A 72,089-nucleotide genomic window follows, 5' to 3' on the forward strand; every position below is an offset into this window, starting at 1 on the left:
AAAAAGAAAAACGTTTCACACAGTTAACACAGAACACACACATCTCATAAAATTCCTTAACGTTAAAGTCTAGTTTTATTGTTTACAGATTTTTTTAACCCTATGAGGGAATGAGTGAAGGGTTATATGTACTCCTGTACCAATTCCCTGAAAGGGTTAAAATCAAGAACCCCTACAAACGCTTATGTAAAATTGCGGCAAATCGCGGTAAGACGGGTCATTGGGGATTATAAGAGGTTTCTTTTAGAATTTTAAAGGCAAGCTTTCAAACGCTTGTAAAATTGCATGGAAACGCACGTAAACGCTTTAGTAGCGTCTCCATGCCTTTTAAAAGCCGTCTATGTACACCCAGCCTTACTATTGCAAGGCTCCTGTGCCTCTGAGCACCCCCCCATAGGATCTTATCCTTTTGGGCCATTCCCGGTAGAGCTGGTCTCTCTCCCCGCTGAGGTTACAGATCTTGGTCCTCGGTCAATCCTTGGACTCGTGCCCTGTGGCAATGCAGAGTCCGCAAAACACGGCGGGGCAATCCTTTCCTACGTGGCCTGCTGCTCTGCACCTTCTGCAGGTCCCTGGCATGTCCTCCTAGTGGAGGATTCCGGGGCATGGGCTGAGATTTATGCACTGGGGCACGTGCAGGAGGTTCCCCGTGGTGGCGTCTCTCCTGAGCTTGCAGGTGAGGGTCCACTTACCAGTCCAGAAGCCGTTGGCGTCCAGAATCCAGGTCGGCTCCTTCAGCACAGTGCAAAATCTCTTCAGGTACGTGGCGATGTCCTGTCCTACGTTGAATGGGCGAATTGGCAACAAAGTTGCCGAAAGGGGATCTGGGTTCTGCTGCCCTCACTTTCTCCCAATACCTTCTACACACCTGTAACGAGATGAAGGTGATGTAAAAGATTCCTCTCACGAAAGCTTGGATGGAGAGGGTCTCGGCCTTTTGAAACCCTGGTCGATCACCATCTTCTTCCCAAAGACCTCCACGGTCATGTCCGGTACTCTTCCGTTCACCTCCTTCAGCTGGAGGACGACCGTCTGCTTCATCCAGGGTTCCAGGGTTGGGACCCCATCGGCGTTCTGGCGTCTTCTGCTGGCCTCTGCTCCTGCAGATGCAGCTGGGGCTGGTCTTGCTGGGCCGGAGGCGGAGGTGGACAGTCTTGTGTTGTCTTGTGCCTGGCTGGCTTGGGCCAGTTCCAGGTTGTTCTTCTTGTCTTTCTATGGGGCCATCTCTCTTCCTTCTAGGACACTTTGGGCTTCTGTTTTGGCTTCGGCTTCCTCAGTGTCCTTGATGGTCGGCTTCTCTGGCTCTTCGGGCTCTTTTGCCTTTGAAAAGGCAGTTCAGTGTCCACTACCGGGGTAGTGACCCAAAGGTGGGGGTAAGGGGTGATCGCATGCTCGTTCCTGGCAAGGGCTAAGCCGCCAACCTGGCAAGGGCCAAGCAAGTAGGTGAAGCCGAATTTAATCGACGATCCTACCAGGCCGAGTAGAGGGTACCTCACCGGGACCTATTGGCTGGGATAGACCAAGTAAGTTTCCACCCAGTACCATCTGTATGCTGATGACACTCAAATCTATCTGTCCACCCCTGACCTGTCCCCCTCAGTCCTGTATAAGGTCTCATGCTGCCTGTCAGCCATCTTATCATGGATGTCTGACCGATTCCTGAAACTCAACCTGGATAAAACAGAACTCATTATCTTCCCCACCGTCACATTACAAGTCTCCCGCCACATTCCTAACTGTTAACAACACTGTTATTCGACCCTCCCCTCAGGCACGTTGTCTTGGCGTCACCTTCTGCCTTACAAATTCCTCCATGTCTTATCACTGGGCCCAAGCACTGTAAGGATATACACCATTGCAAATTTAAGGCCAATGCAATGTAATATATTTGGCTGTAAGTTAGTACAGAACAGCAATTCTCAAGGTTTAGTTCTTGGACCTCCAGAACTTCTCTTTCTGCAGTCACTACCCTACAAAGTTCCTGTTTGGTAGGCATGAGGGTCATTAAGGGGGTGGGAATGGGGCATTGTATTTACTCCTAGGTCCTGTAAAAAGGCTAAATTCTGGCTTTCATGGCCAACAGTTTTACCTCATACTCGGACTATGTAAAGCAGGGATGTCAAACTCTGGCCTGCAACATCCTTTTTTGGCCCCCGAAGGAAGATGGTAATTGAAATATGATAAAACAGTGTGCACACAGTGCTATCTCACCCATTATTAGTGATCTCATTGCTTACTGCTGATTAACAGGTGGAAGGTCAACGTGTACATTCTTACTATACTGTGTGATCTGATTTCATGATAGTTTGTATTGACTCACCACTAGGGATGAGCGTGAAGGCCTCTGACAGTCTCGCAAAAATTTCCGTGAAATTCCGATGGGTCCGTGAATTCATTAAAGTCAGTGGGTCGACTTTAAACATTAATAGCAAAGCCCCTATACATTTTAGAACCACCATTTGCTAGGTATGTGTAGAAGAACAGAAAAGTTCCAAAAGACCATGTGGTTTTCCAGAAAATGGCAGGCAAATAGAATTTTTTTGAGTGATGGACAATGAACAGAAGGCAGCATAAACATTAGGACATTGAGAAAGGGTGGCGCTACGTGTGAACTCAACCCACTAGCAGCAGTCCCTGCTGTCAAAACAGCAGGAGACCACATTGCCAGGTAGCATCATGACCTGGATGATGTGTTAGGAATGCCACGCATAAAGTTGTGGACAAGTAGTGCGGTGACATTAGGTAAAAGGATGGAGGACCAGATGGGTGTAGTGTATCGTCAATGCCACCCAGAAGTGTGTAATACAATTTTAGTGAATGGAGTACTGACAGGCAGCAGCGGCAGCAGCAGCAGGAGGAGTGTGTGGTATTCATCCATCTTGCCTGTAGATGTCACTGTTCTAGTTGTTGACTCCTTAAGACAATCTATATCGGTGTTGTTGTTAGTTCCTGTTCTGCTCTGCTCTAAAGATGTACTACAGACACTGCTCATATATTTAGTTGGTGAATCTTGTAAATAAACCTGGTTTAGGTTACCCTGTCTCCGTAATTACTGGACACAACAAAATTGGCGACGAGGATATCTCTACAGCAATCTGCATTTTACTGCTTGGATTCAGATGTTTGAGCATTACATACTTGCTGCTAATCAGGAGTCCTTACGTGAAGCTAGAAAACGTGCTTTGCCTATTCACTGCCTGAGAGCAGAAGGACAGCGTATGTTCTACACTTTACCTGTAGCAGATGAATCCTATGATTTAGCTGTCACTGTGCTAAAGAACTTCTTTGAGCCTAAAGTAAATGTGGTTGCAGAAAGATATAAATTCCAGCAATGTGGACAGCATGCTGTCAAATCCACAATACTCTATATTGCAGTGTTGAGAGAGCTTATTGTTACCTGTGATTTTGGTGCTTTAACAAAGTTCTTACATGTTTACAGAGCAACTACTCAAGCACCACCAGCTGAACTGCTACATCATGGCAGACATATGCGCTCTAACCTTCATGTTGCTCACATACAACTTCCAGTGCTTCTGAGATCATCAGTTGCTAAGACTGTTAAAGTGCAGCAAGATAAAAGTAAAGCTCTAGTTAGAGTTAAGAAACCTGGAATAGTGAAACAGGGACAAGCCAAATTCTCGGCAAGGACCTTACACTATGAACTGTCTGATGGACGTATATGGAATGCCAGTCGTCTTGCCCCTGTTAGGCAGGACTTTTCAGATGCTTAATTTGATGAAGGATATTTTCATATTACTACTGATGATGATCAAACTGCAGATCAGGTACCAGAACTGTCCAGATATACTCAAAGAGTAAGAAGACCACCTGTGGACAAAGGACTATATGATGTAGTTAACTTGCATAGTACTGTTTTGTGTTATAGTTTTACATTCTTGTTACTTGCATTCTGTTACATATTTAAAAAAATAAAAGCTTTTTGTACAAGAGGGGAAAAGTGGTGTTCATCCATCTGGCCTCTAGATGTCCCTGTTCCAGTTGTTTACTCCTTAAGACAATCTATATCGGCGTTGTTATTATTATTATTATGCAGTATTTATATAGCGCCATCATATTACGTAGAGCTGTACAAAGTCCATAGTCGTGTTGTTCGTTCTGCTCTGCTCCAAAGATGTACTACAGACACTGCTCATGTATATAGTTGGTGAATCTTGTAAATTAACCTGATTTAAGTTACCCTACCTCCTTGATTACTGGACACAACAAGGAGGAGGCGGTGGGCCCTTAGACGCAGTGGGAACCACATTGGTAACTGGCATCTAGAGCTGGGTGTGGTATATCATCAATGCCACCCAAAAGTGTACAATTTTAGTGAATGGAGTACTGACAGGCAGCAACAGGAGGAGGTGGTAGGCCTTGAGACGGAGCGTGGACCGCATTGGTAACTGGCATCTAGAGCTGGTTGTAGTGCATTGTCAATGCCACCCAGAAGTGTACAATTTTACTGAATGGAGTACTGACAAGCGGCAGCAGCAGGAGGGGGAGGCCGTGGGTAGGGATGAGTGAGAATGGCATCATCGCAAAAATTTCCTCGAAGTTCCGATGGGTCCGATGAAACTACTAACCCCTCCCTCTTTCCCTGTATATTTGCCTGTGCTCAGATCTCCACTGATTGGCTGCTGGGCCTTGCTGTGCATCCTGGGAGCAAATGATTCACTCCCAGTCATGATTTCTGCCGGAAATAGTCGCCGTTACTGCCCCCTGCTTTTTCCCTCATTCGTTCAGTGAGAACACAACCTCGTGGCGAATCACAAGGCCAATCTCGCCTCCATGTTCGGTATGCGAGAAAGGCCCAGTTCGCCGCAAGATTGAAATTACAAATCTCGCTTGTTCATCCCTACTCACCACATACTTCTAAGCTCTGCCTGTTCTGTTCTATGGAGAGGTAAAGACAAGCAAGAGAGGGCCCCATACTATGGTCTAGGTCAGGGGTCAGCAACCTTTACTATCAAAAGAGCCATTTTGCCTCCTCTTCCACTAAAGAAAAATAGTCTGGAGCCGCAAAACATATTCACTGGTAGATTTTTTTCATTAGAACACCGGATAGGGAATCCCCCTCCTCCGCAGTGTCTTGGGAGGAAGGGGATCCCCCATCAGAGATCTCCCCGAGGCAGCCGAAGGGAGCCACAACAAGGAGGCTGAAGAGCCGCAGGTTACAGACCCCTGGTCTAGGTCATCATTTAGTGGTAAACATGTGATGTCATAGAAGCATCAGACCACTGGAAACTTCACCTAATATTATCAACCACCATCACTTATCATTATCGGGGCTGACGGGGTAGCTGCTCCGCCTCTAATGCTGGAGACCCTGGATCGATTCCCCGCAAGGCCACTTTATCACTTGGCTCCTGGGCTGTGGAAAATCCTCTACGCTGGGAGTTTCTCAGAGGCCAAAAAAGTAAGACCCACCTTTATGGTGACTGCCAGCTCACAGGCAGCCACTTAATGGGGATGACTAGGACTATACAATAAAACCAGGGATTGGCAACTATTTAGAGGAGACAGCACCAGGACTAGAACCAGGAACTGGATCTGCTCCTGGCCTCTAACCCCTATACCAGCTCTCAGCCTGAACATTAGAGTGACCAACCTCAATGTCCTCATCGGGTCCACACAACACACAGGGAATAAAGTTGGGGCCACATCGGGGATCGAACCAAGGTCTCCAAAAAACTGAAAGGTTTAGATATTAGCTCATTGAGCTATATAGCAATGCAATGTCTCACTTTGGTGTTCCTCAATGTCCTCATTGGGTCCACACAACACACAGGGATAAAACAGAGAAATCTCCAGGGATTGAACCCGGGATATAAGAGAATATACTGATTATTAGCTCACTGAGCTATGTAACAGTACAGTGTCCTCTTAATCTGTTCCTCAATGTCATCAATGGGTTCAAATAGAGTAAATGAGTAAAATAGACAAGACCAGGGATTGAACCATTGACAGAACCAAGGTCATAATAACAATAGAGAACATTCTGGATATTAGCTCACTGATATAAAGCACAGTAAGAGAGAAAGCAGGCTTTCACTGGCAATTCTGTAAGAAAAATAAAATTTATTCACACAATATTTGAATCCTATTTCTAACATAGATCAAATATACTGTTATATGGTTTGGGGTTAAACAAACTGTACAGATAGATGGTTTGAACAGTAAACCAAAATGTCAGGGTATTTATCTCTTGGCGTTTTGTCTCTTGGCTTTCGCAGGGGACTGAGACCAAAAGTATGTATTAAACATTGAGTTGTACAATTTGATGGGGGACAGCTGGATCAAAGCCTCCCTAGGTTCTCAAACACATATGTTCAATTGGTGATTCGGTGTGATCGGTAGGTCCGTAACAAGGTGTCCGCAGCAAAGCCTCAAGCACTATGAAGCCTCACTGAACTATGTAGTAATACAGCTTCTCCCTTCTGTGTTCCTCAATGTCCTCATTGGGTCTGCAAAACCCATGTGGTAACATAGACGACCCCAGGTCTTCAAAACCTCTGCATGTTAGCTCACTGAGCTACATAGCAGTTCAGCTTCCACTATTGGTATTCTTCAATTTTCTCAATGGGTCCAAACAACACATGGAGAATAAACTAGGGAACAATAAAAAAATTAAATCCAATAGAAAATCTGTGGGGTGGCCTGAAGAGTGATGTGCACAAGAGATGTCCTCACATTCTGACAGATTGTGCAAATATTGCCAAGTTAAGATGTGGCATGTTGATAGACTCTGACCCAAGAAGACTGAATACTGGTAATAAATCAAAAGGTGCTGCAACAAAGTATTAATATAAGGGTCACAAAAACCTTGCTAACAGGGGTGTGTGCACTGTTTATATACTCTGTACTTACCTACTGTACACCTTATGGATTCTATATACTTACCTACTGTACACCTTATAGATTCTATATACTTACCTATTATACACCTTGTATATTCTAGATATTTATACTTACCTATTGCACCTCAGATGTATTTTAGCTACTTACCTACTACACATCTTTTATGAACCTACCTACTGTACACCTCATTCTAAACTTAACTACTGCAAACCAAAAATATTCTATATACTCACTTATCATACATCTTCTGCTTTATACTTACCTTCTGTACACCTTACAGATTCTATAGTTACATACTGCACACCTTATAGATTTTATAAATCATCATATATGCATTCTATATACTAACCTGCTTTACATGTTATGGATTCTATATTCTTACCTATTGTGCACCTTTTAGATTCTACATAATTACCTATTGTATACCTTATGCCTTCCTATTGTATACTATACTTATACTTTTTTTTACTCTATATACTTACCAACTAATACAGCTTATTCAATATATTTAACTTGGGAGATAAGTCACATTTCTTACAATATGGCTCCATATCCCAGTGTGGCATGTTTGTAAAATGTATAGTTTATATTATTAAAAAGGATTTATATAGCGCCAACATATTACGCAGCACTGTATATTAAAAAGGGATTGCAAATGACAGACTAATACAGACAGTGACACAGGAGGGAAGGACCCTGCCCCGAAGAGCTTACAATCTAGTAGGTGGGGGAATTTCACACACAATAGGATGCGAGATATGTAGTAGATGTTGTATTGTGTCAGTGTTGTGGTCTCACTAAAACTGACAAGCTGCCATCACAACCCTTTACATAATCATCACTCTCACTGCTGAGGTATAACTGCCCCATGTTGGGCAACATGGTTGCAGACTAATTGGTTTTAACCCCTATTGCCCATAGTGTGTGTGAGCTGTACAAATGCTGTAAGAACATTAGTATTGTCAGCTCTTGTGCACTAATTGTTCACAAAAATTACATTTAATGCTTACAATTGCAAGCTTCATTGACTCTCTAAATTACCGCTAAACACTAAAACATTTACAGTTTTGAACCCAGGGAATCACCCGAGACAAGCCTGGCTGTTCAGATCGGGTGAGAATCATCTGACGTGTGTACATAGAAATATTCTTACTGCACCTATATTATGGAATCACATAGGGACACTTGTATATACAAATTATTTCCACATCTTCATGCCACTGCTGCTCTGCTAATGTAGGTGTTCCATATTTCAACACATACAAGCCCCTATTCTAAGGTAAGTACCCCAATCTTTAGGGTATTTGAGCCAGCAAAAGCCATCAGAGTTCAAGTAAGGGGAGCAGCTATTGAACAATCCAAAAGCACTGGACCTGCAGTGGGCGGTCAGTAGTAAAGTGGTCAGGTTTAAAGGCACATGCTGCCAAGTATACATGCTCTTTTACAGACTGGACCTTTATTACCTTTTGATGCCGGGATTATTTTACATGTTAAATGTTTGGTCACAATAAAGTGGATCTAAATTTTGTGATCAGGCCTGGCTATATTACAGAAAGGGTAAGGGGATGTCCCTTCTTTATAAGCATTCTGATTGCTCCATGGACCTGTCAATAGTTGAGTGGCACATGCGCAGTTTAGGGTTGGTTGCCAGGATACCAAACGATCCCCGGCTACCAGGCTGCGTGGAGTTACGTCATCTCGGCTCGGCCAACCAAGATGGCTGAAAATTGAAACTAGGAAGGGAGGACCAGGCATTTGTTTCCCCTCTCCTTGCCCTCATCCCCAATTCAGCCCCTCCAAGGGGGAAGTCCCATCAGGCGATGATCCATCATGTTTTGAGAACCCTGGTGCATGGGCCCAGCGATTTGATCTTAAATATCTCCTTTGTCAGGCAAATTTTTACCCTCTTTTCCTGCTCCTTTCTTCATTTTATTTTTTTTTCCATTTTCTTTATGCAGTAAAAAAAAGGATTTATGCAATTACTTTATTTGATGACCATCTTGTAGGGTAAGTAGAGATGAGTTTTGAAGGGAAGATTGTCTTTTATGCTGTTTCTCTAGCACCATCTATTGGCCAACTATTGAAATTTCTGCCTTTAAGTATTAGGTAATGCATAAAAAGTGGTAGGAGAATTTTTGATGTCACTTTTTCGTATGTACAATACGGCAGATTGGATTGGTTTCTGTCTGATGGCGTTTCTACAAGTAATATTTTCCTTCTCTATACCTGCCTGATTACCATCCTGTGACATTTTGTGCCAAATGGATGTTTTTGTTTTTACTTATGTGGTTTTAACTGTTATTTGGTATAATAGCTCCTTTTCCGCATCAGCCTTGGACAAGGTACTCGAGTACAACTTATTTAGGGCCATGTGTCCCCTCCATCAGCCCTCTGAGCCAATCGAGCCCTGCTGAATAGAAGAATTTACTTGGAAAATGGTTCCTTGCCTGCTATTACCTTAACAAGAGATTTAGAGTTTTGGTAGAAAGCCATAATGCATCTTCCTGAAAATATATTTTTGCGTCCATCACTGTATTTCTTGCTGAAGGTAAATCTGGGTATCACACCAACTGAGAGGTCATTCTTGTAGTGCCGGGACCCTCATCTTCTGAACGATCCCAGGAACATGGGTAAGATTTTCTCCACTTACCTGCAGAGAACAGGGGGCTTTAGAGCTGCAAATAATCTCTTGATCTCACCTAATGGCCCCGTACTGAGCACAGCTGTATATTAGACACATATTACCTCCTGGATTCCAATCATCATATGGTAAGCTTACACCATAAGGGGTTTGGTTCCCTTGCAGTAAGTCAAGACGCATTCGACAAAGGCAACAAGTGGCAACCTCATGGCCTTCATTTGCAAAGGTTTCTACTGAAGTGCAAGGCAGCCAGCTTGGTTTCCAAACCCTAAGGCTTAGTCTACACGGACGTTTTCCCCAGTGTTTAACCTGAGGCTTTTAAGGCACGTTTGAAATGCATTCCAATGGGCTAATCTACACCAGGACATTTCCTTGAGGCAAGTTTATTAAAATAAAATGCTGGGTTAAAGCTGGAAAACAAATTTTCCCACGTTTTTAGGCACTTAAAATGTAAATGCGGTAAAAACACGGCATAATAGTGCAGTAGGAACGTTTACATGTGTTTTTATAAACGTCCGTGTAGACCCCAGCCTAAAGGTTGGATGTGACAGACAGAACTTTTATTGTTTCCATTTTTATTCCTGAATCGGAAGTCCAGACTACTATAATCACCTGAGTAAACCTTGTTGCTGAAATGAGAAAGGCAGCAGATTCTGCATCCCATTGAAGTGGACAAACCTTGAGGAAACATTCATCCAATACCCGAAATATGACAAATCTCATCTCCTTGGTACACTGGTAGGAAAAAAACAACAACACCAACTGGTTGTCAAAGCTGAAGTTTTATTCCACCAGTTACATTCAAAAACGTTGTTTTTTATATATAGTGCAAACATTTAGAAAACTGGGAGTATATGAGCAATAACAAACCCTTCAGCTGACTTACAACCCGGTATACAAACACATATTATATTATTGTAGAAATCTAGAAAAAGAAAAACAATTAGATTCCATGAAAACAACATATGTAACAAAATGTGGATTCAGAAAAAAACCCTTCGATGCTGTGCAAAGTAAGTGTAAATCAATCTATAAAAAGATAGTAAAAGTCTTTCAGTGTATTGCATATCATTGTTACCGGACAAAAACAAAGCAGGTGAACAGTAAATGTACACTGGTGCTCTTGTACCAGATCAGGGGAATAGGAGTGCTGTCCCCTATAGATCAGCCAGCTTGCTGGTGAACAGCTGTGGTATTGATCTACTTGCTGTTCCTCTGCACTAATTTTGACATGAAGTCTGTTCTGATTTTATTCTGCTTGCCTGTGTGATGTGGTAGTGATGGATCTCTGGCTTGTACAGCATGCCAATTGAAGCTGCACATACCGGAGTGCAATGGCCAACCTAGTTGCTTGTATATTGTCTGCAAGCCAGGAAATAGCTACTATTCTCATTAAGTCCTTTAAAATACTTTTTATATTATTATTTAAACATTTTGATGAAAGAATGTATTTTTCCCCCCAACATTTTACTTTATAAACATTGTACTTTTATGTGCATATGGAAGCAGCCATCTTTGCACATTATATAGTCTGGCTGCTTTGAAGTGTTACACAGTGATTGTGATTTACTGCATCTCCTTGCAATATCATGGAGACAGCTTAATACACAGATACTTTCTACCTAGTTCTATGTAAACCCCCAAAATAAGTATAAGTATTTGCTTCCTTTGGTTAAATATACCATTGGTAGCATTTTGTTTGATTTGAAAAGTGCAAAAAAACTGCTGATCCTGCTAGAGATTTTGTCAGCTGACAACTACCTGTACTTTGGTATTATTGTATCATTGGTATATTGTCCTACGGACTACAGATCCCCATCAGTTAATTAGAAGAGGACAGAGGGAGTTCCCAGTAGTCCTGTCCTGCTTCTTCCAGTAAGGTCACTGTTATCATTTTATTACCAGAAGTGTGCAGAATGAGCAGGTGGAAATAACGGGAAAAAAACTTGATAATGTAAACCAATGCGGCCAATAAATCTAAGGACTGGTAGGCCACAACATTATTGATTAGGATGTTTAGATACATAAAATAGAAAAGACAATTATTTCCCTGAGCGACCAATAGCTGCTCCAAGTGGCTTCTCAGCAAATAATGATCTATAATTAACACAATATTATGTAAGAACAAGCTTACAAAGGATATTACATTCACAGCAGTTGTTGCTTTAAAATAAACAGTGCAATATATGTATACCTCACATACAGGATAAAGGAAATTACATGCCTTCCCTGTACAAAGAGCTCAGAAAGAACAAAACCCTTTAAACAGTGAAGATTTTAAACTGGACACAGCTGAGCACACAAGAATAACACAAAATGTGATAAAACAAGAGGAAAAAGAAAACAAAAGACAATCTTAGGTCGGATTTGATTGCTTGTAACATATAAAACCTGACAATCTTATGTCAGACCTGATAGCTGTTTTGCAGTGATTTCTTTTGCACATTTTTTTCTTTTTACATAAAAGCAAACTAAAAGCCATTTTAAAAATGCTAAAAGCAAATCAAAAGCCAGGACTTCTGAAACCTAAAGCCTAAATAACATAATTATAATGTATTGTAATAAAACTGCTAAAATAATCCTTTACAAAAAAAGGATTCTGGGTAATAGCGATGTTACACAGCCAACCCCTCCTGTTTAAGAGTGACACATGCCAAAAAGTAATAGGGGCCTCTCAGAATTGTCTTTCTGGTGGGCAGTCACCCTAGGTGATAGTACAGGTTTAGGACCTAAACTTTTCAACAGCTGTCAATACCCAATTGAAGGAAAACCATACCCTCACTTGATTTTTTTTTTTTTTGCAGTGCAGGCTCCTCAAGGTCACTGTATTTGTTTGCTGGTGTGCCAATCTAAATTGGTGGCACTGCAATGACCACAGCGGAGACACTTGTGGTAATGTGGGCTAGGACTCGTTACAGCAAACCCAGTCTTTAACTTTAAAGCCCTGCCAGTAAATGTAAGAGATATATACCCAGTCTTTCGCATACATTTGTAACTGCTGGAGTCTATTTGCTTGGGTTACATTTCTGAACCTTAAAAAAGTTTGACACTTGTTGCCAAGTTCTAAAATGTTTAGGGAAAACTAGAGGTGAGGTTTTTAATGGCGTACTAACTCCACCCCTACTCACAGTCATAAAGCCAGGATAAGAACATTTTTCATTCTCCAGCATCCCCCAAAAATGTAAAACAGTCACTTCACGATTCAGATAATTGGGTCAGGCGTAATGTTTGCAGGAGGTTAAAGAACCAGGGAATTGTGCAGTCACTGAAAGAAACACCCAATGACACCTAAATGTATGCCTTCATGTGATGATCTCAGTATGGAGGCTCCGCCAGCACAGATAGTTGATAAATGTTAGTATTTGGGACGTGGCATATTTGCATGACTTTGCAAATTGTTGAATCGATCAGCAAGGTTGGCTCTGGACTTGTGCAAAGACTCCACATGTTGCGGATCTTCATTTTGTTCCTCTTTGTCACGCCAGCTGTCTTTCAATGGAGTCATATCTGGAGCTACTACATCACCATCCTAAAACAGAAATGTGCCAAGTTCAGTTTCGGCAGGAGGAAAAACAATGGAAACAAGCAAGCCTAAATAACAGATACACAGAAATTACGGATAGCACCAAGAAAAAAACAGTATGTGCAATTCTAACATGGTAATACAGGAGCATTAAATAGCCAACTAGGGTCCTTAAGGAGATAAAACATGAAGATGTGTAGCATTTGCCTTTAGGCAGAAGTAAACTGTCACTGAAAATCCGCCATTGTTAGCTTCCAAGAGGTTTTTGCCATAATGTGTGTACAGCGTATTTGCACATTTTAGTATACTAGTCTGCCAAAAAACCTCTCCAGCACCATGGGCCCCAGTGCTGCCATGCTCAGTCTTTTTTCAGATTTATTCATTGGCCAGAAAGACAACTTCAGTGTATGCACATCGGAGTTACTTAATCCCTGCAGGGAGCTGTGCTGCCATAAAAGGTTGAAACAGCCTTCCTGTCAGCACTTTGTATGAAGAACATTTTACTTTTGTTTAGTTATTTCCTTTTCATATCATATGGTATTATACATTAGTTATATCTCTAATTATTGCTTACTATAGTTATGGTTCCTTAATTTTCTCTTCCAACAGAGATCTTGCTCTGCATTTAGATATGGGATGGCAGACAATGCTTTCTCACAATGTTGGTTAAAGGGGGTGGGGGGGTCTGAGGCTGCTGAAAGTTTTTGTGCTGTGAACTTTTGGGATAAATGTTCCTTTTTGCAGCACTCTAGCCTTACAGTTTTAGGTATTGCTGCCAAAAATATTCACATCCCTCTTGTTCTGTTGAGCATTCACTTTCAGCTCCTTTCCTAAAAGCATCATTAAATGCCAGTTTGACTAAAATGTTGTGGGTTAAGTGGGAGCCCTCAGCTTAATGTCACTTAGACTTAAAATATTGTGGAATGGAGCACAGACAGCTGCTTAATAAGCTTTTTCAAAAATGAATTAGCAATGACAGACTTTGTATTTTTTACAGTATTAATCCCTAAACCTAACCTCCAGGCAAAAAGCTGACTATGCAGGTGAATACATAAATAGATGTGGTTTGATCCGATAAAGATAAAGAATAAAGAAGATAAAGAAGATTTTCTGTTTATATGCATTTTGCACAGCTCAACCCTCAAGGTTTATTTTTTGCTGCATTATTTATAAAACAACTAATGGACTTCCTGCAGTGCTTCTACTTTTTCCAGTCTGGGCTCTGCTTTACAGAGACTGCAAGCTGCTGATACCATGTCAGGTACTTACACTGTCTATATTAATAAACCTGTTTAATGGTGCATTGATGAATACACAGCTACATTCAGCTAAAAATCAGCTTTGGACTACAAAAAACCCATAAAAAACTGATTTGAAAAAATGATGAATGCTTTATTACATGCAGTATAATGTTCACTTATAAAATCCATAGAGGTTAAGACAGAGACAGCCAACAGCTTCACTGCATTCACAGACCTGAGGTTTGGAGAAGTCTCTGTCCATGCACCATTGCACGAAGTATCTCTTGGCAGCGTCCAGGCTCTTCTCGTCCATCCTCTTACAGTAAACGCGGATTACCTGTTCGGCAAACTTTTCTGGCAAAAGCTGAGATACCTGGGGGATGTCAAGTAACAAATATTAGGAGACAGATCATGGGCACGTTTACCAAGATGCAAGTTTGTTATCATACTCGCACACTTGTGTCCAAATATATTTGGAAGTTTGGAAACGGTAAGAAAGTATTTCACTTGAGCCCTCAAAAAATGTAAATACTGGTAAAGTTATACAAAGAACAGCCACGTGTTAAATCATTTTACCAGCAACTACAAAGACTGTTTGCCTTTTCATTTATTTATTTGTATTCACTTTGCATTCGGTTGATGTCAGGAACTGTTGGGCAGTTATGCAATTTGTGATCAATTCTCAATGTAAAATGTTTACTTGCATAACATCCCCATTTCAAATCTACACCACAATTTAATGAGATTTAAAATAGGGCCTAAACCCTCCGTTACTTCAAGTCATGCCTTGGTGGATTTAGTAGAGCTAATTGGATTAATATGCAAACAGATAATTTTGCATAACAGAACAGATAATTTTGCAAAACATTCAGGCAGTTGGCATCACATCATCATTAAGCCAACTTTGATATGAAGCAGAATTTATACTTCATTACTGCAAGTCCCTGATCAGCCCCCACCCATACCCAAGCATACTAGGTGGTATGGGTTCCCCTCCTGTAATGCTGCCTATAGATACAGTAACAGAAGACAAATTTGGCGCAAACCAAGCAATTATTTCTTAAATCCATCCACCCACAGCGCATTTTTTCAGGTGGTTTGGTCTTTGCCTTTATGTTTATTGGCAAGATATAGTTTTGCTCGAATGTTCTTTTTGGACAGCAATGGCTTACTATAGATGAACTATGACACCAACTTTTGCAAGTGTCACCTGCAGATGTACAAAAACCAATTATGATCTTCATCTTTGCAACTTTTTAGCATCAAATCTGTCAGTTCTTGGGTTGTATCTGCTGGGACAGTCCTTATCGGACCAGCAGCAATTTGAAATCTATGACACCTAAAGGTAATTTGAATACTGTTAGATTAATTAATTGGTTTGGTTGGTCACAGATTGAATGGAAATGTTAAGCCGTTTACAGTGATAGATGAACGAACAAGCGTTGCGCACACACACAAAGCACTGTTCTGTGCAATGGAGAGAGGAAGGGAATGGAAGAGGCACCCGGCCATGGTGGGTTGAAGAACGCATTAAAGTTTTAACCAAGATGAGCATGACTGTACGTCTTGGGTGACTATTAAATGACATGTGTATGTAGTCTGCCAAGTCCATCAATGCTTTAAGCCACGTCACTAACCACAATACAGGTAATCTTTTCCACAAACTATGACCTATGGATGGTTTCTGTTCACATTATAACGGTTTCAAGTCATTGGGGATGCAAAAGCAGGACAATGCAGCTGAGGAGGAGGTCAAAAGCACCCGTCAACATTTGATTTGAATATAGCATGTGTAGCAATATTCCTATTTGTCCTAATTCACATAATGTTTATTACCAAACTAGCTACCTGTTATTCATTTCAGCAGCTTGCACATGTGAACAGGTCCAGATATCTGGCCTTCACAGATTCAGATATTCAGCTGTCAAAGACAGATGAACCCTACAGGGTTCAATTTAATATTGGCCCTTTAAGGTCATGAGTCAACGTGCTTGATAACTGACACTTCAAATACCTAGTGCTGTTAAAATGGAGCTAAAGGAGGTAGGTATGCACAGTGAAAGAAAGCTTAACTAGTAAATATGAAGATTAGAGCAAAGCAATTTAGGACACGCTAAGGATACAAGATTTTTTTTTTGTTCTCCAAGAGAGTGTTATCTTATCTTGTTTAACCCACAGACTTTTCAAATAAAACAAAGCCTCCTAATCCAGACCCTTGCTATTCCCCTGTGCCTCTAAATATGTAGTAGACAGCAGACACAGGCTTATTTACACAACTCCAATCAACCTGACCACATCAAAGACATAGCTGAGAAGTGCAATAAAATGGCTCCAGACTTTATCCACTCAAAAGGTCGCTGGCCAAAACAGAGATGACCTTCTGTGACCTTCTGAAATAAATAGACATGAACAATGATTTTTGTTTTTTTACATGATTGTGTGTTTCAAACATTTTTTATATTCATAATATCTACTAGAACCCTTGTTCGGACATATTTCTGTAAGTTACAGGTCTACAATTTAAAAAAAAAAAAATCATGAAAAACAGTGGATCACTTTTGGTACAGAAATCTAGACATCAGTGTAACGCTCAGGTGGTTAAGGACAGGTGGGAAGGAACATTTTTTAGTTGCTGGGCAGCTTACCAGTTGAATTATTTTGCTATGGTCGGGCTGCGTCTGTCCCACATACTTGTACAGCTCCCTGCGTTCCACCTTTTGCAGGATCTCTCTGGCTCCATTAAGCTTTGGGTCACTGGAGTACAAAATCTGCTGAAATATTCCGTCTTTTGGAGAAAGGGGGGTGGGGGGTATAGAAAAAAAGCAAGAGTGAGCCAATAAGTTTTCCATGTGATATCCTATGTAGTGTGAGAAAATTGCATTACCTGAACATCACAACAGAAATAACGTTAATTAGCAACCAAATTCTTTTCTTCACGAGATATATAAACCAACAGACCTACTGGGCATATTCCTTGTCTAAACGAGTGTTAGAAGTGGAATACCGACCAGACAGCCTAATTCATTTACACTACTCTTTGATATCTACCCACTTACCACAGTACAGTATGGTTAGCATAGACACAAATGTATCATTGGTGTTCTTTATGAGAGAACATAGTAGACCTCTGAAAGATATAATCTCCTTTCCATAGGGATCTGCAATCTAAAAGATCATGTAAGGGTCACTGAAGATCTTTGGAGCATATGCTCCTATAGAAGGCCCTTTCTATGTCAATGGTCAGCTTCCTATAATTGGGCTCCTATTCGAAGTCAACCATGTTTTCTACAGGAAGATAAAAGGGATTGACTTATCATTTAGGAATATTAGCTCAAGCCATAAAAAAATTAGTTCAGCTGTAGCCAGCAGGAAATAAACCACTGATTTACAACGAAGATCTTCCATACAAAGCTTTTATAAAATTTTACTTATTAGAGTGTGGGAATGTACTGACAAGCTGTGGGAATTCAAAAACTGCTTGAACCAGGTCAAGTGCTAGAAAGGACAAGGTAAACTACAGGTTAAATGTAGCCATTACCGATTTTTCCTGGAAGCCCTAAAATAGAAGCTTGCTTTAAGCTAAATTAATGTTCAGTTAGAGTTCAATGGCTCTGACAGAACCCAACATGCATTTTTTATTTTTATTAGGCCCTTGGTTTCTACAGAATTGCCAAGTATGTTATTGAGATCTCCGAGGAACAAAGACTTGATGGACTCAGGGGTTAGCTCGCCAGCCTTTGCAGTGCTGGGTCCTAGGTTCGAATCCCAGCCAGGACACTATCTGCATGGAGTTTGGAAGTTCTCCCCGTGTCTGCGTGGGTTTCCTCCGGGTTCTCCGGTTTCCTCCCACACCCCAAAAACATGCGGTTAGGTTAACTGGCTTCCCCCTAAATTGACCTTAGACTACATTAATGACATATGACTATGGTAGGGACATTAGATTGTGAGCTCCTTTGAGGGACAGTTAGTGACATGACTATGGACTTTGTACAGCGCTGCGTAATACGATGGCGCTATATAAAAACTGTATAATAATAATAATAATAATACTTGGTAACCTCCCCCATCCTTTTAAGGGCCCACCTGTGAGCTTTGTATAGGCCACCATATCTTCCACAGACTCCGAGATAGTAAAGTGCTTGCCATTTGATCCTTCTATCTTGATGTGTGGATCTGCTTTTATAAATGCATCTGTAATCCTGGAAAAAGAGGCAAAATGTTTAAGATCTTAGCAACAAATCTACCAATATTCAAAGACACTGCATGTATGACAGACCTCTTTACAAAGTCACAATTAAAATCATTAGCACATCTGGTTCTTTTCTTGCTCAACTGTTTTATTAATAAATGGAAATGTATATAAAGCTCTTCTGCACACATATATTAAACAGAAATAAAGTGCAGTGGATTTCTTTTAAGGTTTATTTTGACAAGTTATTTCTGCATTGTGCTGCAAATTTTAAAAGGTCACCCAATAGGAGTCTCATGGCTTCCTGTAAAGCAGACCAGACATCCTGCTTGTATTCTGTGTCCAGAATGACAGGACAATGCCCACTTGTCAGTTGGGGACAAGGCAGTTTTGTCCATGCTCTACTGGTCATGTGATGCAGAGAATTAGGCTGATCCTTTCTCCGGGCAGCTGCAAAGAAGGTTCTTTCAGCCAGTGAATAATCCATTTTTTTCTGCAAGCAAATTCTACTACCCTGGATCATAGCAAAACATTATACATAATAAAAAATAAAATAAAAAAAGGAAAATATATAATTTGATTGCTTTACATTGTCTCAATGATATTGCTAACTTTATGCTGGTACGCCCTTCGATGCAGACAGTTCCGAGTGTGAAACATATCATAGAGATTCCCAACTTCCTAAAAATGAAAAAAAAAAAAAAAAAAAAAAAAACACGATGAAGGCAACTAGACCACAACATCAACCACCACACTCTATAAATTCTCAATTTTAAAAATGTCACAGATTAACTACAGGGACAGAAAGATGTACCTTTTCCCTTGTGCATATGTGTTTCTTGTTGTCAACTTTACAGACTCGAACAAATTTGAGATATCGCTTATGATCAAAATTGTTCTGAATGCCCAGATGATGACAGTCCCTGTTGGAGAAATGATGTATATAAAGTATTATGATTCAAAAATGGCATTCTTTAACATTATCAATGTATTACTCTGACATGGAATGCATCATATTTAACAGAATGACACACCTATGAAGCAAGATCCAGACATGTAGTAGTCAAGAAAGAACTTCTTGAATGCAAAAGTGGAAGGGGGAGGAATGGTATTAACACATGGAGAAGTTTCCAATGTATTAATAGGACAATATGTGCAATGCATATCTGCAATATATGAACATTTTACGTGTGCTTTATCCCTTGAAAAACACACAATGGTTTGCCAGCAATCTACCCAGGACCTTACTTTGTGAAAAGATTCCCTTTTGTGAACTGAATTTATGTTTTACACTATTTGCTCTGTGATGCAAGGTATTCTAAATTTCTTTTAATGGTATATTTAACAGATCAAGAAAGTGCAAAGAGAAAAGGATAACATACATTTATGGGTTAGGACAATTGTTTAATAATAAAGACTGCCTCCTGCAAAGAATAATGTGTGTAAACTGACAAGGAAGGGAGCAGAGCTCTGGTTTTCATGTAAAACAGATGAATAAATTCTTGTTTTAATGAAACCGGTTACATTTTATTGACAAGGTGAACTTATATTGTTTTCCACATCAAAGAGAGAAGGCAAAAATGTATTAAACTGTATATATATTACGCAGCAGCTCATATAAATAAAGAGATGATTATAATTAAAAAATTATAATAATAAAAAGAGAGGGACTTAGGCAGGGATTCTACTGAAACACATAGTTCACTTGGAAAGATACTTCAATACATATATCTTCATTTCAACATCTACAGGTTGTCAAGAGACACAGGATGGGCAGTCATCATCCAACTGCTATCAGGACACAGATCTCCTGTAGAGTATCGAAAATGTATGTACATACCAAAAAAAAAAAAGTTGCATTCATAATGATATGCTATTGAAAAGCTTTTGTTATATCTGGGCAAAAAGTGAAAAAAACAAATCTGTGGAATCGCTCAAGAACTAGAAAGCTTGCTTGTTGACAACTTGCTGAGGTCTGCCTGTGCTACATTCCTATTAGTTACATTCTTAGGCACACAGAACCCATCCAATTGAAGGTATATAGAAGATATAATGTAATCTTGTTCCATGAAGACATATCACTGCTCCCCCCTAAATACAGTACAGTATGTTAAGTCATTGCCCTAGGACAGTTTTTGTAAGACTGGCATGGTCACCAAGTAAAAAAAGGAAACATCCTGAAAGCAGAAAGCTAGACCACTAGGACTAGAACTCCACATTTTGGGACTTCTCAGATGTAAGGAAAACTTCAGAACACCCTGTTAGCCCTAAAATTTAGAAACTCTGTAAATGGATCTTCAAAGATCCTGCACGATCCCCATTACTCCCCTAATGTGATGTGCTGCTATGCTATCCACTAATGAGATGTGGGAGGAAAAAGGGAATAAGCCAAAGCAAAAACAATCTGTTTTTTTGAATCCCTCTCCTGCATTTCAAGTTGTGCACACTAGTTACATACAATATTATCCAGCTAATTCAACAAATGTTATTACCTGGCAAAGTAGTCCCATTTATCCACATCGATTCCATTTCTTTTGTTAGCCACAATCTCATACAGGAAGCTTTTCTCTTCTGATCGACCTTTGTAAGGCCACACCTGGGTTTAGTTTTAAAATGCACACAAATATAAAATATGGAATTTTGTTTACCAGAAAACAGTACACATACAATGAAATAAATGGTCTGGTGGTAGCTAGTGAATTGCTATAATGCTGAGTACAGAATCCCTTAGGATATATGACTGCCTCAACACAGACTGGATTGGGGTAAATGAACCCTTATTGTATAATTTGGTTGGCATCCTTAGCAGGTGACATCTGGAATAACTAAAGTGCAACATTTTTATCATAAAACTTGTAAATCCTGTTTTTTTTATATAATCAATTAAATTACCCATGTAAAGGACTTGCTTCACCAACCCCCACTTGATCTAAGCATTCCACAAAGTATGTGCAAGCCCCAGGGAAGGATCTCCCAATGATAAACAAACTCTCTAACTCACTGTTGAAGTACTCTGACTAGAACTGAGTGGATCTTCTGCTTTTGTAGACAAAGGGCCGGCAATTTGTTCTTCAATAAATTTTAGGTCTTCAGGCAAGCAAAGGCCATATTCCTCCATAATGCTTTCCAAGCCATTGGATTCAATTAGGTGGTAAAACATCTTCACAGAAGCAGATTCATGCTGAAAAAGCAAAGAAAGCCACAATCATAAAGTAAATATAACGAAGGACACTGGTGCTTACAAGAAGGTAAACAAATAAAGCAGCCTTGAATAAGATTCACTAAAACTGCCTCCCAGCCAAGAAAGTGCAAGTTTTAGTACTTTATATTCCAATTTTAGAAAAGGGGTATATTTCTCAATATAGCAATGCTATAACATTGTACCCAACTCTGCTTTACTGGAAGCATTTATGGTTTTTGGTCTTCCTCAACACAATGAGCCTATGTTACAGAGATAGGAGGGGGAGGTTTGTTGTAGTCCTCTGCTACAGAACAGTGCAGGAAGTTCAATACATATTACTGTAAATTAAACTAAAAACAAAAAAATAAAACTCACTTTAAACTTTTTATTTGGGCAGGCAAGAGGCATAAATCTTCCATCAAACAAATGTGAAAACGGTCCATGACCTAAAACAAAAAACAAAAAAGGAGACACATTCAGCAATGCGAATCATACAACTCAGAATCTTTAACATAAATGCACACAAGCACACAAGCATATTCCCACGGATACTGCTAAATGATAGGTCCCCTATTACTGCAATATGAACAATATGTTCAATGTTAAATGCCAGAAAATTATTTTCAGTCTTTGTAATGAGCTTACATATGTAAAAGAATAACTTAAGCTACGTACACACTTCCAATTATTATCGTCGGAAAACGAACGACGAACGTTCCTGCACGATATATACGAACGATCGTATAGCACCGATCCTGCACATAGAGGTAACGACACGATCGTTCGTAGATATTGTACACACAATAGATACGATCGTTTAAGCGATAGAGGAACTATGTGCACGACAGGAAAGTGAACGGACGTTCGTTCATCACGCATGCTCTGAACATGGACGATCAACGAACGACCGTACACACGAACGATGTTCAACGATCGTCGTCCGATCCGCCGGTCCGGTCGTTCGTTTCCAGCGACTTTCGTTGGTCGGCGTCGTTGGTTACTTTTTTACGAACGATTTTTTGCCCAATTGATCGTTCGTCGTTCGATTGGAACGATAAAAATTGGAAGTGTGTACGCACCTTTAATGTGAAAGTGTGTAAAGTATCAGCGTGCAAAGGTGTCCTTGTGTCCCATTTTATGTTTTTGTACTGCTTGGTAGTGGTTTACTGCTTCTCCTCTCAATGCAAGTCTATCAGTTGCCCTAGTCACTCATTGTTAATGCACTGTTGGTTGCCATTTTATTCCCACAGTTGGAACAGTTTTGCATTATAGAAACGTATACCTAAATGATACTATTAATAAAATTATATTTATAGAGTAAGGTTCCTTGGGCAGAAAAGACCAAAGTAGAGTGTTTGGCCATAATGCACAGCACCACATTTGGCAAAAAAACATGATGCAGCATATCAGCACAAACATCCTAATTAATCTAACTGTCCAGCATGGTGGTGGAGGGGTGATGTTTTGGGCTGGTTTTACAACCATGGAACCTGGGCACCTTGCAGAATACCAATGTATTCTATAGTTAAATGGGAGACAATCTGTTAAAAGCCAAAGTTTGCCCGGGTCATGCAGCAGGGCAACGAACGATTATATATATATATATCTCTATCAAGGTGTTACAATGGGCCACTCATGGTTCAGACCTCAACCTGATCAAAATGGCAGAACTTTAGGAGCACTTTGCATAAATAAATGCCTGTAAATGTCAATGAAGCAAGATTGTAAAGAAGAGTTCTTCTACAACAAAGTCATGCAAAGCTATTGCTGCTAAAGGTGGTTCTAAAAGCTACCAAATCATGGAGTATACCTAGATTTTCACATATGGCTTCTCTGTTTTGGCTTTGGGCTAGTTTTTCCCTTGCAGTTTTAAAATATACTACTTAGCTTTGGCTCACAATGTAGTATGGACAATGGATTGCAAGCTCACCTGGGGCAATAAGTGATGTGCATTGTTATATGTAGCTTGATGATGAATTTGGAAAAAAACAACAAACAAAACAAAGCACACAACATTTACCTAAGTCATGGCACAGTCCTGCAATCTGGACGCACAGCATGTCTCTCTGGTTTATCTGTAGCTCTGGTTGGCGGTCATGTAAAACCTTTACAAGGCATCCTGCCAGGTGACCCACACTGTGTAAACAAGAGACAACCAGGAGGTTAGCTGGCTGTTATCACTTTATGAGATCACCGGTTAGAACAACACTTCCTGAAAGGTGGCAAGTGACATAATATTTGTATTGCTAAGGTGGGGAAACATGGTATTTAAAATAGAAACTTAGATAAAAAAATAGAAAAATATTTAACATAATGACTCCTAAGTCCTGTTATGGGCAGATAACACACATCATATCTGCAAACTGGTGGTAATGTCAGTGTAATATATAATTATATGGATTCTGCAGAGTCACAGGGCAGCTCTGAATTTTTTACAAAATCAACAGTTTTTTTCACCCCTAAACATAATAAACAGATAAGATATTATTTGTAAGAGTAAATTTAAAAGGCAAAAGATCAAAAAAGAAGTTCACCGATGGGATTTAGTTAAAGGACAATTTAACTTTACCTTTAGAATCTTCATCTTTATTCTGGTTTGTCTGCAATTCCCTAATACACTGCAAGACCACTGACAGAGTGACAAGAATAGAATTATAATCGCCAATCACATTTCTATTTCCAAGGCAGGTTTGAATCAGATTGGTGGTTATGGCAAACATTGTTGTGTTGATTTTTTATTTTATAATCGGCTATGAGACGGAAAGAAGGTGCGTAATCCTGCATTACTGGTAGGTGTGCATGTGGATCACTAGATTAGGCTGGTAGGAGTATAATGCCTGTATACATAACAAAAGGCATAATTCTCAATTTCTGGAGTGTCCCTTTAGGTTACATACCCAATAGAGTGCTCAAATCTGTTGTGGGAGGCTCCTGGAAACACATAATAGCAGCCGCCAAGCTGTTTGATGTACCGCAAACGCTGGAACTGTGGAGTGTCGATAATCCGGACCAGCAAAGGGTGCAGCTCAATATGACCATGGATTGGATCATTGAATACCTAGAACAGATGGAAAGGGGAATCAGTCAGAAAAAAGCAGTATTATATTCAAAAGACACATTCTTCCAAAACAGAATACCCAACAAACGCTGCATGCTGTGTCCCTAAAATACTATGGACAGGAACATTTGCAGCCCCACATGGGATTTATAATGCCAGCTATAGGTTCACCCTGTTAACAAAGAATGTCACATACATAATAGGGAGACAGCAACTAAACTTTTAACACAGAAAAAAAAAGAAAAGTTAAATCTTTATTCATAGATCATATTTATTTACACATGAAAACTGTGGTCAGAGTTTGTTAAACGAACAACTCGTGTTTTATTTCTTCAGGCGTCTCACTAAAATATTCGGCATCCCCTGTTTCAAATGCATGACCTTTTCTTAAAATAACCTTATCCCCTCATGTATTTATATCTGTATGAAACTTCCCTCCCTCCCCAGTACAGTATACTCTAAACCAGAGGTCTTTTTCGGCCACTAGGCCATTTATGGGGTGCGCAGGAGCACACTAGGCAGGACTCTCCGAGTGCCGCCCTAAAGGCTCCGCCGCCCCCACTAGGAATGTCCCCTGAAGGGAAATCCCTCTCCTTCACATGCATTGTGGAGGAGATGGATTTCCCTTCAGGGGGTGTTCCCTATTTACCGTGGCGGTGGAAGTGTTAATGCCGGCCGCGGTAAATAGTGAAGTGAGCCATAGCAAAAGGAGACTCAAGAGCCGCATGCGCATGCGAACTGGCAGTTTGTTTCGGCCTGTACAAGGCCGGATCGGCCAGGGGATGTTAGGCCGGAACAAACTACCGGCTAGGCCGTATCTGGCCTAAAGGCCGGAGTTTGCCGACCTCTGCTCTAAACAAATGACTTGTGTGTAAAAAAGTCTTTTTTTTTTTCTTCCTCTGATGCTTTAGTCAACATCAGCTCTGATAAAATGAAATTCCTGGAGAACAAAAAAAAAAAAAAATAAAGAAAAAACACAGAAGTCTCCAATACCTCATTAGCATTGAAAAAAAATCTCTTAACACGAACTGATTTTATTGTAAAACTTATTTTAGTATTATGTATTCGTAGCTGCTACTTGTGCATGACTTTTGCTAAGCTCCTATTCTATCCACCAACACATCACATTCGGCTGGAATTAACATGATATAAAGAAGTAGACGTCTACAATGTACAGATCTTTAAGATTTTTAAGGTGCCCTCCTTAGAATTATATAAACGGACAGAAATACTTGGGAGCAATGGCAAAAACCTATCATTACCCAAATATGCATTAGCCAGAGGCCAGCTAACAATGGGTGGGGGTGATAATGAGCACGTACCTTGTAGGTTAATCACAGGTTCTTCATTTGCCTGTTCACATCAGTTTTGCATTCTTCTCCAAAAATAAGCATCCCAGTACATTTAGGAAACCATCTCCCAACAACGTGGAAAATGTCTCAAAGATTGTGCCTGATTTTTTAAGGCTTTAACTGGAGAAGATAAGACTATCAGGGGAGAACCTGAAAGATCCAGCAAACCTTTAAAGGAATTCCCCAAAAATAGTTTGCTATTAGTAGGCAAATGTTTTCAATCTTGGACCAGATCAATTTCAGGTTTGCTGGATCACCCAGGTTTTCTCTCTGGTAGTCAATCTTAGAGAACTTTAATACATTGGGCCATTGTGTCCACCTTTACTCATATAAGGCAGACCTGCAAGGTGTGTGCATAAGGTGGAAGGACTGCTTGCATTACTCAGACGTAGGCTATGTTCATACTGGCCATGAAGTTGCGGTGTGTTTACAGCTTTCTCATGCCAGGTAACCAATGCCTTTGGGGAGATGCTACATACAGCTTCTCCCAACAGCAGCCCCATACGTGATGAATAGGGGCTGTGAGTGGTACAAATACTGCTAACTGGCACCGGCTGCCAAATCTGGAGATGCTGGCTCTTTATAGACCGAGCAAGGTGCCAGCTGCTAGGAGCTGCAATGGGTCACTCGATCCGAGGCAGTTCTGAACCTTTCCTATTTCTTCCATAGACTCTTGATAGTACAAAAAAAAAAATCACTTGTCAGAATTCAGAAGTTTCGATCTCCTAAAATCGCGGGCTGACCTCCATATAATTACCTGTCAGTATTCAGCAATGGTGCTGATGACAACAGGAAGAACCAGTGGGAGATTGAGGGGACATGGGAGAATGATACATCCCAGGAGTGTCTGATTCCTTGAGGACTTTAGCAGAAGAAAATGGGGATTGTTTTCATGCTTTTACAAATATGGCTTTTTTTTATTTTCTATAGTAACAAGCCAAATTCAATCTTTTATTAAGTGGGGGGAAAAATAAAAAATAAAAAAAAAGATTACAATAACTTTTTTTGTAACCCCCAACCCACCATACTACCAAATAATGAAGGGGGAAGGACAAGCAAGCAGCACCCCGCTGTTCCCTCCTCCATTGACATGCACAGTGGTCTGTGCCTAGATGGATCAATGCACTGTCGGGGGACTTCTGTACACATTTCAGATTGTTGTCAGAGATGAATGCTGTGCTTGTTTTGTGCAGAAATATTCTGGCGTGTGTATGTGGCCTCACTGACCGGGATTTAGATATCAGAAGGACTGGTTACTGTTTGTAAAAGCACATTAAAATTTTCCTTAAAAACCTTTTTAGTGGAAATAGTACTGTACACGTCTACCCCATCTAAGTCATAAAAAAACAGGAACAACCTGTCCAAACTCTCACATAATGCCCTACAGGGTTCAGATCACCAACCAGATAATTACAGGAGATACTGGTCTGACACGAGTTTTCCATTTGGTCAAATGCCTTTATTCTTTTAGTGAAAAGAAGGCTGAACTTGACAAGGAACATCAGGTTACTCCATTGATATACCAAGACCTCTGCAAAATTCTCAAATGGTTTGAATAATTTATATGACCTTTAGTTAAAATAAAGCTTGAGGAAAAAAAACAAAAACATAGAAGTGTCTCGGTAGACTCCCTTGCTTCCTCCACCTACTCTGTAACATGCAGAGAGTTGTGATGGCATCATAAAAGTGGTCATAAAACAGACATGCTGGGTTTTGATAAGGGAATGTGGTTTCCGTATAAACACACTTCTAGGAAATAAGAGTTTGCTTCTTCTGCTTTTATCACCTTCACCCATCAAGGGAACACAAACATGAACATAGCAAAAATCTCATGCAACAAACCTCGTGCACATCAAAGTGAATCTATCAGGACAAATATTAAATATTCAATTAAAAAAAATGAAAGGAAGAAAACCTAAAGCCTTAAAAATGCTCTGAAACAGCAGTCAGCAACCTTTTGGACCTCACTGACCACTAAATTCATAATTTTAAATGATTTTTTTTAAAAAAAGATAAATACATTTGTAAAATAATGATCTTCCTAATGGTGCTGACGAGGACTGTGGAGGCTCTGATTTATTGATCAGCTCACGGTTAAGTGAAGTATTACTATTGTTACTAATATTATTAGTTTATCATCCTTGGTATTACTAAAGAAATGCAAAATGTTTGTTTGCTTTTTCTCACTCATTATGAGTTTATTTCATTCCAATCTAAGACCAAACAAGAAATGATAGTTATCTAGGGCAAACTATTTGATGCCATTAAATATAGAAAATATACAATTAAGGTCATACTTACCTAAAAGAACATCTGAGAAATAAACAAATAAAACAAAACAAACAATCAGATGATAATCGGTATTGGCGGAGCGGGGTGACTGTTGTAATGGTGGAAACAATACTGAAGCGTGCGGCTCAGTAACGGTCATCTCATACAACTTATTACTACACTGGCGTCACGCTGCGCCTCCCTTGTTTTTCTCTGTTTGTCTCTAGTACAGTTTGTGAATTTAGTGCAATATCTTTAAAGATAAAAATTGAGTGTTTGTCTAGTTATTATTATTAGTACTTCATTCTTAGAAAACAGAAAATTGAGGAGCGGTGGAAGGAATTTAAGATGATTCAGGGATTATGTCTCTTATGTTGTTTCTGTAATTTTGACCCTTGTTATCCTCAAATCTATCGTCTAATCATCCCATGTTTCGACTGTACACATGATGTTTATTTCATTACTACTACATTTCTTGGAACTCTGTAATCTGTATCATCTTCTGCCAGTAAAAATATAAAAAAAAAAAACAAAAACAAAATTTCCAAATTTTTCTCATAGACCACTGCTCGGAAATGTTCCCCGTTTTATCTATTACTGGCAATAATGTACAATGGAAGAATCTTCAGAATCTTACACTGATACAAACACATATGTAAGCCTGCACATCGATATGCATGTATTGACTGAAGCAAGCTCATCTCCACTTAGCAGATTGCTAAGGTCCATTACTACCTTTCCCTGGAATTGGCCCAAGCTTGTAACAAATAAAGGAGCCATAAAAGAGCAATAAAAGCATCCTCGACAAGTCTCCTTAGGAAATCTGCTCTAGAGACATTTAAATGTTGATCATTACTTAAGCCTTAATGCAACATCTTTATATTGCTTAGCTTGGTCATCTGTTGCTTCAGAACACTGTGCCAATGCTCCGTCTCTAATCTATTCGGAGAACTCTTTATAGTCTTGTAAAATGCAAAATAGAAAGCAGAGCATGATCCACTTTTTTCTATCAATTCGCAGACATTTCCAGTCACCTGCTGTAGTTCAGCTTGATCCTAGAGCAGCTGGAAAGACAGAATATGAATCTTAAATGAATTTGGGGAAAGGTTTCTTGATTCTTTCTCTTCCTGCCACCTTTTTGCCCATCTTTTATGGGTGAAAATCAACTATTCTGACCCGACAACCATCCATTGCACTCAAACCATTGAGAGATTTTTGTTACACTTTAAACCTCCAAATCTGTAGATTTGGAGGTTTAAAGTGTAACAAAAATCTCTCATATAGGACAGTCACAACAAATGTCGAATTGATGAACTATATGATACAATTAGAAAAGTTTGATTTTAGATATGTGTAATGCAAATAATCCACTATTATTACTACACAGTATTTTATGCAGCGCTGTACAAACTCCATAGTCATGTCACATCATGTCCATCAAAGGAGCTCACAATCTAATGTCCCTACCACAGTCATGTCATTACCACATGGACAATTAACCTAACTGAATGTTTTTGGAATGTGGGAGGAAACCGTAGTACTTGGAAGAAACCCACACAAACATGGGGAGAACCTGCAAAAATTCCATGCAGATCGTGTCCTGGCTGAGATTCGAACCTGGGACCCAGCGCTGCAAAAGCCACTGAGCCACCGTGCTACCCACCCATGCAAAGAACAGCAGATGTCACCATGAAAAATTGGTCTTGTCTTTGTGTAATTTTCACTGGGAAAAGTAAGCAGCAACAAAAAGAAAACAATTTAACACACCCTACATTAGTTCCTGCCCAAGGCAAAAACAAAACTTCCAAACACAAGTTATCTATGGGAACACTGCTGCCTTATCTGAGGCTCTTGCTAGTAAAGCTGTAAATATGAAGGAATCCCAGCACTGAGCAAGCACTGACCTTGTGATTCTGATCTAAGAATCAAGAAAGTTTGTGTGAGGGAAGGATGACTTGTAGACTCAAATACAACATTCAGGAAAAAAAATGTGAAAAGATTCCCTTAAGAGGTGTAGAAGTCATTGGATTCCAATGACATTAAGAATCTGTTATAGATTAGGTATGATCATGCATTGCACAGAAAACCCCAAAGCAGGAGGGGAACCAAATGTAGGGAGCCAAACCTGAGAATAACAATCCAATTTTTATCAGTAAACCTCATTTGCGTGTTCCAGCTTTCTTTGGATAACCAGGAGCTCATAGGTATCTGTAAGAACCCCATCAACCTGCTAAGCAGAAAGCTTTTGCAAATATAAACATTTGTGTTCAGCACGGGTGTCAGAAAGTGGTTGCATGTAAAATAACTGCCCTTTAGGGTCTATAGGAAGCTTTAGATGAGCACAAATGGCTCAAAATGGCCTTTAGACTGCTGTCCTAACTCTACAGGTAGTCAATTGCTTACATGTTTAACATTAAACATTCCTCATGAAAAGAAAAAAAGGACTAACATATAACAGCATTCTCTAGAGATCAGAGTTAATTTGCTTAGTTTATAGCGCTTGCTTTTAGATTATGTAACAGTTAAAATATATTAAGATATAGTTCTCTAAACAATCTCAAAGACTTGCCACCAACAAGCACCCGGGTTATCTTAAATAAGTCAATAAATGTTAAGCCTACCATTGTTCATGTGAAGATTAGGAAAATGACTCATGCTACACGAGTTTACAAGACAGGCTAACAATCGTGCAGGGCGATAGTACTCAGGGACAATGGTCCCAATAACACATGAAGGCGTCTGCACTGCATGCACAAAAGTAACAATGCCAATATTGGTGGGACAGTCCTCCATCTGCACAGCTGAATCGCTCTTCTAGCACAGGAAGCAATAGGCAGCCAAGGGCCAAGCATCAGATTCTTATTTATGCTGCCATGCCAACAAAATGCCAAGTATTTTGGTCCTGAATTTAGAGCTGGGCAGCAGGGGTCAGAACTTCACTCCTCCATTACATAAATTAGCCCTTCTCAACCTTTTTAACATGAGGGAACCCTAGAAAATATCTTACAGGAAGGAACCCCTGCAATAATTACTATAGTCACAGCTTACAGTATATTAGCACGGTGGTCAGTAACAATGTCTCCTATATTGTTGGCCAGTGGGAAGAATACAGATAGCCAGAAAGATCATTGGTGTAAGTAAAATTGGCACAAACAACACTCATTGCTCAAGGACCCCCTAGCAAACCCTGGAGGAATCCTGCTGTAGATGAGGGATAACCATTTTTCTAAGCGTTATGGGTCCACAGACCGAAGGAAAGGCCCATCTGGTGGAAGGCTGTATCCATATATACCTTGGCAATGAAGTTCAGGGTTTGGGTTTGAGGTCATTGTGTTATTTAAACCAGAAGTCGCCAACAAAAAAATTTTGGTGGTCCACGGCTCTGGCTGGTGTGCCCCCCAGTGGGGTCCTTCTTCTGACTCCGCTGGGGGCGCACCGGCCAGAGCCTCAGACCGCGTCCCCTGTACGGATCAGAAAGTGGGCAGGTTGTGTCTCTGGACACAGGCTCTACCTGCGATGGGAGAGTGAGCAGGTTCTGTCATCATGACATCACTTTGGGGAAGTTCCTTCCCCTTTGAGTGACACACAGCTCCCTGCACATGCACAGTCCAAAGCAAATAATTTTAGTGGTCCCTGTGTCTAAAAAGGAGCATTTAAGGACCACACACAGTCCTGCATATTACAATTACTATTATATAGAAAAGTTACATACCTTCATTATACTGAGCGAGTTCTGGTACAGAGTTCTAAAACAATGCAGCAAATTTAATCTGTCTCCTAGAGCGCTGGTTAAAAAAACAAAAAAGTACAAATCAGACAAGGTGTTACTGTTGTATCTGAACATAAAAGAGACATAATTACTTGTATGTTTTATTGTGAAAGATAACAGAACATTTTTTACAGACCTAGGCAGCAAGGTCGTTACGGCCACCTCTAAATCTCAATTCTACAGATCCTGCCACATCCAACTTGGCAGCCTATAAAAATTGTGCAATGAGGATTAAAGGGAACCTCTTAAATCCTCATTGAGCAAGGCTTTGCAGGTTCTCTCCCACATTCAAAAACCACAGTTAGATGAATTGGCTTTCCCACAATTTGGCTTCAGGTTTTGTACTATGGTAGGGACAATAGATTGAGAGCCCCATTGAGGGACAGCTAGTGACATGACTATGGGCTTTGTACAGGGCTGCGTAATATGTAGGCGCTATATAAATACTGTGTAATAATGGCAACCCAATGCATTAACACAACGCATTGCTCTCTGAATCAGATTACCAATGCTGACAACAGTGGACCATGCCTACAAAGCCATTTTGCATTTATCCAAGGCATAGTGTTGCAATTCAGCACCCTCAACCCTAGTTAGGGCTAATAAAGATAAAGGCACTCAAAATTTACAAAAACTACATGTCTCAATGAAGAGACTTCATTTGTGAAATTGTGAAACACTGGATAGCAAATGACATAAAAACACCCCAGAACAGATTATCCCTAAACAATAAACTCCATAAAGAGAACCGCAGGTATTAATTAAAAGAAAGCTGTATATCAGAAATTCCTTAAAATGACTCTAAATTTACATTGACATGTAAGAGAAAATTTTAACAATTTATTTCACAACTACATTAAACACACTATATTTGGAACAATGGGGCAACGATCGTAGGTTTTCCCTAAGCCTGGGAAAATCCATCAGGTAGGCTAGAAAACTTGCAAGTCTAGACGTTTGCCTTCTGCTCCTATTGCCCAAGGGTAGTTGATTTGCAGCTTTATATTTTCTCACGTTGCTTAATAATCAGGAAAACAAAAAGTATTTGGCTTTTTTTTTTTGTGATCCTCCGCACAGCGAGCCCCAGTCACACAGAATTAGTGGAAGTCAATTAGACAGCACAATGCTCAATATTGGCCTCATGAATGCAGTACCATTTACACCAACCACGCTGCAGTGCCAATTATTGTAAATGCACCATGGAAATACACCAGCGTTGTAATGCAATGCAGCACAATATGAAACCTCCTGTGCTCACATAGATACAACAATATCTATACAATACAACACACAGCCCCCTTTTTTCATACATTGAAATGAATGGGTTGCTGAGAACAACATTTGCAGCAATGTACTTGCACTGCAGCTCATTGCGTTGTACTGTAAATTGGTGCCAACTCAAAATCAGCAGGTCAAGGTCTGCGAGAAAAAAAAATCATCAACCTAGCTAAGCTGTCTGGCAGGGGTAAGCTGAATGCAAATATTTTGGCAGCCAAAACATTAAAATACTGCACCTAGTAATGTAACCAGGGAAAGTAAAATCTAAGCCTAATTGTTGTAAGACAAAGACATTACCACAAACATGCAACTACCGCACCTATAATTTAATCTAAACACTGTACCTTTGTCAAAATCTACCTCACCCAGAAATCCGTGCCAATCATCATGAACCTATTCCAAACAAGAAAAGAGTATCTAATGGAGATACAAGAATACAAGAGTATTGTAATTGTTTACCTGATCTGTAAATCTTTCAGGTTCTTTTCTGTGAGATCTTGCAAATGTTTTCCTTCTATTCTATTTTCTGGGAAAAAGGAAAGGAAAAAAAAAAGGACACAAAAATTAATGTACAATAGGGCAAACAGTGAAAGAAGCAAAACATTTCATAATTCACCTTATAAAGGTTTACAATATTTAGAAAAAATAAATATAATGGTAATTTGGGGTTACTGCAATCTGAAGCTCCAATAAAAAGACACTAATAAGTATTTTATGAAACTTTATAGGTATTATTGTAACATTCATGACACGTCGCACACTGTATATCTGGGTGGCCATCTTGGTAAGAGAGCAGCTTTGTTTTTGCACGTCAGAGCTTTCCCCCTGATAACTGGTGGGGTAATGACTATGGATAACGTGAAGCGCTGTGTAATATGTTGGCGCTATATAAATATTAGATAATAATGATTAAGAGGCAGCAGAACAGTTGGAGAAAACACACATGAAGAAAGGATGAAGTAGAAGCAGGGAGGTCCTCAGGTACTGTTGATTTGATGATGGTTTGGTAATGATCATCTCTCGTCTGGACTACTGTAACCTCCTTCTCTCTGGTATTCCACTAACCCGACTCTCTCCTCTACAATCTATTATGAATGCTGCAGCCAGACTCATCCATCCTTCCCTCCGCTCCTCTTCCGCTGCATCTCTTTGTAGTTCTCTCCACTGGCTTCCATTTCACCTTAGAATCAAATTTAAGCTCCTGTGCTTTGCCTTCAAATCCCTACACAGTTATTGTCCCACTTACATCTCTGACATGGTTAAAAAATACTCCCCCTGCCGCTCTCTCTGCTCCTCCAATGACCTACTAATGACTTCCTCACTCATAACCTCATCACACGCACGGTTACAAGACTTCTCTAGAGCTGCCCCAACTCTCTGGAATGGGCTTCCTCGTCCTATTCGGCTTGCTCCTACTTTCTGCTCATTTAAAAGAGCGCTCTAAACCCATTTTTTTAAACTTGCCTACCCGTCCTTCTGTCAATTGAAACCGTCACTACTTCCCACCACTACATATCTCGCATCCTATTGTGTGTGAAATTCCCCCACCTACTAGATTTTAAGCTCTTCGGGGCAGGGTCCTCTCCTCCTGTATCACTGTCTGTATTAGTCTGTCACTTGCAATCCCTATTTAATGTACAGCGCTGCGTAATATGTTGGCGCTATATAAATCCTGTTTATTAATAATAATAATAAGGTTAATTCTCACCTCAGGGCTGATATTGGCAGATCCATGGACGACAAACGATCCATAGAGGAGAACGGTGCTGTTTTTACAGTGCATCGTTCAGTCTTTTCTCAATAGACAGGATTGTGAAAGATCCTCCCCTATGACAAATATTGAAGGTGTGTATGCAGCCTTTAGTCTTCTTTCAGATTTGCGGTATTACTCCATGTGGCTGACTGCTAGTGTGCAGCCTGGGAAATGCAAACTACAAAACGGGCGACAAGATCTGCAGGCAGCTGGCTGAAACTACACGGCCAAAAGGTATTCTGTTTATGTGAACTGTACTGCAACCACGTGCAAAATAGGGTCCTACTGACTAGAAGAGCAAAGTTTGGGACTATGGTTTATCCTGTGGCAAACCACTGCAAATCTGATGCTAAGTGTCCTTAGCAGGCAGCAAAAGATGGAGAAAGAATAGATCAAGGAAGGATGAAGTAAAAGCAGAGAGATACTTGCATGGCAGCTCCTCAGGTACAGTGCCCTCTCCAGCAAAGCCTCTGGTGAACCAGGCATAGCAATGTTGTCACCAATCTCACTCCAAAACTTGTATGACTAGAAATGCCTTGGATGAACTCAGATATACAACTACCCAGCCACAGAACAGACTTCCTAAGCTGTCGTGAAGTGACTGACCACAGTAATTCGGTGCAAAAGGTAGCTTTTCAGAGTACTTTTTAGGAAGAATCAACTTTTCTAAATGCTACCTCTAAAATAGCAAAACTTTTCTCCATATACAGTCATTATTACTGCACAAAAATGTTTTGGCTATTTAAATATTTTACGCTGCTTATTTCTAGAGATGCTAAGCTCATGTTTAGTAAAGAGAGAGAAGAAACCTTGTCTCATAGAGTGAGTATATTGTGTTAAGAAGAGTTTCAAAGTGCACTCTTTGTAAATACAAACAGTTTGCTAGGGTATGAGCTATACATAGATGCTAACATCCTACTGAATTGTTCTCACAAATAACAACTGGCAGGAGTCCAATGCTACTATACAGATCCCTAAGATTTATACATAGTCTATGGGTACCCTGGAATCTCTGAATTCATTATCACAGGTATATAGGGTGGTTCCACACACCACCCAACAACCTCTGTGTTTTTATTCTTTGGACATCTACCTCATTGTTTCTCACGCAGGGTTCCTCCAGTGGTTGCTAGGGGTTCCATGAGCAATAAGCAATTTTTGTGCCTCAGTTAGGGCCCTGTACCAGTGACCTGGAACCACTAATTTTAATAAATCAGCCAATTCATGCAGTAACAATTAAAACATACAAAACAGCCTTGTGTCTAGTGCTGCAGTCTTTGCTCTGCATTCTCATTTATGAAAGGGACATGCTGGTTTTATTTTGCAAAACAGGATTTTGCATAACATATTTAGATGTGGGCACAACTTTTATATTACTTTTTTCTCAAAAAACTGAAAAAAAAAAAAATATCAATATGTGGAACAAGAAGCAAGTCACATACATCCAAAAAGAAGTTCAGTGATATATATATATATATAATATCCTGAAATGGGGAAGTGTGATTATTTATATACAATGATGAACCTTTATTTCCCTCTTTCACAAGCAATTAAGCGTTGGATAAAGATGGGGAAATTGTTGGCAGCAGCAATAGTACAATTTTGTTTGGTCACAGAATCAGAAGTGCAACCGTCACCATTATACCCGGAGTATTATCCGGCACAGGCTCTTCTCTAATTTAAGTTTGGAATCTGCTGTCACATAGGCAGCTCTGTGGTTGTTGGGGCAATACAGGCGTCACTAGGATTTGCTGAAACGTAAGGAAAAACAAGCAAAAAAAAACAAAAGTGGAGGTGGCACTATGATTATTGTGCATACCTAATAAATGCCAGGAAATCAGATGCAGTATTGATGCTTTGTTCAGATCACAATGGCTTCTTGAATCCACTTGCAGAGCAGGAAAATCCATGATGAAGCAATCTTATTTTGTGTGTTCTGCATTCACCAACTTTTGAACTTTTATATCCACAGCTAAAATTAGTGTGGTCAGTGGGAGGAATCCCTCTTACATTGGTGACCAGTGGGAAGAATGTCACCCTTACATATAACCACAAAGAGCATTGATGTCACTTAATATGACCTGAGAGGTAAACAATGCTCAAAGAACCCTAAAGCAACCTTTGGAGGAACCCTGATTAAGAAAAAATTCTGTAATAACCACATTTATAAAAGTATTAGAATGGTACCAGTCCACAGACTGCACCTGGTGCAGGTGGTATCTGTATACACCTTGGCAATAGAGCTCAGGTGTTTAGGTTTGACATTAGGGGACCCCTGTAATCCCAAAGTGAGCACAACTATGTGCCTCGGGCAGGAATCATCTGATGTGTGTACATAGCTTTGTTTTTTTACTAATTTGGATTCCCTTTTGCTTTCTATCATTGCAACAACAGTCACCAAAACAAATAGGGGTGGAAAATGTTTCCAGTAGGACAGAAAGCAAACAATATTTACCAGGCAATCTAACCATTCCACATCAGCTGTGTTTACTGCTCCTGAGCACCAAACACTAGGTGCCTGATAGCAGTAAGAAAAACAACAACCACTTGGCTATTTTTGGCATTTTAAAAGCAGCGTTTTTTCCCCCACATACTCTTGAATGAAACCACTAAGATAGTTGGTGTGCAAATTGCCCCTGGACACTCTAGGGTAGCCTCAGACCTGCTGCGGGGGCATGCAATCCTGTGCAATTTCCAGTTGTTGGCATTTTGAAGTTGCTCACCCGCAAGCACTGGTTCTTAAAAGAGCCAACTTTTGCAGGTGACCACTTACTGACACCCCCATTCATTCTCTATGGGGCTGCTGCTGGTAGACACTACATATAGCGCCCCCCAGGGGCAGCGGGTCACTGGTGTGAGGAAGCTGTAACTGCACTGCAACCTCATCGCCAGTACGCTCAAAGCCATAATGAGTTGCCCACTAAAATAAAATAAAAATAATATAATAAATAATAATAATAATAAAATGTCCTGTAGAGAGAAAACATGAAATACTCACCTATCCTGCTGCAGCATAGTCCCAGCTCCATACTGGTAGACAGAAAACCCAAGCTGGAGATCCCACAGAATCGGACACTTCCGGGAGTATCGGGCTATGTTTACCCGATGCACGCCGGGGTTACTGCACCGCTCCCTACAAGATGCAGAGGGGTAGATGGGGCAGCGGATTGACCAATTACATTTCGAAGTGTTGTAATCTGTAGGATCTTCAGCTGGCCGCTTCTGGTCTCAGGACCACAGGACTGCACAGGTTTATCATCAGAGTCCTCTTAATATGAAATGGGATTCATACTAACAATCGTTGGAGTTTTATTTTGGATACGTTTTCAACCTTTTCCGACCCTAAAGTCTTTTCTAATAAGGAGGTAGAAATGTAAACTGCACAAACATGTTGATGGATACAAAGTAACAAGTATCAGTGTTATTGTATTATTCTATGTCATATTATATTCCCGGTTTTCTGGATCCCCTAACTTCACTGGTGAATGTATCCTCTCCAGCCTTGGAGAGCTTTAATCAATCAGGCCCATTGGATTCACATTGCCAGCAGCGAATGATGACGTGTGACCAGTGCCATCCAAGCAACACTGGGGACGACTGTCCTGCTGCAGGGCGACGCTGGGGACTGCAGTGCAACCAGGGGGTCCCAATGTATCATCACGTGTGGCCACAGTACCAGTAATGCAGGCGACTTTAGTGTCACCACAGCACGACATTGGGGGCCACACAGGCACTAGTGCATGATGACATGTGACCAGACCCATTTAAACAATGCTGGGGGCCACAGAGTCATCTTGGTGTAACATCGGGTCCACACTAGGGACCACAGTACTGCCAGGAAAACCACAGTGCCACCATAGTGTGATATTGGGGGGGTCACACTCCCAGTGACCTGGGGGGCCTTAGTATCACCATGGCATGACCATGGGGCCACCAATATGACCAATAAAACAGCGCTAACGACCCCAGTGGCACTATGGTGACCACAGAGCAACCCTGGGAACAGAGGGCCGCCATATTGCAACATTGGGGGTCACACTGCATTGTGATGTGTGGGCACAATGTCAGTGATGCTAGGGACCACAGTGGGACCACATTGCCACCAGTGCATGATGACATGTGACCAATGCCATCCAAGCAGCAATGGGTACCACAGAGTGACCATATTTGTGACACTGGGAGTCACAATGCATTGTGATGTGCGGGCACAATGCCAGTGATGCCAGGCACCACAGTGCCACCATATTGCAACATTGGGGCCACACTGCCACCAGTATATGACCACATGTGACCAATCCCATCCAAGGAGCAATGGGTACCACAGAGGGACCATATTGCGACACTGGGAGTACCAATGAACTGTGATGTGAGGGCACAATGCCAGTGATGCCAGGAGCCACAGTGCCACCATAGTGTGACAGTGGGGCCACACTGCCACCAGTGTATGATGACATGTGACCAATGCCATCCAAGCAGCAATGGGCACCACAGAGGGACACAGTAACACATGCCCACTAGAATGCCATGCACATGGGTACTGTATGCTGGCATGGAACTGCTATCACACTTGACCATGCTGGAACACTTATGTGTTATGAGGGCATGCTGGGAGTTGTAGTCCCCTGCTATCTGACAGACATAGTGAGCCCACACAGCTGTATTACCTCTGAACACCGGCAGCAGATTCTGGAAGCCCTTGCTGGCCAGGAAGACGCACAGCTCCTCCGTATCCCATTCCTTGTAGTCCCCGTTGCCAGGAGCCGGGCAGGTCTTCTTCCTCTTCTCAGGTGTGTGACACCCATCTTCTCGCAGAGGGCAGCCGTCGTCCCGGCCTCGCTTGGCGCCTTTCATCTTCAGGGCAAGCACTGCCAGCAGAGCTGAGGCCGGGAGAATTAAACCCGGCACGTGACGTCACCCTAAGCCACGCCCCCGCCATGAGCTCTCCAGCTGCTACCGCGAGGGTCCGCGCGTGCGCCATCTACAAATGCGGGAAGAATTTCTATGGGGAGGGAGCGCGGCTAGACAGGGGGAGGGGGTTACAGTGCCTGAGGCGGGGAACTTGTCACTGAGGTGTAACCATGGTGATGCAAATGTTATCACTTGCCTATCCGCCATTATGTAGTTGTATGGTGGGCACTGTATTGTTCACTCCTTCATGTGTCTGCTAGTATTATATAAATAAATGTCTAAACAATAGCCAATCACCCCATATATAATGTCATTACAAGTGTATGTAAATCTAACAATAAGCTCCTCTTGTTAATTATATCATTTAAAGTGATTTACTATATAGTTCTATTCACCCTCTACAAAAAAAAAACATAAAAAAAAAAAATAACTAAAAAACCTTCTGTGCACTCAATTGTCATTAATTGTTCCCTGTTTATGGCCTAGCAAACAGTCATTCCCAAGAAAAGAAAAAAATGCATTTTCTGATATGACTGTGGACCCTAATAAACCTTTTGTCTGATAGTTACATTTATTGCACATAAAAACAATAAAATCCTGAATTCCTAAAAAATAACAAAAAAAAGATGTGGTTGTGTCATATAAACAGGAAAAGCTCTAATTATAAAGCAGGGACTCTGACATTCCCTTGAACATTCCCTAATGGGAATCAATTTTATTACCAGTGAAACACATTAAATAGAGCCCCATATATAATAATAATTCCCAAAATGAAAACCTATGGTGTCCCAAAGAAGTATTACCGACAATATATATAAAATTTATTTATTTTATATATATATATATATATATATATATATATATATATACACACACACACACACACACACTTTCTTTTTTACATAGTAGGTAAGGTTGAACCACTAGGGAAATAAACCTAACTCAGATATATTACCCTGTGGATATTGTTGATCCAGAGGCAAAAAACCCCTGGTACAATTCGCTCCAACAAAGGAAAAAAAAAATCCTTCCCGATTCCATGAGGCAATTGGATGTTCCCTGGATTAGCAGTCTCCGTTATCTTTAGTATAAATCCCTAATACCCAGGTATATTCTGTGCTTCTAGAAATTCCAGCTTTTTCTTAATGCAATCTATAGTAGTTGCTGAAACTACTTCCTGAGGGAGCCGATTCCACATTTTCACACCTTACAGTGAAGAATCCCTTCCTTATCCAGAACTTAAACTTCTTTTCCTCCAGATGCAGAGAGTTCCCTCTTGTTCTTTGTAATGATTTTAAAGTGAATAATTGGGAAGACAGTTCTCTATATGGACCATTTTTATATATTTATACAGGGTGATCATATCCCCCCTCATATGTCTCTTCTCAAAGGAGAATAGATTCAGTTCAGCTAATCTCTCCTCATAGCTGAGCTCCTCCATTACTTTTATTAGTTTAGTTGCCTTTCTCTGCACTCCCTCCAATTCCACAATGTCCTTTTTGTGAACTGGTGTCCAAAACTGGACTGCATATTCCAGATGTGGTCTGACCAATGCCTTGCACAGGGGCAATGGATGTTTAAAAATATGTTTTGTGTCCTGGAATGGTGAGCACCCATGAGGAGCAGTGATGTCCGTGACACATTGCCTAGGCAGGAGACATTTGCAGCCGGCAGGATCATTTTTGCTATAAAGCACTCTGCTCAACAATTTCACATAAATTCCCATTGATGTTCCTTCAATAGAGAAGGTATTGCTCACATCTCTGGTGGACCATGTCACCTATTTATGAACCACAGATCTTCATATATATATTTATATATTTAGTATATTGTAAATTGTACATATAAATAAATATATTGTGTGAGTGAGTGATAGTTCCACCATTACACGAAACCGCATGGAGACATTTCAACCAAACTTGCTATACATAGGAATGAGACTCTTGTGAGTGCACCAGTCATAGTTCATAGTACAGCGCTGTGCTATATGTCAGAGCTATATTTGGATGGGTGTATGTCATCACTCAGAAACGCATTGAGATATTTAAAATAAAATTGCTAGACATATGATTTAGACTCATGTGAGTCTGCTGATCTTTATGCAGGGCTGTGGTATATGTCAGAGCTATATTTGGTGATCACTAGGAAACCAAACTTGCCATTACTGGGAAACGCAGACACATTTAAACCAAACTTGCTGGACAAAGGACCCTACTGATCTTTGTACAGTGGTATATGTCAGGGGTATATAAATGTATAATAGTGTGTGAGTGTGGGGGCACATTCGAGTGTCAGCTCCTCTGTACAGAGACTGATGGGTCTAGCGCAGTGTTTCATTGTACAGCACTATGGAATATGTCAGAACTATATAAATTCAATATATATAACATTGGTATGTATGTATGTATGTATGTATGTATGTCATCACTACGAAGACGCATCAAGACATTTAAACCAAACTTGCTAGACATATGACTCAGACTTATGTGAGTGCAATGCTGATCTTTGTACAGTGTTGTGGTATACGTCAGAGGTAAATTTGCATGTATGTGTATTATATTTTTACATACTTTTTTTGGGCTCTTTTTACAAATTTCTGGCCTGTAATAATGCCTTCATGAAAACGTAAGGCAATGGGCCAAGTGCAATCAAAGGCAAAAAAAGAAAATGAAACACCAAAGACAAGAAAATCAATATAGCTTTATTTGATTCCTTTTTCTGTATAACAGAGGATTGCAATAAATAAATACCCGGGCAACACCGGGTAATCCGCTAGCATACCATAGAAATGCCTTTGTCAACCTTTTAATGTGGAGGAATCCTTAAAATCACTTTCAGGTCACAAGGAACCCTTGCCAATTTTTATGATATGCTCAGTTGATGGTACATTGCCCGGTGGCCCATGGGATGAATGTCTCTTACAATGTTGGCCAGTGGGAAGAATGCCACCCTTAAAAGATACTGAAATAGATCATTGGTGTCAGTGGTAACTAACTTGAGAGGCAGTAATTGCTAGAGGAATCCCTAGCATATTCTGGAGGAAGTTGAGAATCACTGCCCTAGATCAACCAGGGTTCCTGCAAAGGTTGCCAATGTTTCTTCGAGTCTTGGTTGATAGACCTTCCATAGAAAAGGGAACATTCTTCCAAATGACCACTAACACAGGGGTATTTTCTTTCTGCTGACACCCAATGCATTGGTATAACAGGGATTCCCTGAAACCTGGACATTCCAGAGGTTCCTATGGGGATTAAGGTTGTGAAAGGCTGCCCTTGATGAACCTTTGATTATTTTTTAGGGATGGAGAAACCCCCGATAAATGCACTTTTCTTGGGTGATCAGAAGTAAAATGCCCCTCCTGCATCCCTTAAAGAAGTGGGCACAATGACACCCTTAAAGATAACTAAAACATCATAGGTGTCCAGCTGCTGTCTGTTGCAAGTAGCACTGGACCCAGGACTATGCAGCCGCAGTTTAAGAACCTCTGGAGGAACCCTGGTTGACAATGACTGCTTCAAAGCCTGGTTACTGATCACTTAACATCAACGTCAGCTTGGCTGTAACCTTCTAAAATGGCATGTGAGCGTTACAATCTGTCTCAAGCATCCCATTTAAAACCCTGGGTTTCAAGAGCAGTTATGATGATTTGGAGTATTGGAAGAATTGACAAGTCAGGGCATGCCACCAAGTGCGAAGAGCCGCGTACAAAATCCATATATTTTTATTTACAAGGAAACATTTTAGCACATGACCCTCCCTGGTGATATGCATATTAAGTCATTTAAAAAATACTTTGTATTTTAAATTTCCCACCTGGTCCCGCCCCCCCCAGCCAGATGCAGATGCCTGGCCAGCATCAGCTTCCCCTGGCCTCGCGTCCCCAACATTCACAAGCCAGGGACGCACATGCTTGGCCGGCATCGCCAGGGGAAGACAGCTTTTCCATATCATGCAAAATTGCCCATTTTTAATGGCCCATTTGTTTTCTGCAGGTTATTGTTACAAAGTTCAACTTACATTTGCTATTTGGCATTTTTAGTAAGCAAAGAACTTGCTGCACCTCTAAGATTAAGCCACAAGGAAGGGTGTAACTCGAAGACGTGACGCATGTGAAGGTTTTGAAGACGTGATGCATGTTTTTGGCATGACCAATTAAAAAAAAAAAAAGATTTTAAGAGATGGATTTTTTTTTTTTATAGTGATACAGGAAACAAAGGAACCAATTAAAAAAATCAGTACATAAATATGGCAGAGAAAGAATGTAGAAATAAATATGTACTCACACAAAATGCAGTATAGTTGACTTTTTTTGTCTCAGAATTATATTGCTGCTTATTCACAACCTCATCACCTCAAATAAATGCAACATAATTATATAAAATGAATCCCACAACAGAATGAAAGAAAAGGGATAGTTTATTGTACATTTTTACAAACGTGTGCAAATTTCATAAGAAACCTGGGACTCTTAAAAGAGTTTTTAATCACTCCACGTAAAAATCCCAGCAAAGCGGTTCATTATGTACAATCCATAAAAAGGTATTGTGGAAATAAGAAAACGTGTAGATACTACACAACATTGCCTAGCTTAAGTAAAATGAGCCAGTCAAGAGAGGATGAGATTGAAAAAGTGTAAGATAAAACTGGTGAAGTGTTTGCTGCAGAAGACTACTTGGTTTCAATAAAAAGGTTGACATCTATAGCTATTGGATGTACTTGGTAAAGCTACAGTGTCCTGGGAACAACAAAGTCCCAACAAGTGAATTATAAAATCTTACTATAAATTGCAAAAACATTTTTATAGAAAAAAGCTTGCATACAATTTCATTTATATCATAATATGTAACATCGCATAACTTTATGGCCAGGGCTCCTAAACCTTTAAAGTGTCCGGGGATACAAAGAAAATACATCTTTGTTGCAAAAGTAAAAAGAAATTCATGTTGATTCTGCCAGATCACCAGTGAGCTCCCCCTCCACAGAAGTGAATTTCCTGTAGTGAACTGACAACAGTGCTTCCCCAAAAACCCCAAATAGTATTATCCGCCAAGTTCTTCACTGAACTATAAAGCACCATCCTTTGTTATGGAGATAAGAAAAGTAAGGCATTTTGTGGTTCTTCAGGTGAGAGCCAAGACAGGGGTGGCAAGTCTGCTTTGGTTTACAGCACAATGTACAATACTACTATGTTGTCAGCCCAAAAAAGAAATTGGGAACTTAATGGATTGTTGACTGATCAACTAATATTTTTCTTGCAATTTTTTGTGCTTGTGCTTTGTATTTTTGTATTAAATTCATGCCTTTAAACTTTTAAAAAATCTTTTTAAAAACAAGCATTTTTGCTTTCTATACCACAGTGTGGAAACAAAAAGCTCCAAAATGGGCATAAAAAAGGTAATAGCTAATACGGGTGGAACGACACTTTGAATTTTAAAAGTTTTTTTGTACAAGTTTGGTACAAAATGTGCAAAATAAAACAATGAAATCCCCGGGGGTAACTCCTGGGCCTCTTAGGCACCGCCCACCTGAATAAAAAGCATACAGAAAAACCCTGTGCTTATCAAGATGCTTCAGGGAGAACTTGCTTGCTTTAGCACCCGATTTAGGATATCACAATGTCTGCACACAGTTACACATTGTGATATTTTTACGTATGGGGAATTGATGCCATCAACAAGAGATAAAAGATTTTTAACACTGTTAAGACTCCTTTAGAATACTCTCTGACAAGTGGAAATGTTGGTCAAACCCACAAAAATCAAAATACTAACTGTTGTACTTAAACATTTGGTAGCCCGGGAATGACATTTTCCCCCTTAAGTCCCAGTGTAGAATCCAGAGCTGTAACATAGTGCAAAGAACATAGATAAGGCACCCAGACAAACTTCTATTAGTGGTTAGCTCTTTCGCTCACAACATCCTGAAGACGTTTTAGCAAGGCGTCATCACTTTCCTGGCACAATCGTTTAGCAGGGGACTCGGAATCGCTGTCAATGGTTATGGCTCGCTTACGGCTCCGCTGTTCCTGTTTGATCATGCTGTTTATATCATAAAGGCTCTAAATTGAAAGAGGAAAGTAACTGTGAGACAAGAGACAAATGATAAAAACCAATACAGCATGGCTTTTTATAAATGTATGCTACATGTGCAGTGCTGCCAAAATAAAAGACCAGAGAAAAAAAATTGTAAATTCATCAGGCCTCACACCAACCAGAGATGTAGTATAGAGTTATACTATACACATTTCAGTAAGTTCAACAGGACAAAAGTCTTCCTAATACCAATTCACGTTGGAGAGCATGAGCTGGTCAGTGCTGGGGCGGATGGTAAACTCACCTTTATGTTCACTACCAAGGAAAAGGGAGGTGGTGTAACAAACACTAAAGAACAATTTTATGATTAATAGTTTATGGAGTATGGTGACCAATAAGAACTTACTCCCTAGGTTCTTGTTTGCCGACCCCTATGGTTTGGTATAATAGACCAAGAGAGGTTCAGAAGTTTGAATAAGGGTTAATTGGCAGTAGGTTACATAATAGAAAAAAGAAGAAATATATCAACAGTATGAGCAAAGTATCACACATTGCCAAAAAATGTTAACAGTGTATTCCCACAATTTAACAAACAAACATTACTTGAGACAAAGTATAGGCCTAAACTGTGTAGCATACAATGGAACAGGACAAGATTATTTTACATGCACCTTATTGTATTGATAGCAATTTAGTGCTGAACAGTTTTGGAAGTATTATTAATACAAAGTATTTATATAGCGCCAACATAATATGCAGCACTGTCCATAGTCATGTCACTAGCTGTGTCTCAAAGGGGCTCACAATGTAATGTCCCTACCATAATCCTATGTTCCTAATACAGTCTAAGGCCAATTTTGGGGGAAGCCACTCAACATAACTGTATGTGTTTGGAATGTGGGAGGAAACCCACACAAACACAGGGAGAACCTGCAAACTCCAAGCAGATAAGTGTTCTGGCCGAGATTCAAACCTGGGACCTAGCGCTGCAAAGGTCAGAGTCCTAACCTCTGTGCCACCGTGATGCCTGTATATTTTTCATCCTGATAATTTTTACAGCAACAGCTGTTTTAGCGGGTAGAGATTAGAGGTAGGAGCACAAAGTATATTTAATATAGGCATATCATTGTTTTTGACATTAAAGGATTACTTAACTTTTTCTGAAGTGGTTTTATGATGTTTCCCTCCCCCCCTCAGTGTAAGCCACAAACCTAAATGCTGATCATTTAGCCACTGCCTGTTGTCCTCTTTTTTTCTGGGTTGACGACACCCTAGATTTAAGTGTCTCAATCTTTTTAACATGGAGGAACCCTTAAAACAACTTTCGAGTCTTCAGGGAACCTCCTCCTATATTTACTGTATCCACAGCTCACAGTACCTTAGTATGGAGGTCAGTATATCACCGTGGACCGTCACCTTACAGACAGCCAAAAAAGACACTGGTATCTATTAAACTGACCCCAAGATTTACAAATTGCTCATTGTTCACAGAACCACTATTAACCTCTGGAGTAACCATACTCTGTATGTTTGAGATCATCCTCATGAATTGACGGGTACATAGATTGTGCTTTGCAGTGAAGGGCAGAGACACATAGAGCAAGAATTTAGGATACGTATTTAGGTATGTGACTGACAAGGTGGGTAGTTGAAGCTCTAAAGGGTTTATGCGATCATGTCTTAGCCAAAAGATTACAAGTGGGCCATCAGCTTTAGATGCATCTCTGGAAATTACATGCCTCTTAAGTGAGGTGTTAAAGTAAACCTGTAATGTATCAGACCTAAAACTGTAAACATTAGAAAAAGCTTCATAGCTAATTACCTTAAAGTTTTATAGCTGTAATTTATATGGATTGAACATTGACTTTCTTTTTTTTAATGGCAGGAACTACTTACTTTTGATGGACTTCCATTAAACTTGTAGAACAGAGCAGTGCGGGGGGTTAGGCAACTAGTGTTCTTGTGTGGGGACACATAAATGGAGTGCTGCTGGGACACACGGCGAGGAGAGAGTGGCCGCTGTTTGATACTTGGGAATGGAGACAGAGGAGGGGCCACAACCTAAAAAAAAACATTTATAGTAAACATATACATAAACACAAACTGTAAAGGAAAAAACAAAACATACAGCCTGTATTAAAGACAAATATGTTTACAACACCATTTACATTTGAAAAACTGATTAACCACCTAGCCGTTATGCCCGTACGAAGGCCGGGCAAAAAAAAATGGCTAGGATGGTTAACCCCGTATTTTTGTCACATCCTTACCTCGATGGTCCCGCTGTGCACATCCAGCGTTGTTTTCCTATTCCAGCGTCGTCCTCCGATCTCCCTCTCCAGCGTCGGGTGCCAGCGGGACCGGTAAGATGCCGGCCGGTATCTTGTGTTCCGCCGCCCGGCATCTTGCGTTCCGCCGCCCGGCCGGCGGAACACAAGATACCGGCCGGCGGAACACAAGATACCGGCCGGCGGAACACAAGATACCGGCCGGTATCTTACCTGGTCCCGCTGATCGTCCACGCCCGTCTTCGTCCAGCGCCGGATGATCTCTGAAGCGAGAAGCCGTCCGGCGGAGAAAAAAACCGGAAGGCTTCTGCGTGCGTGAAGACGTCGGCGCGTGTGCGGGAAATTCAAATAGAAACTCATTCATTCATTTTGTATTGGATTCAATACAAACTCCTGTATCCAATCCAATACAAAAAATAAAATAAAAGTAAATAACTTGGAAATTCAAATTTATATTTTGTATTTGATTGGATACAAACTTGCGTATCCAATCCAATACAAAATAATATAAAATTAATACAAAGTACATAACTGGTAAGTTACAGGTCTACAATTTAAAGAAAAAAAATGTCATGAAAAACAGTGGATCACTTTTGGTACAGAAATCTAGACCTCAGTGTAATGCTCAGGTGGTTAAAAAACAAAATGGAACAGGTAAAACTTTTTAGCTGAATACACTTTGAGTGAGTGGAATTTATTGTTGTAAACGCTACATTGAAAGATAGTACACTGAGCATTCTGCAAGTGTTTTGTCTCAAGTCAGAAATTGCTGCATCCTGATCTTAGGAGACAGTAGCTTTATTTTCAATATTTAGCAAGCGCCCAGGTTGCCAATTACTAAAAGCCTTGAAAAGGAAACTCTCCTCTGCCTAGAATTTGTAAAGCCTGGAAACTGATAATATTGTTCCTACCATCAAACAGACCCCATTGGGTGGTTTGTCCCCCTATTAAAGGGACACAGCAATATGCTAATAATATTTTCTGTCTGTGTTGTTGAAGAACAAGGTATTACAACCAAGTTTCTATCTACAATGACAAGGTTAAAACTGTAGATAAAATACTGCAGATAGCAAGTAAATAAGCTCGGCTTTGTTTTTAATTTCAGTAGTGATTTTTATTTTAATACACAAGATAAGCTGTTATATAAATGTGTGCAGTTTTACAGATGATGAAATGCCATGTGATCTGTTACTGGACACAAAGTGTTTTATACCAGGCATATTTTTTTTATGATATATAATAAAGCTCATACCACATGTTCGCTGCTGCTGGCGGCATATTTCAGTGCAAACGCTTTAACTCGCTCCACGTAGACATTGTTATAAAACGTAATGAGATCTCCTCTATCTGCTTGGTCATCAGTACCAATACCAGCATGGCTTGAGCTCTGAGAGTCATTGGATTCTACAGAGACACAAAGATTTCAATGGAGACAAATACATAGGATATGGTGTTGTGCATTGACACACAAAAAAACTTTCAAAATACAATGCCAACAATTAGAAAATCATGGTAAAAATTATTAAACAAGAGTACACCTAGCAGAGAAAGGTTAGGTAGTCAAAGAAAATAAAAGCACATCACAAAACATCATAAAACTATTTGTTTCCCTTACTATTATCAAACTGTATTTAAAAAGCACCAACATATTACGCAGCAATGTACATTAAATAGGGGTTACAAATGAAAGATAGATACAAACAATGACACAGGAGGAGAGAACCCCGTCCAGCTTACAAACTAAGAGGTAGGGAATATTTTCTTATTAAATATTATTCTTATTTCTTAAATAGACTAAATGAGATGTTTCTTTGCTTTAAAAGGGTTGAAACAAAAACTTGTGGTCTCTGTTTAGTAAACCTAATCTTACTAAAATTTCAGGTAGACAAATGGAGCCTTCAATATTACAATGTCTGCAGTGCTGTCTTCAAAAGAAACACTTAATGCTTAAGGAATCCCCAGCCAAATACAACATTGGTGAATATATTATTCTGTCATTTGCATCCCCTTAATATATTGGCGCTATATAAATCCTGTTTATTATTATTAATAATATTAATAATGCACCTGGTTGTTTTTTTTATTCACAACAGATTTATCCTGTATTCATTGTGAATGAAACACACCACCCACTGGACTAATTGAGAATTACATTGCTATTAAACCAATGAATTTGTGGATTCACCCACACAAACCTAACACCTTTAAAGTACATTCAGAATCAGTTCATGCTAAGATTGGGTATTTAGAAATTAAAATTTGATATGGTTATAAATAAACAGTTTGATGGTTTCAAAAGAACACCGCAATACTATTTACCAATTTATAAAAATATATAAAACACATGCACACATTCCAGTTTTGCCTAAATTTACTTAATATTTTAGAACATATCTTTTCTTTTTTCTTACCACAGTCAATCATTTCCACATCTTGGATGCCTCCAACTTCACCTTTTTCCTCTTGAGGAACCTTATGCAATAATACACTTCTATACACCTAAAGACAGAATGATTTCACATTTTTATTAAATACCCTTCCTGAACTGGATTTAGAACATGAACAATAGTCAGAAGCGTAACACCACAAACTTACGTGACTCTGAGCTTGAGGCTGATTTCTGTAACATTTCATAATGTCCTGAAACATCCGTTCCTCTTTTGTGATCTGCAATGTCATAAGAGATCACCAATAATAAATAATTAAATGCTAGTAAAAAAAATCTAATGCTGCTAAAACGATAAAAGCCAGGTTTCAGGTTTTAAAGGACAAAAACAAAATAGACCCCGTGTTGTTCATCTTGTTAAGTCATTTACTTAACATAAAAAAAAATATTGGAGCCAAAACAAAAGCAGAGAAGCTCCTGCTAGAAGTTGACAATCATTTGCTTTTTGGCCTGGATACTAGTTCCAGAGTGGTCATGTCTGGCTTTGATGAACCAAAGTCATTAAGGTCTGTTTAAAGCAGAACTAAACTTAAAATAAAGAAAATACACTTACCTTTAATCCCACAGATCCTTCAGGAAGTCTCTTCATTTCAGTCCTGCGTCGGCCCGGTATCCATCTTTGGCCCAGCGCCGACATCTATTTTCTTCTGGGTTCTTCTTCCTAGGTCACCCAATCTCGTGCTTGCGCAGTGCGAGATCGGGTGACGTAGATGGGGGAAAAGATTGCCAATCTCACTGCGCATGCAGGAGATCAGCAATTTTTTTTCTTGCATTAAAGAAGGGGCTTCTTCTGGGCATGCTTGAGATCAGGGCATGCGCAGAATGAGCAGCAAATGCCTCCTGGGATGCGTGACATAGGCTTTGCGCTCCCATTCTGTCTAATCACTGCCGTTGTATAGCCTTTTACGTAAAGGATAAATATTTAGTTTAGGCCTGCTTTAAAATAATACACAACTACAACAAATTAACTTTGGGACAGCCTATGAAAGACACATCACCAATTCAAAAGAAGCATTACTCTTCTTTGCTGATGAGCTTAAGAGAGCAACTTTAAATTGTGTCCTGGGTCATAGGGCATCTAGGAATTCCTCTTAGCTTGTTGTGAAGATTCGGTCAAATTCTACAATATTCAAACAATTGTTTATTGGAGTGGTTCTGGTGATCCCTCAAAAGACATTTTTTATTTCCCCTTTACCTACTGAAGTGAACTATATTACACTGTGGAACTTTACAACAGACTGTGGACAAAGCAAAAAACAAAAACCAGCATCAAAAACTTATGATAATGTAGTAAAAACTAACAATCGGCACAGGAAAAAATCCAACCTTTGCCATGATGTAGATGGCACATAGTAACAGCTGATCAAGATGTCTGTCTTTCATTAGGTCTGTGCAGTGAACCAAGGAGAATTCAAACAATGTCCAGATTTTACGCCTCAGATCATTGGACAAATCAAGTTTTAGGCACAGGTCTCTCAGACGAACACTTGCCAAGTGATAAACCTAAAAGTATGCAAAGCATATTATCCAATGTTAGTGATATAATGAAATCTTCAATTTAGCTAAAATCCATATGTTTAGTTTATACAAACCTTCCTGAAGAAGAGAGCAAGAGAACCGGTTCTTTTGGGCTTGCTGGCAGATGGGGGGCACCCATCTTGACTACGGATAGGCTGCCGTTTTGCGGAGGGGCTGATTAAGGCTTGAGCAGTAAGGGGGATTTGAATTCCCTGCTCAATTCGTGGAGAGGAGGGGCGTCCACCATCATGAGATATACCTGAAAAACAATTTATCATATTGAACACAAAGCTTTTCTTAATAGAAATGGTCACATAAAAGGCCCTAATGCAAAGTTTTCATTAGTTACCTGCTAAAGGTACGCTCAGCCTATCTCCGGACAGAATACTTTTGTCTGGTGACATACACAGTTGCTCAAGTGGTTGGCTGGGGATGATTTTGATTCTAGTCATTTCTGGGGTGGTGTGCAGTCTCTCAACTGGTGACTGTCTGGGTCCATCGTCTCCAAAGAGCCTCCTTTTGGCACTCCCAGCGGCAGGAGAGTTATACCGTTCGTGAACGGATAACGGAGACAAGGGCAGTGACTCTAAGGAAAAATGAAAGCAGTTTAAAGCACTGAAAGTGTTACATGCCAAATCACACACATTCAAAAGACAATAGGAACAAAACTGTTTTATCCAGCAGCAAGGTTACCTCTCCTACAGGAGCCTCCAAAATCTGTGCGGACCTCTTTTAAACGTGGATGTATGATTGGGGAAGCTGGCATCATAGGAAGGTGTCCTAAACCAGCTTCATTGCCAGTTTCAAAGTTGCTGGGTATGATAACCTAGAGATACAAAAAGCAAAATGTAATCTTTACCTAATCGTAAAAGCTTTACTATGGTTGTGCTGTTCATTCCTGTACCAGTTAAATGTTTCATTAGCTCTGTTGGAACAGCTAGCTCAGAGGCTACCATGGTACAGCTTCTTTCAGGCAGACACTGCCTTCTGGCTCATGGTTTTCTATGCTGCCTCTATGTACTACTATGTAGTAGGCTTCAAGCAGGTAGGCTTTCAACAGGTTGTAAACAAAGATAAATTCAATACCTGCCCCACCTGTCAGCACTGAGAAAATGAGGGTGTTAAATAATCTAAGGGGAAAAAAAACTGCTTTGGAGAGATCAATCGGAAAGCTGCAGAAGTCCTAGCAATTCAAGCACACATAGAAATGATCTTCAGTAATACTATTGATGTGGATATATGGTGATTACCTACAGAGTCTCCAAAAATATAAATGATTTGGTGATGATGTTCATCAGCCTAACTATAAACATATAGTAATACGCTTACGATTCATAAAATAAAAATTACCTCTTCACATGTTGGAACAGATTCTGTAGCCTGAAGCAACTCCCACAAAACAGAATCACTCGTCCATGCTCGACTTTCCAGGATCTGCTCCTCTATTGTATTAAGATGCTTTACCATATCCCTTGACAGCCCATCTTCTGAGCGGATAAACACCTCAATAACCTGGGCAAAGAATATTTTAGACACTGAAAGCATTTTCTCACTCTACACAGTAACTTAAATCATTACAAGAAAAAATAGATTCAGGGTTTTTACTTTCATTTATATGCTTGTATCCCTTACCTTATAGAAATAAAAAGGACTTATTTCGAGAACCTCGATGATCCAAGGAAAAATACGTGGGGAACTGTATGCAAAAAGAACAATTTCCAAACAGCAAGCAGCCAGCGACTTGTGAAAAATATCCTGTTCCAGCAGAGCCTAGAACAGAAAACATTATTGTTAATGAAATATGAAAAACTCTCTTTGGCATACAGAAAACAAACATCTCACTGATCAGGTTATCCCTCATGCATCATCATGAAATACCAACAGTTTATAAGTAATTTTAAAAAAATTCTAATATCTCATTGTAGGTACCATGAGTAGGTCTCATGTTATCCCATCTGTCAAATGGGCTGTTATGCAGAAAAAAAACACAAAAACTGAAGCTCCCACTAAAAGCTGCCATTATGCACTGATGGGCTGCTAGTTTCAGAGTGGGGACTTCCCGATTGCAGATTCCTTCTGCAAACACAAACCTTTTACTTTACAATGACAGGGTGCCCATTACCGTTTTGGCTAAAGGCACACTTTTTGGGCCTACTGACATTTCTACAACTGCCAAGTACTACAGAAAAGTGCTGTGTCACTCAATGGTTATGAAAAAGTGTTTCAAATGTGCTCACTGGTATGTGCAGGAAAAATATGGCACTGCTAAGAGTGAGGTTTTAGGATTTAATAAATCCGAAGAAGCCAAAATCGTGTAGAGGCTTCATCAAAATGCAGAAATGACAAAATTTAAACTTGTAAAAAAAGAAAGTAAAACGGTAATTTACAGTTAAATCTTTTCCATGTAGTCGCCTTGTTTCATGGAGAACTATCGACTCCAAAACCTTGTAATATAAAATTTCTGCCAATTTCCAACGATTGATTGCAAAATCTGAAAACAGAAAAATCTGGATTAGCCATTTGATTATCCTATATTCTCAAATTAAAAAAAAATGCTTTCATAAATATTTTACATGATTCCGACATCAAACAAAAAAAATTTGTGACAGGCATGTAAAGAAACCAGCAAGCCTTCAACAGCAAATTTGGCAAAAGCATTTAGGAGACTAAAAAATATTGATATTGTTTTATGTATCTGCCAAATACAACATTTAGAAAATAGAGAACACCTATGAGTGAAAATGGGGAACAATTATTGAATAAGGGAGCCTTAGCAATAACCAAAAAAATGCAACTAAAAATATGATGCAGCTATTTAGAAGACAAAGTCAAATCGATTTATTACAAAGCTGAGGTATTTCTATAATTCTTACCCATATGAGAACCAGCCTGATCCCCTGATGGTTGTGTGTACTGGTGGCAAAACTTCTGCCCGATATGCTTTACAATAATCTGAATGTTCTCTATTGGGTTGCGAGCACATAACCTGTAATGAGAAGAGAGGAGTATTTATAGGTCACCCAGCCACTATGTTGGTTGTGACATGCACACATTTAGTACATGCTTGTATCAGACAGTTCATGGCAGTATGTACGAAGTCAATATGCTTGTCCAACAGTGAGACATGATGCACCTTGTCCTACTTTTTTGTTGATAATCATATTGACTTGGTACTTCTCTTCTGCCTCTATTAAGGTAGTCATCTCTCTCTCTGTCTCCCTTGCTGCCAACCAGTCCATGAACTCACCACTATATCATGGGACATGCGAGTCAAAAACCATCCACCTCCCTTTCCTCTGGGGTCAACCAGTCTATGAACTCACCAATATACCATGGGATATTACCCTACCCTCCTTCACAAAGGTGTTAATACCCCTGAGGAAGCCTACATTGGGCAAAACACATCAGTTAAAGCTAAGTACACACGTGCATTTTTCATGAAAGATCCTTTCCAACGACAAACGACTGCACGGTGCATGAACGAATGTGTATATACAGCATCATTCTGCTCTATGGAGAGAGAAGGGGGAAGAACAACAAAGCAGTACACCACTGCGCGCTCTCCCCTTCACTTGCAATATGATTGCCCATGGATCCGCAAAGACGGTTGTTTAGTCGAGCAGCACTGTACAAATGCACGATTATCGTCCAATATCAGCTCTGAGCAGATCAGACGAGAACCACTGCACGTGTCTACTTAGCCTTACTCCAATAATTGATTGGTTAGATCTTAAGATGTCTAGTGCCATTACATGGCCTCAGCATTGCTTATTGTCTATTGTTGCAGTATTGCAACTATGCTATTTCGCAGTAAACATATTTCTTGCATGCCAAAAAAACCCTTGTTTACTATCCTTTTGTTTAAAAAAGAAAAAAATATATATTTGTTTGGGGTTGGCATCCTATCCGATTGTTTTATACCACATATATGTAGGACACCAATTGTTACATTACCTTTAGACTAGACTGCTGACTGGAAAGTGATGGGAGCAGCAGAATCCTTCTGCTCTTTTCCTTTTTAGATGCCAAGCACTCTGTCAGCCTGAGCACTGCTGTACATCAGATTACATGAGGCTAGTAGCTAGATAGGTTTAGATAGCCTCCATTGTTCTGTCTGCAGAACCTCTTCAAGAAAAGCCAGCTAAAGATTTTAATAAGCATCATCAAATCCAATAGTACTTACTTAAAGACATTATTTAGCTGCTCACTGGGAGAATTTCTCAGTCCAGTCACCATGCTCTGCAGTTTGCTCACACACTGTGTTGCTGATGACACCGGAGTGATAATAATGGTTTCTTCTTTCAGGTATCTTCTACCAGTCAGCGGAGTGGAAGGAGCAAAGCATCGCCTCTGATGAATGAAATATCATAATCAGCCAAAATATTCTAACATATTTATGAAAATAATTTTCAGCTAAATAAAACTGTGCAGACTTCCTGTTTACATGGTATTAAATGTAACACACTTCTCAAACTGGAAATACTGCAGAATAGAATGCATTCTGACACACTGAGTTCTGTGCAAGTTGGCACTGAGCTCAGACATTTAACAATTCAATGTCAAAGCCTTTGCTGGTCAACAAGCTTCTTTTACATGTCCGTTAAACAGTAAGGCTGGGGTTTGGTGCCAGTTTGGACAGACTTCAAGGATCTCTATACAGTTTGGGTCCTTCCTAGGGTCAGAAGGAACGAATATCAGTGTTAAACCTTTTATGATTTTAACTATCAGACCAGACCTTGGCTGTGTGACTTCCTTGTTGCAGCACAGGTGCTGGTAAAAATCTTCTCCAAGCTCAAGCATATACTCTGCAATCTCCATTCAATCCTATAAACTTTGTACGCCTGACTTTCCTTATTGTTATTAGGACTGAATGAAAAGTGTGTTGAGCATGCTTAACTTTGCCAGTCGGATGTACAGCACCTCCTAAGAGGCCACACATTTGAGATCTTGCTGGATTAGGGAAAGGCATTATTTGTATGGGTTCACTTTAAGCTATTCATAGGGAAAGGTACATTGAATAACTATGTACTAATCAATAAGTCTCTTAAGCTTCCCATGAGACATGCTCACTGAAAACACACATCTGCAAGGACCAACCTTTTCAAAATGTTGTTGCAGGTTGGACTCCACTTGTTTCCTGGGTGTACAGTTGCCAATAGGGAGATCTGTGGTAAATTTCCTAGGGGTTCCAATCTCCTCTTCTGCATCAACTCCCAGGAACACACGCTCATCAAAGTCTCCTACAGTAAGGACATACTCTTCATATTCTCGGTTCAAAGCTTTGCTATAAATTAAAGTGCAAATGACAATGAGAAAAAAATATTTCCCGAAACTTGTATAATACTTTGCAGAGACTTTGAATTTATCTCATTCCTTGCATCCAGATTTAAAATAGCCTCAATCTAACCCTGAAAGACAATGTTAGCCTTCTGCTCAACAGAATTGTAAGGCATTTCTGTGGCACAACCAGCAGCAAAACCAGCTTTTCCCTACACAAAAAGCAGCAGTTAGATATCGTCAAATTACCAGATAGATTCTGTCCAAACTGATGTCAATGGACATCACTTTTATGTAGTTACTACGTAAACATTTTATGCACTTACTTGTTATCTGGGAAACTAGAAAGGTCCAGCAAGCAGTCTCCTTTAAGAATCTGAAATGGAATAGGAAAACAAACTAAGACACAAAATCCAAACACATTTTATATACATTAGTAGGGAGGAAAAACCTATTTGTCAGTTTCATACACATCCCTAATCTCTCACCCAGACTACTGAAACTCCATCTTGTCTGCTATTTCTTTAGAAGAAGTTTGCCTCTACAAACTACCATGAATATGCCAACGTTAGATTTCGGTATCCCACCTACTATTACTTACATGCCATTCTAAAAATCTCACTACTGGCAGAATCCAATTCAAGATATGGTGCTTTGTCTATAAATCACTTCACATTTGTGACTGGATACATAAATACATACCTAACCACCCTTTCCTTACCTCTAAATGACCTCTTATGCACAAATTTAAAGTTCTCAAGAGCTGCCCCCCGCCCTTATGCTCTCCCATCGTCCTATTAGTCTTGCTCATACTTCTGCTTTTAAACAACCTCTAAACCCCACCTTTTCAAAACTTTTCTAACCACCTTCTTCTCTATCATAACCATCACTAATCAGCAACAGTTTATTTCCCCTACCTATTGTATATTATGCTACCCACCACTCAGATTGTAAATTTAGTTAGGCTGGGTCATCTTACCCTATGTAATTGTTTGTACTTAATATATATGCAGGGTTGCTATCTGTAGCCCCTATTTATTGTGGAGTGCTGTCGGCCTTTATAAATATATGTTATCAAATATGCAAAAATGCAAAACTTCTCCACCTTGCACAGCTCTATCTTCTTAGACAAAAAGTAAGCCTTCACCTCATCTCCATATAATGAGGAGAACACAGGCAGATAACACTGTTTAGGATTTCTGTAAAGTACAGGCAGAGTTACATCCAACAAGAAGTTTTTGACAGAATTACTATGTATTTTACTATATTTGCAATTGAAAATTACATAGAGATGCTGTCACTATGGCCTTTCAATGATTTTCTATTTATTTAGGGCTCATCCTCCTAGCTGTAAAACCTATACAATCTGAGGCTCAATAACGCTGGGTACACACGTGCAATAATCCTTTCCAACAAAAAAAAAAAAAAAGACTGCACACTGCATGAACAAGCGTTGTGCATACAGCATCATTCTGCTCCATGGAGAGGGGAGGTGGAGAACGACGAAGCGGAACCCCACTGTAGTCTCTTCCCTTCACTTTCATCGTTCGTCATCCATGGATCCACTAGGATGGAACTACAAGCTCTGTACACACCCCACATTCTCTTCCAATACCAGCAGGTACCGATACCAGGTACCAGCAAGTTTACCTTGGACTAGCAACTAAAGAAAGATTAACCACAAACCAAAAAAAAAAAAAATGCAAACATTTTTTTATTACCTTTCTGTCGTAGAGCTTTGAGATATAAGGTTTGAAGTAATGCTCTTTTATTCCTTTGGCTTCCACTGCAAGCCCATCGTAGTATTCACACAGGGCACTGATAGTACAGGGAGGATCTTCATCCAAGCCCTCCATATCAGGAATCGGCAGCTTTGCTGTTTACAAAGGTACAAAGATTATTAATATAACAGAAGCATCCTAATTTTATTTTCTATCTTATTTTAGTGTTGGTGAGGTAAACACTATAAAAGGCACTGGGATGTGAAGAAGCCAGGCCCATCAACATGTGTCTTTCCCAATCCTGTTCTCAGAGCCAAAAATTTACCCCAGACGACTGAACAGCTTCTAAATTTTCTATAAACTGGTAACCTTTGATTAGGTGCATACCAATGTTTACACATGGTATCCAAAAGCAGATTTATGTATTATGGAATATGCTGGCTAACATCAGAGTACTGCAAATTAAGATCAATCTGACCTCAACTTTGAGCTTTTGAGTTAGTTCAGCTCCTGCACCTGCAAATGAGGTATTTCTGCAATAATTTTTTTTGGTAATCAAGCCTTTCTTTTTGACAATATTGCCTTGCAAAAATTATTTTATTTTACTTATTATATCACATTTTTTTCTTCTAATTAGTTTGGATATATATTTAGAAAAAAAAAAAAAAAAAGGATAAGAAGGTTATATCTTAGGTTGTATAATATAAAGAGATAATTGTGTTTCTACTTTGCCCCCTTTAAAACAATAGATTTATGATTTTGATACAAAACATTGTAAATATATTCTTATGTGATACCTGACCATTTATAATACACTTCCTGTCCAGCAGAAAGGTACTGTTTTCTCTCTCTTTTGTAGAAGTTACAAGTATCACTTTTTGACCAAGTAAAGAAATCTTGTTGGGAGAGATAAATAGGGTGCTAGGACAGGCATCAGAAACTTCTGGGCCCTATAGTAGGTAAACTCCACAACCATGTCTAAAGTTCTAGATTGCATTATCAAGCTCTTGTGATCAGGGCCCGATATGGAAGTACCCCTTGTACAACTGCTAACTGATTGTCATACTACTCCTCTACTACTCCTCTACCTTCATCATCTGAACAACCGACTTAAAAGAAAAATGTAAAGCTGGCTTTGGTAATCTGCACATATATTCTATGTATAGCAAAAAGTCATGCATCCAATGCAATCAGAAGTTCATAAAGGCCCACATAATGCTCTCAGAACAGGTAACCTTCTGGGGTTTTCATGTATTGAAATAGGCCCAATTCAATACATATGAATTGCTGCAAATTAAATAAAAAGAATTACCTTGTTGTTGAGAAATCAATGCCATTGGTAATACAATTGACTTGGCACCGTTTGTTTACCATAAAACAGAAAGGTGTAGCCAGGAGTCCTCAACACTATGCTATGAGAGTGAAGTTAAATAAACAAAGGCCTACATGAAAAGTGGGGTTTAGCATCACACTAATGTCATACTAATCCAGATGATCAGGGTCAGCTGTTAGTGTTTGAAATGAACAGCTGCATGTATACAGCCATCACACATTCTGTGGTGCATTAGAAACCCCCTGTAAGCGAACTATAATATACTACATAAAATTTGGATTTTGGTAAACTGAGCTCAATATCAGTCTTTGGGCTAAAATTTAAAAAAATAAATGCAGCATATTCTGAATAGAATCAGTGATTTATGGAGTTCTCAATTAAGTATCTATAGCTCACGGGGAAGAACCAATGATAACAAACCTGTAGGTACCATATTTGCACAACACTCCTCACGATCTCTTAGGCTACGTACACACCTCAGATGATTCTCATCCTGGCAGATCCACAGAGGATGGATGAGGAACGATCGTAAAGAAAGTAAAGGGAGAGTAAACGCAGCAGGTGCCCCTCCGTCGTTCTCCCCCCTCCAAAGAGCAGAAGGGCGCTGACCCATCTTTTCAAACTTGCCTATCTATCTTTTTTTGTCTCTTAATACACTCATTACTTCTCACCACTACATATAGCCACTCCTATTGTGTGCTACTTCCCAAACCTCCTAGGTCGTAAGCTCTTTGGGGCAGGGCCCGCTCTCCTCCTCCTGTGTCACTGTCCGTATCTGTAACCCCTATTTAATGTACAGCGCTGCGTAATATGTTGGCGCTATATAAACAGTGTTTATTAACAATAATAATAATAATAATAATAATAATAATAATAATAATAATAATAATATGTACAGCGCTTGTTCATGCATCGTGCAGTATTTTGTCGTTGTAAAGGATCATGAAAGATCCTTTCCAACGACAATTGTGTAGCCTTTTTTCCACCAGTGAGCAATAGGAGAAAATAACTGCAATGCCATGGTAAAGAGCAAGCCATTGTGTGGCCACTAATATCTGTTACTTACATACAATGACTAGAATTCACAAGACTTACCTGTAAATGATGGATTCAGAAGGTCGTCCTTATGGGGACACTGCAAAGTATGAACATAAACCAAATCCAGGCAGCACAAAAGCAAGTGATAAGAGTTAACCAAATCATCGCCAATCAGACTAAAATTTCCTAAAAAAAGAAATGGAACATGAAATGATGCGAAAAGTGTTCAGATTACCCAGTAAAACCAGCAGATGGTTTCAAATTAAGACAGTGAACACATTTGTTCTTATAAGCCAAACACTGAAAAACCTTCAAGGTGTCAACTAATCTCATAGCAAAGCAGCAACAAAAGGAAATGTATTAACTATAACAAACTTGCACTTACCCTTTGCATATACAAATAAAGTCCAGCAGAAGTTGAAGACGTCTTTTACATTGCACTGTAACTTCCTAAAAGACAAATATAAAAGGGTTCACTAATCAAAGACAATGTCTTGTCTGTAAACCCAAATAAACACCAAAAAGTTTTACTTCTAATCCATGCAGAACAGTAATACCCAAAGTCTGCTACCAACTTTACATCTGTTAGTGTGAGAAACCCTAAATTACCTCAGTTTTCTACTCCGGGGCAATCTAGGAGGCTCTTCATGGCGGTTTTGAAACATGTCCATGAATATCGGCTCAAACTTTTTGAAGATTACAGCAGAAACTTCAAAGTTCCTTTCCAGACGTTCTACACGCTCCCTGAATCCATGAGGAAGGTTTGACATGTCCATCCACTTTTTCATTTTATTGAAAAATTGTATCAGGCTATTAAAGAGAGCAAAAAAAAATAGATGTTTAATGTTAATTTGGCATTCAACTGGAGTAGCTCCAATACAACTCTAAGTGGCCTCAATAAAGGTATTTTTATTAATAAACAAAATGTATATAGCGCCAACATATTAGGCAGCGCCATACATTAAATAGGAGTTGCAAATAACAGATACAGAGAGTGACAGAGAATACTGGGACTGAACTGTGTTTGCTATTACAAACTGAAGAGTTTGAATAAAATCTGAATTATTTGTACATAAGCGGCACATGCAATGTATTTTATTAGTATTTGTTCAAACTAGGTGAAACAACGCTCCATGTACAATTCCCGGGTGCCTACTGGCAACTTCTAGGAGTGGTAACCAGTAGCAACCCCAGCAGCAGCTGCACAGTCTCCCCCATCTCCATTTTTTTTTTAAATGAAATTTGCAAAAGGGCAGCACAGTGACTAGTATTTTGCCTTCCAGTAACAGGTTTGAATCTTGGCCAGGTCAGTATCTGCACAAAGTTTGCAGGTACTCCCTATTTTGGTTTCCACCAGACACTTCTGTTTTCCCCAACTGCTCCAGAAACAATTAGTTAATAATATTATTATTACACAGTATTTATATAGCACTGACATATTACACAGCGCTGTACAAAGTCCATAGTCATGTCACTAGCTGTCCCTAAAAGGAGCTCACAATCTTATGTCCCTACTATAGTCATATGTCATTAATACAGTATATGGTCAATTTTGGGGGAAGCCAAATAACCCAACTGCATGTTTTTAGAATGTGGGAGGAAATTGGAGTACCCGGAGGAAACCCATGCAAACACGGGGAGAGCCTGCAAACTCCATGCAGAGAGTGTCCTGGCTGAGATTCGAACCTGTCACCTAGCACTGCAAAGGCCGGAGTGCTAACCTATGAGCCACTGTGCATACAGTTAGGTTAAAGCAGACTTGAACTCATCCCGGGAGGCTCTGGCGGCTCCTTCTGGGCATGCCCCATCTCATGCATGCATAGCGTGCATTCCATTTATGTCATCTGTTCTCAAGCCTGGTCAGTGAGAGATTGGGTCATGTGCAAAGAACCACCCAGAAAAAGACTGAAGCAGATGGCGGCTGCCGGGCCAAAGGAGGATACCGGGACCCAAGCGAAGAAAGCTCCCAATGGATAGACAGATCTTTGGGATTAAAGGTTAAGTGTGATTTTGCTTCAACTGGCTACCCCCCAAAAATTCAGTTCAAGTCTGTTTGGCCAGGGAATCATTCTTGGATGCTGCATGTAGCTTCTGAAGAAAAACCACAGCAATGAGGCAAACATTTGGAGAATAATAACCTTTTTTTCCAAGCAATACTGAAAAAACAATACTGCATGAAAAAAAAAAAAAAGAAACCAAAGTTCTTAGTGTGTTTCATGAAAGCTGCACAAACTATATTTTATACAGACAGTCTTTTTTTTAATAAAAGTAAAAACAAATGACATTTCATACCTCAGTTTGGCTGAACGGAGAATACGAGTAAGAGAAACTCCATTTCCCTCCATGATACCTTTACCAACTGTTGGTATTACTCCTTTCCGACATTCCGCATACAATGCGCACGCAAGCCAGTGTTTCATGTCACCCTGTAACACAAAATAAAAGTTTTATATGCATCACTATACTATGCTTCATCCACATGGTCAGTATAGGTTTTCCTCAATATGTGTCATGTATATTATATGTTTAACACACATGTGTCACGCTAACTAGCCGTGTTATAAAGCACTAAGTAACAATGCCCAGATGTTTCTTTACCATACATATGGATAACCAGGCAATGCTGATGATATATTTATGTTTTCTCACGATGGATCTAATTTATTAAAGCTCTCCAAGACTGGAGAAGATAAACAATTATGAGAGAACCTGGGTGATCCAGGACTAAAAACCTTTCACCTTATGTTTTGTGATGGGCTATAGAAGGTGTCTGATCCCGCTGTACTCCAAGTGTGCCAGGATGAAGGTAACACACGTGTGTGAGGCTGAACTTTTTTCTTCAGTTTTCTATCAATTCCACATAAATGTATGAAATACTCAGAGCTGGTGTGACCGGAAATATCTGTGTCTGTACATAGGGATTGCTTGTTTCCAGCTGATGCATTCAATCCATAAACTTCAATACACAAAGTGCTAAAGGATCTCCTCTTTTTAGTCATGTGACCAAATATTTGTCACTTTTGGTGTGTTAGTTGTGTGATTGGAGCGTAGAGTGAGGATTTCTTCCATTGCATCAGAGAATATTTGTGTGTTCACCCAACAGTCTTCTACTCAGGTCATACTGACAGTGCATCTCATTGCACCCTGCAGCAACCACGCAACCTCTTCTATTGCAGTCCGCAGCAACCCCTCCTCTTATTGCACCCTGCAACCTCTTCCAATACACGCCACAGCAACTGCGCAGTCCCTGATCTTGATGCCTCTCCTCTCGCTGCACTGTACAGCAACCGCGCAACCTCTTGCTTTTTACCCAGCAGCAATCGCGCATCCCCTCCTCTCATTGCACCCCGCAGCAATCTCACAACCCCTCTTATTGCAACCCGCAACCTCTTCTATTTCACGCCACAGCAACTGCGGCCCCTCATCTTACCTTCAATCCCGCAGCGCAGTCGATCGGTCTGGAGGTTTCTTTCATTGTGTCCCTCGTTGTCCCGGTATCCATCTCCGAGCCAGCGCACCAGGAGCCGCCATCTTCTCCACTTCTTAAGGGTTATTCTTCCTACGTCACCCGACCCAGACGCGAGATCGGGTGACAAAGTTTGGGAAAAAGAACTTGCTGATCTCAGTGCGCATGTGTGAGACCGGCAATTTTTTCTCTTCTCACGAAAAGGCTGCATGCGCAGAAGGAGCACCCAAGAGCCTCCTGGGATGCGCGACGCAGGTATCCCGGGAGGCTTTGCGCTCCCATTTATCGCCTAGAATTAAGGGGGTAGTGCTGCACCTTTTTTTTTTATATAAAAAAGGGCGTTGCATCAGAATTTTTATCTTGCATAAAAGAGTTGTCTACCCTTTCATGTAAAGTGTAATTTCTGCATTTTGATACGCTTTAAGCCTTAAGCTAAGTGCATGGCATTTCCTGAGTCCTGGTGACCGATTTCTGGCCGGGCTGCCAAAAATTAGGCACGCAGCACATCGCAATACATGCCAACGCAATACATGCAGCAATACTCCGGAGGGGTAAATGGGCCCACACAGCCCCCTATATGGGGCATTTCATACTCCCACACCAGGTCAACTTTTGAGCAATCAGAGAGCCCCAATGTAAGTGTAATGGTAGGATTGTATGGTGTGTCCCCATAATATAAGGGGTGCCCCTCCCCCAGGCTGACCTCCAGGCTGTAGGTGCTCCAGGTCCGGGTGAAGTTGCTCAGGGTTCGGGTTGCCGTCTCCTCCTCCAGGTTCAGCTCTCCACACAAATTCTCCAGCTCCTCCCGCACCTGGTCCCCGGCAGCCCCGTCCCAGGAGTTGGAGGACTCGGCCTCTTCCCTCTCCATATCTTCTTATTATTATACGGAGAACCGGAGTCCCCTCACTTCACTTCCTTCCCACAATCCTCCGCGACACAAAAAGGCGCGAAAACCAGACAGGCTCACTCCCCGCTGTGTCCTTCCGCCGGCCTCATTTGCCTCTCCGGAGCTCTCCGGTACCCTTCACACCGGGGATTCCTCTTAGAACCGACTACCGCACCACTCACCGGAGATTTCTGGAAGCCGTAGGGATACAAAGAAACGTTTTACCAAATTTCTTTTTAATACCCGGAGTGGCGGAGGGATATCAAAGGTTTGTGTCGATGCATTATGGGAGATGTAGTTCCGAAGGAAAGTTAAAGCCCAGGGTGGCATTTAACAAGAGGGGAGGAAGCTGCTGCTGTGTCCTCACTAAACCCTCCTACAAATAATGGGAGCTGTGTTATTGTCATCACTGGCAGGAACAATTAAAATATAAGTGCAGCCCAAACATCATTTTATTATAAAAATGACCATTAATATTTATGAAAAGTTGCCCACACCTGATATTGTGTGCCGAATCAAAGATTTAAAATTCTCTGGCATATAGCGGTACAGAACTTCTGCGTTGCTCACTTTCTGGGCTGCACTGAATAAATGTGCATACCGAGTATTACAATGTCAAATGTACAACGCTACAAAATATGTGCTATATAAATCCTGATTATTATTATTATTAATAATAATAATAATGTTATGAGGTTAAGGTTCACACCTCCCGCTTGATTGCTCAATTTGGTGTGGCTCCCTGGGCCTGGCACTTTGCCGGTTGCTCAAGGATTTGCCTGCCATCCCTCTTTATTCCCTATGGGGCTACATATCTTCCTATGCAGCAGAGGAAAATGCACCACAGCCAGGAGCGTTCACAACTTCCCCACGCCAGGAAACACTGTTACATGGAAGAAGTGCTTAAAAAAAAAAAAAAAAATTATATATATAATCACAACTCCTAGATAGGGGCTCCAATTTTTAATACACTGACATATGCTAATGTTCCATGTTAATTGAATCACAACATGCAAAGTATTTTATCACTACCAAAGCTGAGCCAAAGCAAAGCTATATGAAGACTGGGTCTGCATTTTGTAACTCTTGGCTGGGAAGCTGACAGTCTATCCTACTGACCAGCCTGTAATTGCCAGCATGTAAACACTAACATTTATGTCTAAATGTTTAACTCAATATACAAAAATGAAAAAGTTTTATATATTCTATTTATCAAGGGGGTAAATATTTGAAAGTACTTGCAGACATAATGAGGATCAGGAATCAAAAATATAAATACATCATTTGCTGCTTGAAAACCATCAATTTAACTACATAAACCAAAAACAATTGTAAAACCTGAAATTGCATAAATGGCATTATATATATATAAAAAATAGAGTGCAGAGCTGTGAATAAAGCAGGAATGGGGTGGTAAACACTCAGTGTGCAGGGGACATAGTGGATATATAATCTATGTAATCTAATAATTAATGTAATCTTACTGTATAAATGATTAAATTATATCAGCACTAAGCAAACATTTCATATTCCTATCAAATGAATTATTCCTGAGTCCAGTATAAAGCAGATTACAAAGATGCAAAAATGTTAGGCCGCAGAATAGCGCAGATGAGCTTCATATTAGTGACAACACCGCATTAGACTTCATTAACACAACAGTAAAATACTTTATCATGATTGTCAATCAATGATTATCAATGAAATAGAACATTTTTATATACTTACATTTAATAAAAGTCAGAGTCCGTACATATTTTGCAGACGGACTCCAGATACCCCAAAATTGCACCAATTGACTCCACAGCCCTGCTCCTGGACCCCTACTATGCACAGCTAGGCTTCGGGAATTATTATTAAACAGGATTCATATAAAGACTGCACGATGCATGAACAAGTGCTGTACATATTATTAAACAGGATTTATATAACACCAACATATTATGCAGCACTGTACATTAAATAGGGGTTGGAAATGACATACAGATACAGTCATTGACACAGGAGGAGAAAAGGATTTTGCCCCGAAGAGCTTACAATCTAGGTGGTGGGGGAAGTAACACACAATAGAAGGAGAGAATGGGCATTTTCAGGCATTTGCAAACACCAATATAGGTGTTTTTAGACTAGAAAACACTCTGGTGTGGATTGGCCAATAAGGAATGAATAGGAATTTCAAAAGTGGACAGTTAAATGCTGGGTAAACAGTCCATAGACTTAGCATTAGCAAGACATTTATGGATACATTGTTGCCAGAGAAAGTAATTTTTTATATCCCACTCCTTTAGGTCACAGTGACATGCCTGTCCCTTTCTGCATTATTGATCAGCTTGATTGAGCATTTGTAAAGGTGGAACTTTTAACTTTAATGTCAATGCAACCGTTTAGTGAATATGGAAGGATCAGCTAATTCTCATGTCTTACCATTAATAATTTCAGGAACAAATTCCAACTTTTGTAAATCAATTCAGTCCTCATACTGCTGCTCATATATATATATATATATATATATATATATATATATATTCTCTGTAGTGTTTCGTGTTTCTGGTAATGCAGAAATGTTGGCAATATTCCGTTTTACTCATACACCTCCTCCTTGCCCTCGGATGTCATGTTCAGGAAACACCTGTACCACACCAGATTAAGAAATCCTGCCATGGACTGTGCAGCCTGATTACTAATAGCATGAGGCCACATTTAAAGAAAATATTACACATGTACAGCATTGGGGACCTATGGGCCATTGATTACTGATTTAGCAGGACTTCTGCTCATGTGCACAAGACCTAAGGTATTAGAGGCTGGTGAGAACAAGACAAAGCACCAATTTCCTGAATTGGCATCATGTGTCCCAACAGTGCCATATCACAGAACATATAAACCCTAAATTAAGATTTTGAAGGGTCATTGATGTAGCAAGGGTCGTGTAACAATATTTGCCTATTTGGCATTGCTTAATAAGAAAACATTACCTTGTACTTACCACTGTCGAAGTTGAAACTGGATCAGGTTGTATAGAATGTTTATTTCTTCTTTTAATAGAGTTTGTGTTTCAGTTGGGCAAGCCCAAGCAAGGAGCTGAGGTATAGCTGAGTATCAGTTCTCATATAGCAGTTGATAAAATTCAGACGTTTTTTTTTTTTTATACACATCACATAGTATTTTCTCATCACTCTGCTCTCTTCTTACATGCTGATTTTAAAGAGGACCCGGGTTATGCAAGCAGCACTCAAAAACAGCAAGCAAAAGCCCAGTCACCAGTTTTTCCAGTAGGCTCCTTGCAGATAATCTCCACTACAGTCCTACCTTGTTCTATGTCGTTTTAGTTTTCTAATTTTACAGCTACTCTCTAATGACTTGGAATCCAATTACTGGAGGGGAAACAAAGCAGCGGGAAAGGTAAGGGAACCAATCCACAAAATAAAGCAGAACAATCCATGCACTGTAGGTTTGCACAGCTTTCTCCCCAGCGGGCCCTCAAGAACAATGAGCAGCAAAGTAATGGCATCAACAAATCTTCCAACTATGGGATTGGTGTGACTGCACATCCGAAGTGCAAGATCAAATCTTGTGAGTCTAGCAATTATTAGGCAACAGAACAGAAGTACCTTAAATGTTTAATTTCTGGAAGAATTCAGGACAAAATTAACTTTTTTTAGGGCATTGCTTAGGCACAAAACATTTCTGATTGATTGTAAAGAATACTTGGTACTATAATAATTTTTTAAACTCAGGTTATGTTTAAAGTTACAAATCTATGTTAGGCCTTACTGACTACAATTGAGAACCCTCCATCAACTAAAAAATGAAAGGAAAACCATTAAGGGAACTTTATAGTGCCAAATGGACAAAAGTACAAATTCATAGACCAGTGTAGCCATCAAGCATCCCAATAACTTCTACCACAGGTTCATTGGCTAGAAATATCTTTAACATATAGTGAGATTAAAAAAATAGTCCTAAAAGTTGATCAAATTGACAATTATTTGGTCATGAAAATCCATTACACTTTGTTCTGCTGTCTTTTGGACCATCGTTACTAGAATTTGTAGCGGTTGAATCGGATATACACTTACCCACATAACTGGTCCTCCCACCTCCAAATTAAAAAATAAACCCCCACATCCACCCCAGGCACCCAGAAAAGTGCGACAAGACACAAATATTATTAACATAATTTTTTTTTTTATGTAGTAAAGTCCCAGATGTCAGCATCAGGATGAAGAAAACAGATCAGTTACTTGCACAGTTAACATAGTCTTTCAAGGTCTTAATTTCAACATATACATTATTAATAATCCAACGTGTATAAAAGACAAGTGACCATACAGGAGAAAAAAATAAAAAGCATCAAATAAATAACTCAGCGGTTGAAATGTTAGGTCTGTTGTTGACACAATCTGGACCATTCTGATAAATTAGTAAAACTACAACAAGAAAAAAAAAAAAATGAACAGAACAAAGCATGACAATAGGTGTGAGATTCGGATATGAAACCAGAACAGGGATTTAACACTTGTATGCATTCAAGGCAGTTATTTTGTGTTTGAAGAGTTTGCAGTGTACAAAACCAAAAGTTTCTTTTTTAAAGTCACCAAATGGAGTAATTCAAACCAAATTGTTTTTTGTACATCATGGTATATGTGTGTGCATGACTGTATATACATATAGCTTCAATGATTTATTGTGCGTTTTCTTTTTTTGAGCAAGATAAAAGTCGAGAGAAATCATAAGAATGTGATTGGACTTTTGTGAACTTTGGGTTGGGTTGGTTTTTTAACCGACGTGCAGTTGACAGCAATCCTGCTTCATTGTTGCACAGCAGTCACGTGCCAAAAAAAATAACACCAAGACAGCTTCAATGAACCCTTGTTATAAAGTAATCAGGCATACATAAAAAAGGAAATAATTGTGTGAATAGCTTGATGAGAATTTAAACTCTTGGGTTTACAGAACTTTAATATGTAGCCAGGAACCTATATATAATTATGATCATAGGGCTCTATGCTGGGTAACGGTTGTGTACCATGCCAAGTGGTAAATGGTTCATATAGAGAACTCTCTTCCCAACTATTCACTTTAAGATTGTTACAAAGGACAAAAGGGCACTCTTTGCTTCTGCAGGAAAAGATTTTTAAGCTCTGGATAAGGAAGGGATTCTTCACTGTAAGGTTTGTGAAAATGTGGAATCAGCTCCCTCAGGAAGTAGTTTCAGCAACTACTATAGATTGCTTTAAGAAAAAGCTGGATGAGTTCTAGAATAAACCTGGGTAATAAAGATTTAAAGTAACGACACCAAAGACCAGGGAACATCCCATTGCCTTATGGGATCAGGAAGGATTTTTTTCCCCCCGTTGGAGCAAATTGTAGCAGGGTTTGTTTTTTGCCTTCCTCAGGATCAACCATGTCCATAGGGTTTTATATCTGGGATATGTTTATTTCCCATGTGGTTGGAACTTGATGGACTTTTTTCAACCTGACTACTATGTAATTATGTAAGTGCTTTTCAGGGTTGTATGTGGGGTACCTTTTGTGTAAGCAAGGCGCTTCTAAGGGTTGTATGTTGGGCAACATTTCATTTTCTAAAGTGCTGATCGAAATCTATCATTATCTCACCAATAAAGTTACAGGAACTTGAATGGCAAAATATCCCAACAGACACAAACCACCTTGTACCAAAAAAGCAAAAATTACAAAGTAATAGCATTTTACAACCAATTTCAGAAAATGCTTTTTAATATCACTGTAGGAGTTTTAATGAATGAAAATGGTACACAAAACTAAAACTGGACTCTATGAACTTAACAACTATGAATCAAGCAAGTTCCTAAAGTTGTATTTTGTGATTAACCCCAACAATGGACCATAACTAAGTGCACCTCAGTATTAAACTTATTAGCAAATTTAAGAGCAAGCCATGATAGTCCTGTGTATTCACATGTTTGATTTGCCCTAATAATATCAACAGTAAGTGTTTGCCACTGATGAAGCCATAGGGATCAATGGAGAACATTGGTGTTTTTCCTACATCCCAATTACCATATTTTCTGCTTAAT

At 39.9% G+C, this 72,089-nt stretch overlaps 2 protein-coding genes across 2 annotated transcripts; both read right to left on the reverse strand.

The window, feature by feature from the left end:
- Positions 1-10,265: 10,265 nt before the first annotated feature.
- SAMHD1 (SAM and HD domain containing deoxynucleoside triphosphate triphosphohydrolase 1) lies at positions 10,266-40,034 on the reverse strand. The gene is given in 16 exon segments (XM_072403654.1): positions 10,266-13,031; positions 14,502-14,687; positions 14,690-14,772; positions 16,635-16,653; positions 16,873-17,051; positions 18,350-18,465; positions 19,045-19,136; positions 19,270-19,378; positions 20,948-21,051; positions 21,457-21,636; positions 22,012-22,082; positions 23,657-23,772; positions 24,534-24,694; positions 32,030-32,102; positions 33,824-33,890; positions 39,782-40,034. Coding segments are annotated over 16 exon segments (1,917 nt in total). The 5' UTR covers positions 39,969-40,034; the 3' UTR covers positions 10,266-12,857.
- Positions 40,035-44,423: 4,389 nt separating this feature from the next.
- On the reverse strand, positions 44,424-66,290 carry RBL1 (RB transcriptional corepressor like 1). The gene is made up of 22 exons (XM_072403655.1): positions 65,848-66,290; positions 63,971-64,104; positions 62,288-62,488; positions 62,064-62,128; positions 61,736-61,864; positions 59,308-59,462; positions 57,913-57,962; positions 57,407-57,593; positions 56,493-56,659; positions 55,183-55,295; positions 54,697-54,800; positions 53,942-54,079; positions 53,660-53,821; positions 53,003-53,135; positions 52,659-52,895; positions 52,384-52,568; positions 52,118-52,294; positions 50,941-51,012; positions 50,757-50,844; positions 49,598-49,749; positions 47,954-48,118; positions 44,424-46,083 (listed from the first exon to the last, which is right to left on the reverse strand). Exons 1-22 carry the CDS (start codon positions 66,010-66,012, stop codon positions 45,916-45,918), a joined length of 3,147 nt encoding a protein of 1,048 aa, XP_072259756.1. The 5' UTR covers positions 66,013-66,290; the 3' UTR covers positions 44,424-45,915.
- Between the last annotated feature and the right edge of the window lie 5,799 nt (positions 66,291-72,089).

Source organism: Pyxicephalus adspersus, chromosome 3, assembly GCF_032062135.1.
Source record: "Pyxicephalus adspersus chromosome 3, UCB_Pads_2.0, whole genome shotgun sequence".
Taxonomy (NCBI): Eukaryota; Metazoa; Chordata; class Amphibia; order Anura; family Pyxicephalidae; genus Pyxicephalus; species Pyxicephalus adspersus.

Bases quoted from the DNA above. Each gene is read 5' to 3' on its own strand.
- RBL1 (XM_072403655.1), bottom strand. From the start codon at position 66,012: ATGGAGAGGGAAGAGGCCGAGTCCTCCAACTCCTGGGACGGGGCTGCC. The intron at 56,660-57,406 runs GTTGGTCCTTGC...TTCATTCATCAG, and splicing joins TGCAACAACATTTTGAAAAG to AGGCGATGCTTTGCTCCTTC. The intron at 52,896-53,002 runs GTAACCTTGCTG...ATTTTTCCTTAG, and splicing joins TGGAGGCTCCTGTAGGAGAG to AGTCACTGCCCTTGTCTCCG.